General features: G+C 32.3%; 1 protein-coding gene across 1 annotated transcript; it reads left to right on the plus strand.

Annotated features, from left to right (window-relative positions):
* The first annotated feature begins 4,488 nt into the window (after window positions 1-4,488).
* Window positions 4,489-37,166, plus strand: LOC123693059. The gene is made up of 2 exons (XM_045637995.1): window positions 4,489-5,067; window positions 35,138-37,166. Exons 1-2 carry the CDS (start codon window positions 4,506-4,508, stop codon window positions 35,221-35,223), a joined length of 648 nt encoding a protein of 215 aa, XP_045493951.1. The 5' UTR covers window positions 4,489-4,505; the 3' UTR covers window positions 35,224-37,166.
* The last annotated feature ends 24,060 nt before the right edge of the window (window positions 37,167-61,226 follow it).

Raw genomic sequence — 61,226 nt, forward strand, 5'->3', positions numbered from 1 at the left:
CAGTTACATAAACGCAACCCAATCTGAAATCAGCATTCAAGCCGAAATATTAAAGATAAACGATTATAGTATTAATTCTGTATCCCCTGTCACAACGGTATATTCCCAATAATATTTTCTTGCATATTTTGTTGTGCTGAAATTAACAATCTACCGTTTATTTGCTTGTTTTGTTCTGGAAAATCAAATTGCTAACTCGAAAATTGTAGAAAGTAATAATATCTAAAAATAAAACGTTTGTTAATAAATTGGATTAGATATTGAAAAGCTTGACTATTAAAAATAATAAATTGTAGTTTCTTTTAAATTTAATTGACGTATTTTTATTTGGAAAAAGTCTCGAAAGGATAATAATTTACCGCGGGGTCTGTGTCTAAATTTGTTTAAAGGGTCATTCAAAGCTGTTGAACAATGCTCTGCGATGAATTGGGTCAACACACAGGAGTTATCACATTCTCATATAACATCAGGTTTATGGGAGGCAATGTTGAGGCCTCAGTAAACCTTCCTTTCTTTTTCATCCTGTAATTACGGTTGCAACTATATGATACGTGCATGGTTCAGAGCGGCGTCAGCTTACATATAAAAATAGTACCATTGTTATTTTAGTAACAATATGCGATTTACGTGATTGTAGAAAATCTTTGTAAACTTAATTTAGAAGATTTACATTTTTAATATTAAAAATAGTGTTTTATCATTTAAAGTTAAATTTAAATTTATATAGAAATACAGAGAAATACCTTCATAGCTGTCTATACCTTCTTAGCTTCATCAGTAAAGGTAAGATCTAAAGACTCGCGCTGAAAAGTAATAATGTAAATTCTTAATTGCTTTTTAGTCTTTACCGATATTGAAGTATTGTTTAAATTAACAACTTCATGATACCTAGTGAAGAATATAGTCAGAAATACATAAATGAATAAAATTGTTTTTTTTTTATAATTATTGTGGGTTTCGGGAAATCTGTATTTTTTGTGAAAACTAAAAACTTATTCACTGTATTTTTATGTTGCAAAAATTCTTGTAGTAATAAAACCGCCAAGTCACATATTTAGACTAAGGTGTAGAGTTTGTGAAGTTTGGCTTTCATATAGAGTTAGAAACTTGGCTCTACATTAGATTTGATAACTTTTTTACAGTCCTAGCTTTTTCAAGTTTTGGCCACATATCACATGAAAATGTTGTGTTATAGTTTTTTAGGAATTAAAGACTTTTTACCGAGAGACTGTCTCCCTGTGACCACGCTCGAGTGTTCGAAACGTCGGTAATATAATATAATGAATAAATCACGTTTAAAATCCGTTAAAAAGGCCTTAATTTCTAAATGTATAATACTCGCGTAAAATCAAACACTAGAAGATAGTATAGTTGTAGACGTTTTTATGTTTGTTAAATCAATTCTCAATCTATTAACGCTACGTTTTATAATTTATAAATTTTAAAGGCTTATTTAATTGTATTTATAAATAATTATAAAACTTAGAAGGGATTTTAAAACGGGTTATAGATACTTAGTGAAATTATCTCACAATTTTAAATGTTACAAAATTTTATTAAAATTTTATTTTAATCAGCAGGATCTTCCACGGCTTTTAATATGGCATCGTTTAAAAAACTTCATCAAAGCTGACGTCGCTAAAAATCCATAGGCAAATGAATTTTTACCCCTCGAAATCTCGACAAAACCTACGTAAAGAACGTTAATACGATCGGGTTTGTGCTACAAAGGTTCTGCATTATTCATGTCTACTCACTTAATAAGTGTCGTCCAAACTAACTCTACCATGAATCTATCGCTATGTACTCTAAAGTATATGTATAGTCTATGCATTGTACTATACATATAGACTCTAGTGTATATGAATAGTCTACTAGATTTCCGCCCGCGGCTTCGTCTGCGTTTTCAAAGAAAAACCCGCATAGTACCCGTTCCTGTGTCATTTCCAGGATAAAAAGTAGCTTGCAGTATCTTATTTTGGGTCTTCAGCTACCTACATACCAAATTTCATTGTAATCGGTTTAGTAGTATTTGCATGAAAGAGTAACAAACATCCATCCGTCTTCACATACTTTCGCATTTATAATATTAGTTGGATGACTACCATATAGCATGGGAAATCAACTCTGGTATACGTTCATACCTATACATTTTATGCGTTGTTTTCTGATCAGCTTATCCTGATAGAAGAGAGTTGTTTACTTTTTATTACTGATCGAGGCCATTTGCATTTGCCATTACTTACTGCTTAAGCTATTTATTTATCTTTTTTAACCTATATTAGTATAATACGTGAGGTTTATTTTTTTATTGGTATTTTGAAGCTCTAATAAACATTTGTGGTAATAGGAAGACAGTTCATTAAAAAATCGGCTGTAAAGCGATAAAAAATTGCAACGCTGTACCGATATAATGTTTCTTCGTGAAAAATATTATACGAGTCGTAAGTCTTAACCTAGTTCTCTTCTCATAGTTGTTTCTTAAATTATGTTGAATTTGTGAGTTAAAAATAACTAATTTTATTAGTAATTAATATTGTATATAAGTTAAGATCCTACGAGCAGATGTGGTTCCTACTGAAAATGTAGTTCTTTGTCATGTATTTTATAATAAATCGGTTGATTTGTTTTTGAGATTATTCACACCGAGAGTAAAAAACAAACACAGTTTTTACCCATGACCTTTTAAACAGATAAAAAATAAGAGAACCTAAGTAAAACACGTATTACGTGGAGCACAATATTTCATAGAAACCATAAACAACGTGATATTTCTGTTCCATGTATTGATTAACTGTTTCATATATTTTCTCGTTGTTACTTTATTTTGACGTCCATGATTGATCTCCGTATTCAGACATCAATTAGTTATTATAATGATACGTCTAACTTACTGCTCTACCGATTGTTCCGCTCAAGGAGATCGGTCAAACCCACTTGATATATTTTATTTTTAACTAGCTGTGCTCCACGGTTTTACCTGCAGACCTACACTCCTATTGGTCTTAGCGTGATGAATATCCTTCCTCGATAAATGGGCTACCTAACACCGAAAGAATTTTTCAAATCGGACCAGTAGTTTCTGAGTTCGCGTTCAAACAAACAAACAAACTCTTCAGCTTTATAATATTAGTTATCTTATTAGGAGTCAAGAGTTAGAATATCAATATAGATTTCTTACATTGCTCTGGAAAAAAGTATCTATTGATTTGAAAATACAAGAGGAGACAAATAGAGGGCTATTTTTATGCAAGACTACAAGTAATTGTACTATAATCTTCTGCGAAGTTAACCTCAATCGTGAATTGAGATTGGCTACTCTAGTAGATGTATTTATTGTATTATTTCTACTGCAATATTACAAAGGAGAATATTATTTTTGACTCTTTTTTCGTTGTTTTCTTATTTTGTATGGAGATAGAGAGCTTTAAATGTTTGAGCTTTTTTAACTTAGGTTTTATGATTTTAATATTTATTACAAAAAGCAGTATTGTTTCACGTTATTTATCTTTTATTTTAAAGATTTTTTTTTATAAAGCATTGATACTTTGTTACCCAGTTTTATAATTGAATATTTCGTGTTTTGGCTTAATATACTTAAAAAACTTAGGATTAATTTCAACGATTATTTATTCAATAGTGAATAGATGGAATAAATAAAGTTATTTAGATTCCAAGCGAAGCGTTTTAAATGTGTTCGATTTGTTACAGCAACGTCTGTTCTATATTTTGGTGAAGTTTGTTAAAATAATTGCAAAATGTAAATATGGAAAAGGTACGTCAGTTTCTGCATTCTTAGGCCGTAAATAGATACAAGGTTGAGTCCACGATGCGTGATATACCGCAACCAGACTATAGGCGGGGTATAGACAACGCGTAGCTCCACTAAGGTCTATTGAATAGTGTCGATTCTGCAGCCATACAACAACTTCTACACTATCTGTTTCGTTTCCCGCCTCCGAGACAATTTAACTTGACAACGCATATTTCAAAACAAAAGCCGCTCGCTCTATTTACCGTTGCGCTTCTACCAATGAGAACAATTGTTAATGTTTTTCTGTTGGTATCAAATCCATTAATGTGAAATGTAATATTGTAAAAATAAGTACTTGAAACCCGGATTATATTTTAGATTATATTTATTCCCGGATTATATTTAGAAATTTACTTTAATGCCTTCGTGGATTTATAACTCAATTTAATTTTATCGACTCCTTTTAACGTTTTTCAAACAAAGTTTCTATAAAATTAAGTTTAAACGCTGAAAATGTATACTGAATAATTCGCTCGGACGTAATAGTTTAATTCAAATACTCTCAGTTAGGTAAATACACAGTTTCGACAACATACATTGGAAATTACGTCTTCACATGTAGGATTATTTGTAAGCTTCTTTATGCTAACTTCAATTTGGGACGAGTGTAAACACGATTGCGCGGCGCGGTAAGACCACGAGGGGAGCCCTCGCGTCATTCGGGCGGGAGTTATCGCGAGCTACACCCGCCATGTCCGTGCGCGTAGAACACCGGGATCGGGATCGCGATCGCTTTTCGAGACATTCTTCCCGCGCTTCAGTCGACCTCGCGTTTCCCAGTGGATCATCACGGGACCACTCCTTCCGTTCCGTACATTCGGGCCGCGTGCCCAGAGTCGCCAGCGATGATTTGATGGTGCCAGTGCGCACCCTTCGCTCTGCCTCGTGTCGTGCCGCTCCCGGGGCGCCCCATCGCTTACGAAGACACCACTCATCAGCTGCGGAATGCGACCGCACGCGCCGCTCTCGTCGACACACGCTGGAGCTGCCCAACAGCCGCGGCCCTAGCGTCCGCAGCCGGTCTCCGGAGCCGCCACCGCCGCAGCCTGTGGAGCCCGAGGTGCCAACTGAAGACGCGGGGAAGGAGGCTCGGAGACGGCGCGTGGTCACCGCTGTGGCAGCGTCCTTCTTCATGTTGGCGCTGGCGTCGGTTCTGGTGGTGGTGGTGACGCTGACGCACAGCTCTGTGCTCCGGGCACACAACCAAACAGCCAAGTACTACACGTTCTCCGTGCCGCCGCACCATCCTCTCAGTGAGCCCCGTTCATGTTGCCCCACCGTCGCCCCTCCCGCTTCGCATGCGACTGTCTCCGACCCCGAGATCCAGGGGCTGCGAACGTCATCACCAGGCGCCGACTGCCCTGCCATATTTTTGGTACTTATTAGTACGTTAATTACCTATGTAGAGTTTTCACTGACTTTTAAATTATTGTCCTATTTAATTTTTACTGGACCAAAAAGTTCCGTTAACTCTGCTGGGCTTGATCTTCTTTCAACGTCTAAAGATGCACATATCGCACGTTCGCAACCCCCTTCTGCATGCTTAGTTAAGTTAGATGTCATGTGTTGTTTATATTTTAATTATAATCATAAGTATTGATCTTAACTACATATTTCTAAGTATAAGTTATATTATCTACGGTACCAAAGTAATCCTTTAACCTCGATTAAAGTAAATACTTACCATCTATTTTCTAGTTATTGTCCATCACCGTTGTGGGTTGAATGTACCTTCTTCAATTCTTGTGATGTTGATTACAAGAAAAACGTCTAGTCGAAAGTTTAATTATAAAAGCACCCTAATTAAAGCATCTTCTTTAATTAGTAACTTCCAATTTTATATTTATACTCGAGTTCTGCTTTAGGGCGATCAAATTGCTCGAGTAATTATTCAGTATACAATAATGCTATACAATTATAGCGTAAAATATTAAAAAAAAATCGTGCTACTCGAGAAAATCTCGGTACTTTCGTTTTTATATTCCGCAAAAATATGTTATACAATTTTGCAAAATATTTCAGCAATGTTTACTCTGACAATTAGAAAATGTGGAGTTAAAATCCTCCGTTTATTCAGGTTTCTTTTCATTAAAGTAGGTGTAGGTAATAATTACCTGTTACACAATTATTGTGTTACGTGCATACAGTAATAAAAAAAATAGTTTCACAAAACGGGAGCAGATTCGTGTCTATGTTTTCAAATACTTCAATTGCATTATGGCCTATGAAGATATCGAAATTCGAAGGATATAAAACAATCTGCTTTACTTTTGAATTGTATATTTTTAATTTTGTACGTACCTAAATCAAAATTAAAAGAATCTTTATAGACCAAATAACTAAATTTAGAGTTAATCACATATTTGGATCGAAGTTATTATAATATATTCGATAATTCGCGAAACTTTTTGGCCCTAACGTTTGGTTGGTAGTTGGTATGGCCAACCTGTTGCCAAAATCTTTAGAGCTACATAAGTCTTTGACTTGGGTAATTGTTTTCAATCTTTATGATACTTTTCAACATTTAGTACACAAAATAGAAGATTTAAAATACCTTATTTGTGAAATTTATTTATTTATTCTCCACAGAAATTCTATCATATTTAAATCATTGGCCAGATTCGAGACGGACCAAACATAAATACAGATAAGATTATAAGACGCGATGAAATAAAAAAAAATGATCGTAGCAATATTTTTAATTTCCATTTTATCATAATTTCCATTTTAATTGTTCTCATGTCTTTCATTTCACAGTAAAGTGGCTGTGACATTATAAAAGACGGACGTGATGAAGTTTTAAGAGCTCCTTTATGCTATTTAGCAACGTAAAAATGAAAATCTTAGATATAATATATACCTATATCATCATTGTTCGAAGTCACGGGACTTTCACTAGCCAATGTACGCAAACTTATGCGACATCAATAAAAGAAGTATATTTTGGAATTTTGATACACAAACGCGACTACTACAAACATAACACATACTCGTGTATCTACTCGTGAATACTACCTAGGTTTAATTTATCTCCATGCATACAATATTCTATGACATACTTAAGTACATGTACCTTTGTTTTTACGTTTAATAAATAGGTCGGCGCTAAGCACTTAGCTAAGCATCGCACATTATTATCGAGGGTAACTATGGCACGTTTCATTTGGGTAAAAGTCGATAGTTACCGTGAAAAAGGGTTGTGAATCCTTGAACCTATGTTCAATATTTTCAACACCTAAAGGATTTGAAATTTTCAACGACCGCGACGGTATATTGATGTTGTCGTCGAAAATTACCCGTTCTCATGTAGTTGCTGAAAAGTGAAACTATTTCTATCGCGCATCCTATAACATAATTTCATTGTGAAAAGATACGTAATGTGTATTAATAGTCTATATATTTTATTCTTGCGGTTATAAATCGTCAAACAGTCGCGGATGTGGTTTCGTTTTTTGTTTACATACCCTATAAACAATGACGTCAAACGATTCTTACTTTTTTCGACATGTGTTATTATTTTTAGACGTGTAAGTAAATTTCATCCGCGGTCTCTTAAATAGGGCACAATTAATTCAATGGGGAGCTGATTAATATAAGTTTCTCTTGCGCGTGGAAATACATGAAGTAATGAAATGTGAATACTGTATTATGACTGTAGTAGGTAAATCATTGATTAAATTTTACAATCGCACAAACCCGTTTAAAATTAAGATAGTTAAGTTATAAGGTAATTAAGATAAGTTATAATATTAAAAGCTTTGTTATTGATGGGATAAAAATATAAATTTAGTATTTAATAATATATTTTTCATAAATAATATTAAATTATTCAGAATCAAAAAAAAAAAATAACAATCCACTTTTATAAAACCTGCCTGGTAGAGATCGCTACCTAGCGATAAGGCCGCCCTTTGCTGTTTCTGTAGTCTTGTCTTTGTTATATGTGTTTATGTATTTTTTTAATGCAATAAAGTATAATAAATAAATAAATAAAACATTCAAAATTAAGGGAAAATTCCATGGAAAATTCTGTGATTACTTATCGAATTATTTTTATATTTTACTTAAGAAATAATTTCACGATGAAAACGATACGAACGGGTTGTGCTAAACATTCGTTCTGAAAAAAAATTAAATTCTGAACAACTTTAATTCAATTAATTATTGGGATAATTTCCTCTAGCTGTAATCTATTGCACAAAAGTTGAAAAACTTCAAAGTTATTTCTCTCAGGGACGATGAATAAAAAATCCATTGCGTAAACGACAAAACCTAATTAATTTGTTAAAAAGGAACTTTTTTGATAAATTTTTCTGTAGGCACGCGATGTAAATAGAAAAGTGTAACCCATAAATTATTGAAGGTGTTAATAGTACCTATTACCCTAAAAGTTATAACTAAGCTAAAATAATAATGCTTCTACGCAGTAAACTCATGTCTGACGGTCACTTGACATTGAGAGGGATTTTCATCCATATGATCAACGCTCAACGATCAACGCTGTTATCTATTATATTGTTGCATATCATTTTATTTCATATAAATTCATAAAAAATGTTTGTAACTGAGTATTATATATAAAAGAATGCTAGATAAATAGACATTTTGACGCTTTTTATATTAGTAGGATAGAGGTAAGGCTCTATCATAGAGTAACATAAATACAGTACAATACAAAACGACTACAATTTATTTAAAGTCAATATTTATTTATTATAAAGCAAATAAAATTTTATATATAAAATTCACAAACAGGGATATGCCTAATTAGTATCAGAAGTAGTACATATACTCTTATTATTAAACACATGGCACCCGTATTAAGAATTGTATTAATCTACAAAATTTGGGAATATGCCAGAAAGTAACAGTATCGTTAAAATACAGAAAAGAAAAGTATAATAAATATATAATACCATCACTTCACGCTAGAGGAAGTTTCTCCTTTTCTCTGGGCCTTTTGTAATTTTGGGGTTAGATTATCCGGGAGCGGATGGTTCCCAGATTTGATGTTTATTACTCTGTGGTAATGTAAATTTTCTGTTGCCAAAAATGTAACTTGGAAACACTAGAGACTGAGCAAAGTGATTGTCGTTTTGATTTCAGGATCAAAAATTAGGAAATTTTTAGAATTTTGGTTAGATTAACACATTATTTTATCTACACTAATATTATAAAGAGGAAAACTTTGTTTGTTTGTTTGATTGTAATGAATAGGCTCATAAACTACTGGACCGATTTTAAAAATTCTTTCACCATTCGAAAGCTACATTATCCACGAGTAACATAGGTTTAGTTAGTTTAGTTAGTTAGTTTAGTCTATGCTAGGATCTGTTTTTTACCTGTCTTATAAAAATGAGTATATCCATTTTGTGTAATACGGATTAATATGCCTTAAATAAACTTATATAACACATCGATTTCTGTACTGAACCTTTTGAAACACGAACAATAATTCCATTCGTTTCAGAATATCGAGTACAATATCATTGTTATTTTGAATAAGCTTTTTAATCAATAAGGCGCTTGGGAAGCAGTCGAAAGTTAATGTACGTGGAATGGCTCTTTCAGTATCAAAAAACTGGTTTAGCCTGCGGCGTGGCTTATATTACGTAGCTTTTCACGGAAATTTTGGAATTTCTTTAAACGACTGGATTCAGGTATGCTCTATATTAAGTCCTAGTCCTACCTGTCTCTTTTTCGGTATACCTGCTCTCTCGGCAGACGCTGTATGGAACTATTGCCCTATTGCCTATTGATTTATCTCCATAAGAACCTTCCTTGTGCGTTAACAATAACGTAAAATAAAAAATTACCCGAATTGGTCCAGCCGTTCTTGAGTTTTACGTTTAGCAACACATTTTTCATTTACTGATAATAAGTAGTAGTAGTAAGTATGAAAATGTAAGTCAAGACGCACTTAACATGAAAGTAGGTACGTTTTAGTCAAATGTTTTTGAGTTCAAGTTTACGGTGTACCTTTAGTTTTAAATGCCACTAGACTTATCCCATTGCCAGATTCAGCCACTTAAAAATAATTGTGGGAGTATTATACTTGTTTATTTTGTGATATTTTTAGGTAATATTATTTATGTTTGTTTTTTAACTTAAATTTACCTATACGACTTTCGATTGAAAACAAAAATATTGTCTTGATACGTAACATTTACTCTGAAAATAAAATAAATACATACATTTAGATAATCTTACGTAAAACAAGCTTTTTAAAGGGTACGAGCATAAATAACTTCCTAAACATATTTGTAGAAGGTATTTATTTTATATCAGTATTTTATGTTTATCGATTTTATTGCCCCGTAACTTCACATAAAAGAGTATTTATAAAATACTTATACGTCTTGTATTTGCTACCTTATAACTGCGAGGTAAAGCATTTCAATGATAAGAGAGAGAAAAAGTGTAAACAAATGATAAGAGAGAGAAAAATAACAACCTAACATACCGGTGTCATTACAGTCATCTATCATAACCACTATTTGTGAACGAGCTTTATATTTCAATAAGAAACAGATTCGCTATAAGATTTCAAGTAAAAACCCCTTCATAGAACTTCAAAATAATTATCATTTAAAATGCTTTTGACTGTATTCACGAGGAAAAATTTCTTCCCCACTTTACGTATTGAACTGCTCTAACTAATAACGTTTGCCTTTCACTTACCAAATTTAACCTCGCCTTTAATTTAGCCTCGGGTAACTTTAGGGTAAGAATGTACTTATTACAAACAAAACATTACATCTACGCATCGATACTAGCTAAATAAGCTTTATATAACTGACTAGATTTCCGCCCGCGGCTTCGCCCGCGTTTGCAAAGGAAAACCCGCATAGTTCCCGTTCCCGTGGGATTTCCGGGATAAACACTATCCTATGTGTTAATCCAAGTTACCCTCTATATGTGTGCTAAATTTCATTGTAATCGGTTCAGTAGTTTTTACGTGAAAGAGTAACAAACATCCATACATCCATACTTACAAACTTTCGCCTTTATAATATGTATTAGATTAAGTTATACAATATACATATTATAAAGCTTATTTAGCTATTACGTATGAAGCCACTCAATATCAAAAATATGAATTAATACGGAGCTTTCAATTACAGGAAGTTATTGGTATAGATTATTCTTGAAAAGAATTTGAAATGAATCATTCCTAATAATACTTTAGTCCTCATATAGAATATCGTATAATTGTGTAAGACCCTAATTAATAAGCTTATCGAAGGTTTTATGAATTCAAATTCAATAAAAAGATGAAAATGCTTTTGTTCAATTCAATTAACTACCGCACATTTCTGTAAACTCTATGGACTATTGGGGATATTTATAAAACAAGAATACCTTCAGATCTCGATATATTATATTGATTGATGTGTTAATTCTATCTATCCAAATAATCTTGAACACAATTTTTAATACATACCTAAGCCGCTACTCATTGTATCGTCTGAATTGGTTTAATAAGCAATAACACCATACCGTGTATAGTACGAAAGTTTAATCGTACTTCGTTTACATTGTTCATAAATTCTCACGAATATGAACGAAGCGATTTAAAAAAGAAAAAAAAATATATCCATTTGTGAACGCTCGCTAGGTAAAGCCCAACTAATGGAAGATTCACAGTGAACTGTTCCAATGATTTAATGGACGACAAATGTAAATAAAAGCAGCTTTTCCCTTTGTTTTGAAAGATTTATTCACAACTTATTGTTATTTGTACGTACGCTAAATGGCAATATGCGACATTAATCATGACACATTTGATATGGTTTAATTATAGTGCTTTGATCTTGACTAATAAATCTAATACCAAATAGAACATATTGAATTACGTAATTTTAGGACTAGTCTGTGGTATTGTTCATAACAGCTGTTAATATCTCTCAAATCTATGACCATATTAAACTCGAAATCTAGTCTACGACTGGTTATTTTTTACTGGCACCTTATCGGGATTGAGCAAGCAGTCGTCACCTCTCACAATATATGGAATACATTTGTTGTAATGTAATGCCGTAAGTCAGATGACATGTAATACGAAGAAGAAGAAAGCTTTAAAAATTATACCCTTTTGCGGTTTCTCGTGATGTATGAACGTTATTTGCTCACGTTGCAGTTGTTTTATTGTGCACGTAAATTAATTTCTAGATCCAAGGCAACTTTAAAATATGAGAGTATATTTAATTATTATATTACTACTTCTGGCTGCCCGTTTTGTAATTAGATAATTTATTGATTTTTCTGTAATAAAAACTAATAAGCTTTGAACCATTACTAAGTGTCAATATGAAAAATTAATCATTTTCTCGACCATAATCATATCTATTAAAGTATTTCCTGTCAGAACCCACATTGAATCTAAAAACTTAATTTATAATGTAGAAAGTCTCAAGTAAATCCATTAAAGCAATAAAAAGTTTAAAATGAACTTTCACCCCCATTTCATCCCTTTAGGGGATGAATTTCCATATAGAATTTACTTACTACGTACAAGAAAGTTCTGGCGTACAAGCTCACCGTTTTCAGTTGTGCGATTTCAAACCATTCACAGTTAATCTGTATCTTTAAATATATATCTAAGTATCTAAGCTGGTATATAACCTCTAGGTAAAGAACAGGTACACATTGCTTTGCGAGAGATGGTTTCGGTTGAAGACTTAATAAAAGTATTTTTTGTTACAAAATGTTGCGTTCTTTACAAGAGAAATTTGAAACTCTCGAGCATTTCGAATTCTCAAAGAGACTGACATTTTCGCCCTAAGGAAATACTTTAGTTTGAAATTATTCGTTGTATTTATCCCTCTTTCTCTCCAATATTAAAGATGATGATAAATTACAAAAAGAGAAGAAATGGCGGCATATTATTTTATATAGGAAATAGTTTTGTTGATTATAATGTTTTAATCATCTGCTATCTGCTTCAAAATTGTGCATAAAATTTCTGAAAATACGCTAGAAACCTGTAACACTGCTATTGTTTATATTTCTTTTTATTTGCGACCATCGAGTATTTTAGAATAATAAAAAGTTTCATAGAATGAATAGATTATTTATTCTATGAAACTTTTTATGGATGGATATGAATGTCACCGTAAATTCTAGTTTATTTAAGTATTAAGTTTATTTCTAGGATATTACATGAAGTAGTAGATGTTATTTTATATTTCCTTCATAGGTGTTCCATCTCGTTATTAATAAAAATTAAAATAAGGTAGGTACTAATGCTTAAAAGCGTTATAACAAATCTGGGAATAAAATGGTAGGTAATGTACCACAATTACTATAATTGTGCTTTAAATATGATTAAAATTAGAAATGGTATGCTAATATGCGGCAAATAGTTTGTTATGAAAAAAAAAGATTTCAACTATAGTCGAGCCAATTTAATAGGCAACATTTGACGTCTATCAATTTTATCTTCGAAGAGAGGTAACCTGCTTAAAAACATCGATTAAAGTGAATTAATCGATACGGATTTGAAACATTTGTCAATCGAATTTATTAATTTATGATGATTTTTATTCACAAGTAATCAATGCATTCGATTCTAGATGTCAGATTTCGATTTTTAGAGTAACGTCTCTGGTATTTAAAAAGAAAAAAGGTTTATTGACACAAAATTGTAGCGACGTCAGTTCTTCAATTCAGAAATTGTTTATTATGTTTAGTATGGTTTATCAGTAAAATGAAATCTTAAAATTACTTGTATCGGTCATTATTATTATAAATATGTAATCATAATTGAAAAAAGTTAAGCAAATGTGCAGTTCTAACAAAACGAAATATCATGTTATTCTATGTCGTCGTTACTAGGTTACGTTGTTGAATTTTGTTGAACTGTCAAATGTTGCCTATTAAAATGGCTCTACTATAAATATGAAAACAAATTTCATACTCTAATTCCAACATATTAGCTTAATATTCGTCAAATAAACATCGGCCATCGTATCACAATTTATTGTAATAAACATCTGCAACAGATCCTAATGTGTATACAAATACAGAACTTCAAACAACATCTATTAATATTAATCGGCTGTGGGTGTGACTACAAAAAGAGCGTAGATTTATTATAATATACAGTGGGTTTGTATGAACTTGAAAGAGACGCTTTATTTATGTGATATGCATGACTGATGTTTTCCACATGATCGCCGCTAATGTTTCCAAGATGCAGGGCGACGTGTCAGGGCTCCAGCAGGGTCAATAGGACACACCCGTTTGACGTCATTCTTCATGTCATGTCAAACTATATTTTGTATTGTCTGCTGTGTTATGATAGTATCATGTGAATTTAATATTACTTTTTTGTATACGGCTTGCTTTCCGCTTTATTGGTTAAGAAGAAAGCGTTGGCTTTACAAAATGAGATTGTATGATCGTTGTAGATGAAATTTCGGTGATATTTTGGAAATCTCAGGGATTTATTAGGTGTTACATATTTAAAAATGAATGTCGATTTATATAATCCATACTAATATTATAAATTAAGTAAAAAAACTCTGTCTGTCTGTCTGTTACTCAATCACGCCTAAACTACTGAACCAATTTGCATGAAATTTGCTATGAAGATATTTTGATACCCGAGAAAGGACAAAGGCTTCCTTTTATTGCGAAATATGTACCACGGGCGAAGCCGGGGCGGACCACTAGTTATATATAACATTGATGGTATAGGTAGTTTCACTGTGTATAATGTACACGCACGCACGCTTGCGCCTCAGAGTATTTTTAAAGTCGTACCTACTATGTATTGTAAATAATTGTGTGCCTGTTTCTCAATATGCGCCAATCTTTACTTTCCATTTTAGATTGCATTTAATATGCAATTATTAATTAACTATCGACATTAAATCCAATCGTTATCGCCAAATGACATTAACGGACGACTATCGCTAATAACTAACGCTCTAAATTATGAAACTATGTTCGTTAATAACTAATAACAAATGAGCGTAAAGGAAATAAACAATCAAGTAGGTACGTCGCATAGTTCTACGAATCCATTTTTGACTGAGGAAAATCGATGTTTGGAATGTGATCAGAATGTATATTGCTCCATTTGTGGATCAAAGTAATTCTTCTGTGTTCCACTATTCCCTAATGGAAATACATTATTACGATACAATGTTCTAAAAAATCTGAAAATTGCGGGTTCGCTGACTGTATTTTGTCGTCATTTAAATTGACTCGATGTTCAGCCTTGCGGTAGAGTTACGATGAAACGAAGTATGTATTATATGCTGAGTGACATCCCTCTTGACGCACTCTGTAGAAAACTTCCACGAATCAAGCGTGAAATTAAAAAAGTTCCATTTTTCAAGTGTCTAAGCACGCTAGGATGACTACTTCAGACGATGTTTTTTTAGTGATTGAAAAGTAGCTTTATTTCTCATGAAGTTAATTAAAATAGGTTACAAAAACGAATAACTAGGTACCTACAAAGTTATATTTACCTATATAAAAGTAATCATTGACCATAAAAGTTTCCTTAAATTGTATTTGTATAACAACATTATGAATTACTTCATTTTGCTTATTGCATTTATTCATATGAATTACGTTTTTAGTTCGCCTTCGCCTCATGGTTCGTACCTATCGATAATCTTGTCTTTAAACATATCGATTGATTTAAGAAGTGCTATTGATTGAATTTAAAAACAATTCAAGAATATCTTAGTATCGAATTTTGTCTTAACTTTTCATTTTCGATATTGCGTGTAATATCCCTAATAGCTTATCTTCCATCTTTAGTTATAAATTCATCTATTGTCACACAAAAACCTTTATTGATACTGTAAAACGTACAAAAACAATTAAATTATTATGAATTCAATTCAATTTTCTAGTTAACGTAATTATTTAACTCGGAAACAATGCTACAGCAACCTATTGTCTCACAATGAGCGGATCGTCCGTGGTTTATGTATCGTATAAGCTCGTATAAACTTTACAACAAAATAAAAAAATAATGTATAAATCTTAACCGCTGCTCTCTGATTTATTAACAGGCTTCCGTAAGACATAAGTTACAAATTACGTAATTGAACCAAAACGTTTGCATTAAAAAAAAATATTCAATGATAATTTATCACTAATATAAATTACTGCGTAGTCTCCCATTTTTGTTGAATTACAAAATCAAAATTAGTGAGTTAGTTTCCACGGAGTTAATAAAACCAATTAGTAACACCAATCTTAATTACATTTACCTAAATTATGATTTAAATATTCCCCAAAGAGACTTTGACGTTGTAAAATTAAAGTTTAAATATAAGGCTGCTATAGCTGCTTAGGGTTACTATAAAAAAAATTCGATCACTTTAGGTTTTCTAAATGGTTCACGCATTTTATTTTTTATTTATTAGTTATCGATTCTCTATTTCTAATTTTTACCTACCTTTAGCCATTAACATTTAACAGATCGACGTTTTTGTTTAGATCAATTATTAACCATAGGCAATAATAAATTACTGTAACTTAATTAAAAAATCCAATGTTGAAATTCTATAATATAAAGTGAAAAAACTAAAACCCAACTACGACAATAACCGGCGCTGAAAAAGTATAAAACAAGATTTCAGAATACTGAACTGAACAAAGTTGCTAATGTAGTTGCAAGTAAATGGACACAGTAGACTCTACCAAGATGCCTTCGTTGTAAATTGACAATAATGTCATACAATACTATTCTGAAGTATGCAATATTCCACTATGTAAAGATAAATTTTCATGTTTGGAAAGGCGTAGTCACACGTTGTTGAAGTGCTACGGTAGATAGGTATATTATGTAACGTGTGACTACGCCTTTCCAAACATGAAAATTTATCTTTACATAGTGGAATATTGCATAGGTATAGAATAGTATTGTATGACATTATTGTCAATTTACAACGAAGGCATCTTGGTAGAGTCTACTGTGTCCATTTACTTGCAACTACATTAGCAACTTTGTTCAGTTCAGTATTCTGAAATCTTGTTTTATACTTTTTCAGCGCCGGTTATTGTCGTAGTTGGGTTTTAGTTTTTTCACTTTATATTATTTGTACTATTTTGGTGTTAAAGTGTATTTGGGGGCATAATATCAACAAAAGTTAAACTGATGAACTAATAAAGAAGCTATGGACGAAAAGATGTGAATTATATGCAATCAGCCCATGAATACAGGTAAAGTCACGAGCAAATGCTAGTAATATATATATATTCAAAATGTACAAGGAAAGCGCTTTCAAATGATACTAAACACGGGATATTTATCTTAACTTTATTTTTTTACTTTGTATGTTTTGTCCGATAGAGGACGCCACAATAGATTTTGTGAAACCCCATATAGCCTATAACCAGCGGACAATTAAGACGCTTCTAATGATATGTCATTTGTCAAATTCTGATAAGTAGTTTAGACGTTACGAGGGAACAGATGAACAAACATACATACATACCTACATACATACATAGCCTGTCAAAATCATAACCCTCCTTTTGCTTTGCCGTAGTCGGGTAAAAACATTTTTATAATCTTAATTCCTACACGTCTATAAAGAACCCCAATATGCCATAAATTGCGATAAATCTGATAAACAAAAATAACCAAATGTACATGGAATGCAATGTGGTATTAAATTGAATAGCATTGATTTAAATGTTTCAAAAGGAGCGGTAATAAAACATCTCTTATTTAATCTGTTTAAATTTAAATCTTTTATAACGTAGACCTTACAATTATTAATATCAAAAACAAATGTTATCTCTGAAAGCCAAATGGAATACGGGAAAAATAGCGGAAAAAAGAGAGTAGTGAGACAGGCCGACGATAATTATTATTGGAAATGCTTTTATTGTTTCTTTTACAGAAATTCCTGTAGCGATTCTTTCTCATTTTGGTTTTTACTTTTTTCTAATCACAAAAGATAGTTAATTACTGTTATTTATATTAATAATTTCGGACGCTCGAAAAATAATGTTTATCCAACAACGAAGCTCTTATGAAGAAATAATAAAGTTTCAACTCGATTGGGACGTGAAAGCCATGAACAACGGTCCATTAGTTCGGAACTTGCTACTTCACGTGTTAAATGTTTCCAATATTGATCTTTACCGTTTGCATATGCTCTTCTTCATATTAAACAGATATTATATTATAACAAAAATGATAAAAAACAACATTGTGCGCATATAGGGTACTAGCTTTCCACCCGCAGCTTCGCCAGCGCAGTCAAAGAAAAACCCGCATAGTTCCCGTTCCCGTGGGATTTCCGGGATAAAACCTATCCTATTTCCCGGGGTAAAAAATAGCCTATGTCCTTTCTCAGGTATCAAAATATCTCTATACCAAATTTCATGCAAATTGGTTCAGTAGTTAAGGCCTGATTGAGTAACAGACAGACAGAGTTACTTTCGCATTTATAATATTAGTAAGTATGGATAATTTCCACCACAGAGGGCAACTCAGAATTGTTTCATTGCAACAACAATAGCAACGGAGATGACTTCCGATTTATAACGTTTATAAAGACTTGTTCGTTAAACTCAAATAAGTTCAGCTTCATAGTGCGACATGTATGCTGAAAGGACGTAGAAAACACGCTCTATCAATTTCAGTACTTCGCCTGTGATTTCAAAGAAAGTAGTAAATTTCAAAGTTTTTCTAAAAATGTTAGTTACAAACCCTAAGTACAAACCTAATTTAAGTATTAATAATGATACTTTTTGTTTAGATTCACTGTCACTTGTCACTTTCACTATAGGGCATAGTGACCCTGATAGACAGGAGGCTTTATAAATTATAATTTAGGTTTCTTTTTATATCACAATTCCCACAGGATCAAGATTTAGATTCATGCTTGTAAATTGTAGGTATATTATAATACAGGTTACCTACAAAGCGTGCTCAGACTATAAAAAGTTCCTATGTACTGTGAACGATTCAGTGTTCAGATCGGAACAATATTTCTTTGAAATAAGAGTATAGTGCACGTTATGACTTTTATTGCAAAATAAATTAATGTCAGAACCTAAGGTCAGAACTATGAAACATATAGGGTCTATTTTCGAGCGAAAAATAGAGCGTCAAAATCTATGCTATGAATATATTATAATATGATACCTAATAAATTATATTCTAAAACCTTCCCCTTGAATTACTCTATCTATTAAAAAAACCGCATCAAAATCTGTTGCGAAGTTTTCAAGATTTAATTATACAAAGGGACATAGGGACAGAGAAAGCGACTTTATTTTATACTATGTAGTGATAATAATGAATAATATATAATAATAATATTTGTTTTATACTATGTAATGATTTCTTTTCTTAAAACTTTGCACGATTTTTACACGAACAAAATTTCTACAAATATTGACTACAAGAATGTTTGAAATTATATATATTTCCCAACAAAAGCTGTAAATAATCCTTCCGTTTTGTACTTTTATATGTAAAAGTTCAGTCTGTTGAAAACATGTTATAATTCTTATTCAGCACTACATTGAAATGCACCCTCCTGGCTTTCTAGAAAGTTATGCAAGTCGCGGTTATTAAAGAGTGTAATTGAGGTACTATTAGTGCCAAGAATCCTGAGAATAACTTATAAAGGCTGCCGGTTTGCAAAGTTACACCACCCCTTGATAGTCAACAAGTCCCAAGAATAGTTGAAAAGCCGCAACTAAAGCTTTTAGAGGTTTCTTTTAATAGTATGAATTAAAATCACTTTTTCGTATAAACATTTAGTAAATGAATAGAACAAAATTTCATTTCACAGTTCTACAAGGTGTTTATAGAACAATAGTCCTTTTAAATTCATCGATAACTGTGAAATAATTCCACAGAGAATTTACCAAAGACTTACTTATCACTTAACGAGCTTTCCACCCGCGGCTTCGGCCGCGCAATCAAAGAAAAACCCCCATAGTTATTTTTCCCGTGGTATTTCCGGGATAAAACCTATCCTTTATCCCGGGGTAAAAAGAAGCCTATGTCCTTTCTCGGGTATGAAAATATCTCTATACCAAATTTCATGCAAATTGTTAGGGCGTGATTGAGTAACAGACAGACAGACATAGTTACTTTCGCATTTATAACATTAAGTATGGATGCACTAGATATTATGTGACAATTAATAAATATAATATATTTATACTTAAATACCTACTTCTATTACCTAAGCGTTTACGAACGACCGTCACAATTTCTGTCTACATTGTTAAATTTATTTTTGTATACTTACACGCTTATTTATGTCTTTTCGGCAAACCGTTAAATGTTTTAGAGCACAAATATAAATCGTTTTAACATTGTTTACATAAATACAGTCAATGAATGTTACACTAAGACATTCATTGATTGCATTTTCCTGGAACGTAGAGCAACAATTCACATAGCCTTCTATTTCCAAGTTATTTTACCGTTCCAAGGTCAGGTCGACGTTTGTAGCCAGTAAATGGAAAATTTGAGGCCGACAGATGAGGAAAATATGACTTTCTGATGATAAAAATTCTATTAATATCTATAATTAAGATCTTCTTTAATAAAAGAGTCATATTTATGAACTGTCACCTCCTTAAGATTAAATTTAGAAATGGTGAGAGCAATGTTTACTAGTTCAAAACTGGAAATTTAACTGACAGACCTCAAAACAAGGCTTACAAAAATTCCCTTTTAGCTTATGTGCTCGACAACTCCCGTTTCAATAAATTTTTATGAAAAAAAAAAACGGTTCTTTATCATTTGAACCACAGTTTCGACAGAAATATGTTAGAAATGGTAGTTACTATAGTATACTCTCAAAGTTAAGTGATAGTAGATAAATGATAGTATATCACACCGCATGGAAATGCATTCCAATACCAGGAGCTCTTCTAAAGCTTATCCTACGGGAAACCGTGAATCTGCACAGTATTGCATTCTTGACGAGGCCTTATTGGCTTTTTATACATAGGATCGACTATTCAGTTGAAGAAATATAGTAGGACCAAGTATATTATTGTTTATATACTCTACATTTCCAATTAGCGCATTTTTATACTTAACTAAGAAGAAACCAAGCGGAGTCAATAAATATAATAGAGTTATGTATAATATCAAATGATGATCATCTTCTGTAGTCTATGTTATAAGTCGTTTGTTGTATAGGAACAACTCAATTACATGACCCTGTCTAAGTTACTTTTAGTAGTTTATAAGAGCAACACTAGTTTTCAATTCATATTTTGAAAATTATTGATTTTACAACGTTATATATTTACGATCATTCGTTTATACCATCTGTAATTTATCATAATGCCACCAGAAATTTGGTACAGGTACATTCTTTATTTCTTTACTAATATGTTACAAATATTTATTTTCTAATATTGATATATGGATAAGGTACAGTGATTTACTGAACTTGTAGTGAAATGTTTCATGATATATCTGGATTCCGTTTGTTGTTTTTGTGCCACCAATTTATCAAGGCAAAGAAAGTCCTATCCTATATGAGTCACACAATAAAGAAAGGACGCTTTATTTATATTAGACCTCCTAGTACCTACTTAATTTCTATTAGAGCAGTACTTAATAAAAGAAAAAACGTCAGGAAATCGTTTTTGCAAATTTTTTATAATTATTTATCAAGGTCTTAAATTAATAACAAGGTCTTATCAAATATCAGTATATTAGATCATTTTAATTTACCTAGAATATTTCTAAAACTATAAAGCTCATGGAATTCTTACTAAGATATTCAGTATGCATTATAAATTCATTAGTCGGGGACTTAAGGAGATGCTTACAGTAGCAATAATACCTACGCAATAATTATTACCCAGCTAATTTAAATGTATTCTAATATATTTTAATAAATTCAACAACGATTTATTCAATTATTACGTTATTTTATTTTAAAAAACCACTTTATTATTTACAAAGTAATTTATAACATTTAATAAGGAAAAAATTAGAAAGTACCAAATATTGTGAAAACCGAGTTTATTAAACTTGACGGTGATATTTTATCTAAACGCTGAAAAAATGATACTTACTTAATTGAAAATGGGCGATCCGTTGGTCCGTGGGTTTTTACATTAACGAGATTACAAATAATTTAAGCAATTAATCAAATAAGCTAGCTTAGTAAAAGTTTCCATTTAAAGCAGTACAGGATCAATTTAATTCGAATTCATTAATGAATTTTTAACGTTTTTGAGCTAGTGGAAATGTTTCAAATATTTATATCCTTGACTTTTCATTAGGTTAAATGTATAATGATAATTGGATAGAATGTTTTTAAATAAGATTCCGACTTGATAGTATGAATCTTTTAGTTTCACAAAAGGGCTTAGTTAGACTCGGTTAATAAATCAACATTAAAATGAGAAAACACCTAAGGTAGGTACATACCGCATATTCTTAGGATACCTGTTAGGTAGTAGATAATACTTAATATAATTATGAACAATGTTCGAAGGCAACTTAGAATATTATGATAAACGATACACACACAGAAACACACACACAGAAATAGCTCTTTATCCAAGTAGCAAAGTATCGATCACAAATGTCATATTTTACAGGTAGTTGTATAATTAATTACAAGAGAATTGTCTGAAACAATTGCGAAGATTGTTTTTGAATAAGAAAATTTGTATTTTGAACAATATCCTGTAAGAACAGGTGACAGAAGGGGAAATTGGTATTTTGTAAATTTTTATTTTCGTCGTTAACCTTATAAGTACTGTATTTTAAGGGTTATATCATAAATACATATAAAAAGCGAGTACAAAGACTGAATATTGAAAAGTGTATTTTTATGATAATAGTACCTACCTACTTATATAGAAATATATAAAATAATATATAATAAATACATAAGTATTCATGAATCATGTTCAAAATTATAAATTAATAATTATTGTGGAAATTTTTTCATTGCTTTTCAATAGACATATTTTTGTATGAAAATATTAGATAATTTAACCTTCCATTTTATTCAGCAGTGTATCATACTTAACATAATTATCATTATTAGGTAAGGAAATTCGTCAAAATCAAAATCAGCCTTGGAAATTTACCTGACCTTTAACTATCGACTGTATGTTGAATATTATAAGACGAACCTCTTTAAATACTTATGTCTTATCGTTCCTAAGTAGTTGTGCCCAAGAATGTGTGTCCCGTAAGCTATGCAAAGTGCCTTGAACACCGTATAAATACACGTAGACCGTATAGTTATTTTAGAATTTTCATCAGCTTATGTTTCGTTGTGACGTCAGAATTAAGCATATAATATTATATCACATAATTTATTATGTTTCCTATTACATATCTTATAACATTTATGCACTTAGTACTTATAGATATTAGGTACCACGCCAATATATTTAGTCGTAAGGAAAAACCAGTGCTATAAAAAGAGACCTAAGAAAAGTCACGTAGATAGGCAGGTAGATATGGTAGCTTTCATTGTACTTTAATATTGAGCTCGCAATTACCATCGCCCAATCTGAACTGGGAGACTGTAGATTCGTTTTTAATGAAATGATCTACCTTCACCGACCTATTTATACCTACTCGTATACGTCGGCAAGAGATGAATCAGAACAACGTTAAAATTTGAAATTATTCTCGTACATGCAATCACGTGTTCCCACGTGTTTATAGAGAGAAGTAATAGTTACTTATAAAATTTAGACCGATGTTATTTATGAGATCGAGATCCATCTGTTTCGTTTTGTAAATCAAATCGATTGTAAAGAAAGAATAATAGCCGTTTGTATTGCGTTTAATGTACCATTAATATAACCTCGAAAGTTTATGAAGTAGCAAAAACACATACCTATACGTTACCTATATTTCCTATATGCTCGTTGTTGTGTATATAATTATATGTTTCTAAGTTTCTGAAATAACACGAATCGAAAACTCAGTGAATTGCGTATACTCAATACTGACAACTAATAAATCATATACTGCTTATCATAATCGGAAACTGAATAGCAAATGTGTTATTTAGCACATAAATTATGAGAAGTATATAAGAGAACCGAGTGTTGCCAAACTATTACGTGTATTCATGGATAGTTTATGTATCCAGGCTCATATAAATGCTAATTAATTATTTGTAACAAATATAATATTGTACAATATTAATTAACACATTTTCTCCTCTGAACCTGATCTTGAACTCTGAAAGGATTAAGATGAATTTCGATGTTATATATTGGTAAATTAAAAATGCTTATAAAGGCAACGAAAGGCACAAAATATGTATGAGAATACTTGTTGAGATTGAGAACGGAAATCACTAGGTGTAGGGGAAAGATAGCCGCCTTGAACAGATTATAGTCATTCATATTATATTACCTATAGATAGGTACTAGCACTTGACAAATTAGGGTTCAATTGATTAGTTGAGATCAATTTTTCATTGGAGACTTATAAGTCGTACTTTTTTATTAAATTCTCCCATGAGAAATAGAACTCGGCTCATAAATTAAACCTAATGAGTCGTATCTAATTTGTATAGTACGTGAAAAAGTGTATTAAGGGCACCTATTTGCTCCTATACATAATTATCCGTAAAAAAAGGTTTCACAAGAGAAAGGCACGATACACTACGTAATACATACCTATATTACGAATTTACGATACATTTATACAGTTATATGACTTAGCATTTTCGTAAAACCTTGCCTTAATTAAAAAAGGCTTAACATTTCGATCTCCAGCGATTTATTCTGGTTAAAATGTTAAGATATCCTCTCATAGCTTACCTTCGGAGACTTTATAGTAATATAGAACTTAATTTCCATTTCGTTCTAGATCTTTATAATTTGAAGTTGTATCTCAAGAAGCTTATTATTTCGGTAAAATAAAGTTGATTATCAAAATAGCTTTGGGTTTCCAATATAAGAATTAAATATTCAAATTTGTATTTTATTTTTCTTTTATTGCTTATCGATATCTTTAAATTCAATCGTCTTCTTTTTTTAAGCGAGTTGGTATATTATTATCAAGTTGTATAATAAATGATGTTGACTGAGTACTTTTGATTGAATATAAGTGGGGTTGTTGTGGTTGTGGTTTCCTAACATTGGTAGAACAACAAGAAGCATTAGTATTGGAATTATGTATATCTATTATGAATATCGAACTTAAGCGTCACTGGACCTCTTAACAATTGCCCTGAATAAACCTGTATAGTGAATATAGCATTATATATTCGCCCTATATACCTACTCTTAAACTAAATCATAACTATACTACTATGTATCGACATACCTAGAATACCTATGTGAGGGTGACATCATATTATACCGAATGTCAAAATCCATCTTACCTTGTGTTTCGCTCGTTATCAACTAGTAAGACGGAGGATTATCGGAATCCAAGTGAAATGTGAAAAGGTGATAAATATTTGTTTCGCGACATTTGTATTATACGAGTGTATCTTGTAATGCTGAATAAACTTGCTCGCTCTGTTCGCTTCGTAAACATTGTCACATCCGCTAGATTTCTTTGAAGTGAAACTAATGTTAGGGTGCATTATTATTGTATTAAATTTCAAATATCCCCATTATAGATGTCGTGAAAACATTATCCTTTCTGTAATTCTATAATACAATTCATTTAGCACAATCTTAAACACAATGTTGTTGTTCTTAAAACAAACGTTAAACATACCATGAAGTCATACTATACAATTCATAATTCATTTATTTCTATCAATAACTCCAGCATATATGAATTTAAAGTCTTCATTAGCACAATTCGCGCTATTGGAGCAATAGAGCTAATAAATCACCCCATGATGAAGAGGAGTCGTTGTTTATAAATCCCGATTTGGCCACTTATTTACAGGCCTCGCATCTACTTTGGAATGAGGCCAAAGCGTCACGATATTTCTGCAAACTGCGAAAATTACACGGATTCTACTTTCTAATACCACAGACGCGCTATTAAAAAGTCGAATGTGTAATAAAATTTCATTCTAACATTTTACGTTTATTATAAACTTCTTGCAATAAATTGATCGGACGCTAATTGCACCAAGATGAAAATAATAGGCAATCTATGAACCATAATTTCATGATGATCATTCATTTCCTAGGTTCGTAATTGCGATCGTAGGAAATTATTTATTATAGGTACTTATCAAATCCAATATTATCCCATAACCTACTTTATGAAGAATAGTAAGAACTGACAATGATTTATGTATGTTTTTCCTCATCATTTTCCATTTTCTATATGATTTATCTATATCTATCGATATGATTCGATAGTTTTGAATTTTGAAAATATATTAAAATACCTGTACTTATTAGTTATACTCAAGAGAAATGTCCTTGGCTATCTCAAAATATAAATCATAAAATAAATATTAAAAAATTAAATATCCAAGAATTTCTTGAAAAATCGACTGTATACAAACACTCTCTTTTCAGTATCCGGGGATTTAAAAGTCTATATACCTAAAAGCATCCATTAATTCAACACTGCTGGCGTACCAACTATTTGCCTAAAATTCTCTTTTAATACGACCGCACGTCTTTGAATTTCAAAAAAGTAAATCAGTCGCATAGAATGTACGATCGAGATTATAAACCCGTGGGTTTATTCATCTGGAAACTCGAAGTGGGTAGCATTCAGGAATATTTGAGCGCATAAATATATATCAATTCATGTGACGGACACCAATATTTTTCGTAGATGATACTACATTTTCGATAGAATTATGTCTAAGATTGCCTTTCATGAAGTTGAGACGTTATTTTGCAAGTGGCTATTTATCAGTATTTAGGTATTGATGGAATATTGTGAGGTTCTCCAAGAACCAAAAAGTTGGAGGACATGTGACAAGTGCCAACCCGCACTTGGCTCGCGTGATGGATTATGGTCTAAATCCTCATTGGAGGCTTAAGTCCCTGATAAATCCCTGTTCCATATAAAAAATAACTAAACCTAAAGATACCATAAATAGTTAGGTGATGCTTTGGCCCATAATAATTCTTATATCCCCAGAATAAGGATTTTCATTTTAGTAGAACCCCTTTCAAAGCACAGTAGTACAACAAGATATGGGTAGTGGCAGTACATATTTATACCTTGTTATTCTTATTTTTAATTATCAATTTGTTAGAAGTATGTACATAAACGTACTGGTACGTAAATTAAAAAAATTATCCTTGATACATCACGATAAAACAACGGCTATGTCTAACAGAAAATGCTTTTTATCCAACAATTACGCAGTTTTAATCCAGTTACGTTCTAGCTAACTTCGTCACCCCGGTCGCGTAGTGTTAGCGCCGTCGCGGGCTGCCTCAGTTTAACTTTATTTGTTTGGGATAATTAATGTCGCTTTACAACACTTTGAATACCTTTAAATGGAACTTTTGGTCCGTGTAAATTGCTTTAGCGAAAGAGAAAGCAACAAAACAGGTATCAAATTTGAGTTATATTTCAAAAGGCTTCTATCTCATTACTTTTCTATTAAATTTTATATGGCCTTAATTATTTTTGGGACGTTAAAATTTTAATCGTGTTAATGACGAAAGTTATAACTGAAATGACCCTCGTTAACTTATTAATAAAAAAGTGAAAGTACTCATATAGTAATCCAGTACGTATACCTGAATCCTGATAATGTACTAAGTGGATCCAATCATTCGAATGGCGTGTGAAATATAATTAATGAATTGTATTTTAAATGTGTTGTTAAAGCTTTAAATTGCGAAACGTAATTCACGTTAAATCCAATCGAAATCCCATAACTAAATAGTACCGATAATACCCCTCTTCGCCGAGACGTCGATATTTTTTAAACTTAAAAAGGTTTGGTGTCAGAATGTATCTAGTATCTACGTCCCGCGTAGCAATTAGTGCTCAAAAATCATGTCATGAACAGGTCTGGCCTCATTCCTATTTAATAATACGTATAGATATAGCATTTTACAGTACGCTTCAGCGGAAAATATAAAGTATAGAGTGTATTTTTTCACTACAACTACTTGAAATAATAACAATGACCTTACTACCTTTTATGAATAATATGATGATTTCATTATATCGAGTTCAATTTTCATTTTTAAAGTTTATGAAAAACGTATCTTTGTTTTCTCTACCTTTGATAAGTTCTATAATAAATTAAATATTGGTGTGAAATTATATCTTACCCTATCTTACCCTTGAAAATATGACCTGTGCTTAAACCGATGAATTGCTGGTTACCTATATGTAGTCCACGGAATTATGTGGTATTTGTTTGTATGTAAATATTCGCAACCTATACTTGTATAAAACTATCTTGGTACAGAAAAGGGTTTCTAACAAGTTCATGTATATTTAAGATTGAACTTGGCTTGACACGCTGCCGCATGTCTAAATATAAAAGCCACACTCGTCCATACTTCTTTAATTAATATCTGTATTTAGATAATCGTGTTTCAATGAACGAATATTCTGTATTATCCTCTTTTGATGATATATTAATAGTTTACAGAAATAGACCGAATATATCAACAAAATCGAGATTCCAAAGCTTAAAACGTATGTATCGAGCTCTATTAATGATCCCTTATTAATTGTAGTATATTTTGGGTGAATATACTCGACTTACTTCTATTGTAATAGATATACCGAACTTCATATTTTTATAAAAAAGTCCAATTAGAAGCCACAAAATTTACAGAATTCATTATAATAATAATCCTTCACATTTTCCATTCCAAGCCAAAGTTTTATTTGATAAGCCATTCGAATTTCTAGCATCTGATTAGAAGCAGAAGCCTTAATACCATAACGTAATAATATAGGATCAACGTTCGTCGTATCGAAATTCGGAAGTATGAAGTTTGTAATAACATTATTTAATATTCATGAATTCAGGTGATCACTTTAGAAAATATTCTTGTCATAAATGAATATTTTTCATGAATTGTCGATGAGTGAAAAAATAGCTGTGTTTTACCTGAAATAAAACACATATTAAATACTTACCTATATTTGAAGCTTACTTATTGAGAAGGTACCTAGCTTTTTCCGCCTATTTTCCCTCTCTTTCTCGTTGTATATATGCTATCTCTCTCGCACACGGCACACCTCCCACCAGGTGGCGCGGCCGGCGCACGATAATGTGCAGGCGCTAGATCTTCTTCATTGAGTCGAAATACTCAACAGGTGGACGTTAAGTGTAAGCTTCAAATATAGGTAAGTATTTAATATGTGTTTTATTTCAGGTAAAACACAGCTATTAAACACTTGACCGTAATTTGAAGCTTACTTATTGAGACCTGTTTGTTACCCACCTGGTGTACAATATATGGACGCCAATGTGAATTTGAATAGGTACATAAGTAATTACTTATTTCTTTATTTGAAAGAGTAAGGTGTGCAGATAGTATACCAATAAATCACACAAATTTTGAAATTTTTATATTATTTATATTAACAATAAAAAGTTAATCAAATAAGAACCAAAAAGTAAATCATAATGATTAAAAGTATTAGAACTTATGAGATTGGTTCAAGCGTACCTTAGTTAACCTTTTGGGCTTGAAAAGTTAAAGTTACTACAATTTCCACTATCTTTAGCGTAAATCTGCGAAAGAGCAAGTAACGACTTTTAATTACGCATTTAGATGTTACTTACAAAATTAAGCAACAGCTCATCACCGACGAGGCAAGAATACCTCAAACTCAAACCTTTATTTATTCAATTAGACTTCTGTAGAAGCACCATTGAATCCTCATAACATAGATTTACCAGCTGTCTCAACTCACACAGTTCTAACCCAACCTGCTACTAGCGGACAAGTAGAGACCTTGGTCTTTACTTTTAGGGTCAAATAAATTAAAAGGTCATCCCTTGGATAAGGTAATAAAATAAACCAGGTAAGCGGTTTAAATTATAATACAGATAATATGTAAGTAACATCCAACCAAAGCGTGCGGTGTCTATTAATGTTTAGAGCCAACGCCACCGATCATAATATAAACATGGCTGGTACTTTCAGTGCAATGCATGAATTATTTATTTAAAACTGATAGGTTTTAAACTCTGTACTGGAAACATATAATGAACTCAAGAAGTTAGAGACTAAAATGATAAGAGCTTATCTGTGTCCCAAACCTGCAATTACTACAGCTAAGTCCGTTAAGTTTTAATCAAATTAATTTTAAGGTATAGTTATGGTTTACATCAGAACTTATATACCAAAAGTCTCGGGACTACATAACGTGACTTATTTATAATGAAAGTGTTTGTGCATAACATCTAGGCCATCAACAGCTATATGAACGTCAGATAGGAAATGAGCCAAATTTATCCAGTAAGTAACAAAGGTTTTTAATTATACTTATTCTAATTCAACCAACTTCTACTAGCTACTCCGTATGTCTTTTGGGTAGACGGAGGCAAATAGGATTTTTCTTCCGACTATAACATTTGATATTTGGAAAATGTATACATTTCTGTATACCTTCAGAGTCAGATTCTAGTGGTGCAGCACTAAACACTGTCTATTAGGTGAATGGTGCTGCTGACCGGGCCTTCAGTTCTGCTTTCCAGAATACCTTCGCCCTTCTCGGTGCTACTACTACTGAAATAGCAGTACTCTTACACGTCGTTCAGGCCTCGAACTGACTAGGATTTCTCATATTATCGTTACAACCCTCGCTCGCTCTAACGAGAACAAATTATCGCTAAGGAATTCTGCTGCAGGACAATGGCAACAGATTAATATGCATTATTATGTTCAGGAATATGGTGCGTTCTGAATACTATCGTCGTCTGAAGGTATCTCCTTTCGATTAACTGCATTAAGGGTGCAGATCTGATCCCATTTTTGTTCCGTAGGAATGCTACGACTGCCTAAACGTTAAACTGGACAAAGAAAGTTGCCCTGAATATGGTCGGTTGTTCCAACATCCCTAATATGGCTAGCTTACCTTAGTTACCCCTTGATTGTAACTGCTACCAATGGAGGCACTGCTCGTGGGTTGTCCACAGTTTTTCGAGTGCAAAAATGAAGAACTGAACTCGTGGGGATCTATGTCGAATGAATCTGTTTTAAGATTATGAAAGGACAGTTGGTTGTGGATGCGAAGACAGGACGTTACTTTAGACATCTGTAACCACCACGAGAGGCAGCCACGGACAGTGATATAGTAAGAACTAAACTAGCAAAGTTTAGTTGGCTTACTAGACTTTGTCATGTTTAAAATGCAGTATATCATCTGTATAGAATTGCATTTATGACCATTGATAAACTTAATTCAACCGCAACCACGAGAAGCAGGCACGGATATCGATATAGCAAGAACTAAACCAGAAAGGTTTAGTTCGCTTATCTGGTATATTTATAATGTTTCAAAAGCCGTATAGTCTGTATTGCATTGCATTTATTGCCCCCCCCCCCCCCCCCCTTCAAATCAAAGAAATGTGAAGTCATCTGGCAGAGCTTTCTCGTGAAGGGTAGGGGTTCCAAGTAATATCTAATAATACGAGGCTTTTGTTTGGAAGGATTGACCTTCCGTTATTAATTATCCTCTATCCTAAGTAACTCAATAGTCAGAATTCACAGTACTCGTTGAGTCCTTAAACGTTTTACGTTAATAGTTGCATACAAGTTTATTATATAATATAATAATCCTGGTGGGATGACAAGAAACTTGTCTAAGCAAATGATTATCCTAATCCCTCAGCAATTTATTGTTTGAGCCCTGAAGAAAAACTCATGGGTGCCATAATGAGGCCAAACGGGTTGATAAACGAGTCGAATAAATTGCCTACAAGATCGGGCAACTAAAGTAGGCCTATGAGAGGTCAACTATACATAACCAATCGTAATTTGTTACATTCAATCGCTTTGCGATTAAAAAATCTCTTCAGGTGATTTTATGTGAAAATTGGTCGGCTAGTGCCATGGAATTACGATAACAAATATACCATTGACACAAGGCTTGGTGACAATCCTGGAAACCACCGCCACAAATCATCTGCGAGATGATATTTGATCCGACTCGCCTCCCTTTGTTGTGATTCTCTGCATTGTGAGGCTCTGCATTGGTAAATACAATTTGTTCAAGTCGCAATTTCCATAATTGATAAACCAATGGTGGTTTCCTGATTAAATAAGCGTAAGCTAACCTTTTAGGATACAAAGTATTCATTTCATGCGTCCATTATTTAACGTCTCTTACCTATTTTATTGTATTTATTAGGTTATATTACTATACTTATATTGTATAGATGGCCCACTGTGAATTAGATTTCAAAACCTTTTTCTACCTACCTTAGAAGAGTGAAGATCCGTTACTGTCATCTCTAACATTTTCGTGGGTCCTCGTTGACGAAAGCAAATATCTATGATCATTTTAATGATCAATCCTTTGTATATTTGCACCAACCGCAATCAAAGCCCCGCGAGGGCCGATATATATTTGCACCATTTCCCCGTGAGGGACGGTCGTAATCAAAGCCCCGCGAGGGCTGATATATATTTCCACCATTTCTCCTTGAGGGCGGTTGTAATCAAAGCCCCGCGAGGGCTGATATATTTGCACCTATTTCCCTGCGAGCGACAGCTGCGCGAGGGATGTTTGTAATTTGAAATAAGTAGGGCCTTCCCAAAAATACTTAATAGTCACCCTGCGAGGGTGGGTTTAACCTGGCTAACGAACCTAACCTGCGAGGAGTAGCGGTTAAACCTAGCGGCCACATTTATGTAATCTGCTTCGAGCAAGATTTAAGGTGCTAATATAAAATTAGAAGTTAATAATCATTTAAAATAATAATATAGTAACAAGGTACTTTAACTTATTTTCCAATGCTAGCAACAGCTGTCCAGGATGAAATAAGAATTGATTTGACAATGGTAATTAATTGTTATGTATATATAAAAAGAAGGCTTTTCTCTCTCACCCGCAATTTTTTACTTTTTGTCAAGGTGTACAAGTTTATAATATTATTCTAAAACGTTAGAATATGTGAATAGTAAAACCTTTGAAATGTCTCTAAATTTAATTTCTAATTAAGGTATCTCGATAACTATACGATAACGTCTCTTTCCAAACTAGAAAATTTAAATGTAAAATTTTGGCACTTACTCGTTTTAACCAAAAAGTTGCATCATTTGAAACATAGGAAACGTAATATAAATAAAAGTAATTTTCAAACCAAAATTGCTGTGTGTAATACCTATGTCTATTTTCGCTTATATACGGATCAGATTAATACTCATAAAAGGACACGTATAGACTACGGATACTTTTGAATGTGTGGTACGTTCATGGTACCTACTGAACATGTGCATTGTGCGTATTCCATCATTATTCAGATGAGCGGCTAACTCCCGGACGACTTATAACATATCTCGACATGTTCGGACACGTTGTGATTCGTGCAATTACGCTAACATCAATTTGTTCCTGTTATAGGTAATACCTATATAATTTGTTCTTTGAGCTGACTCATCTCGTTCGATAATTTTTAGTTATAAACTATACTCCGAACCGTTCCTAGTGATAACGACAATGTAATAAAGTCGTAGCAATGGATTGCATGCCTGTTAAGCTTTGAGTTAGCTCATAGGATTAGCCTTGGATTTATCCATACATACTATTAATATTCACTTGTAACCTTGTAATAAAAACACATTAAAAATGAAATAAAATAAAAATATCTATATAAAAGAGAGGGTATTTGATATATTTAGTCAATATCAAATAATCACAAAAGTAATATTAACGATACGAGTAAAGCCGAACGGTAAATCCGTTAAAATCTGCTTTACTCACAGTATTAGAAATTCAAATATACATTAGTATATATTGCATTACTTATAAAATATTTCAAAAGAAAAGTTACTATTTCACGTAAAATGTAACGGTTGTATCGTTAATTTTAAATATCTAACATGCTATTAAGTATTTAAAGCATATTGAAAAATAAACTATTGCTGAAGGATTCACTAAAAGACCTCAGCATTTTAAATAAAGTCCAACGGATATACCGTCGATTTAAAAGATTTTTGCTCATTTTTAAGTAAAATGTCATTACAATAGATGTAAAAATAACTCACTGTACCGATCCGACGGGATACACTTTTTCACACTTTTAGCACTTGCAATATGCAATACTTAATACTTAATAGCACCAAGGTTGTAGTCTTGTAGACAACCTTCTCGCGGCGGAAGCTAGACGCCAATGAAGAAGATCTAGCGCCTGCACATTATCGTGCGCCGGCCGCGCCACCTGGTGGGAGGTGTGCCGTGTGCGAGAGAGATAGCATATATACAACGAGAAAGAGAGGGAAAATAGGCGGAAAAAGCTAGGTACCTTCTCAATAAGTAAGCTTCAAATTACGGTCAAGTGTTTAATAGGTCAGCTTTCTGATTACGCGCCCGGAAATGTACTAGGTATATTTATTTTTATTTCTACTGTATATTTGATGATGACGTGACTTGCGACAGGAATATTAATTGTCAAGATATCTGAGAATTTTTAATAAATTTTAATACGTTTCGTACGTATGGACTTGATTGAACCAATCAATCAATTTAGTTTCGTATTCTGACTTGTCTGATAGTTTTAAGAGTGAGAAAGAAAAAGATAGAGTCAAACGTTATTAAACATATTATATTTATATATACATATTAAAAATTATTGTATAACAACAAGAATACTAAAACTTAATATTTTCTAGAATATTAACCATAACATAACAGTATGTTATAACTTTCCTGCAGCTTCTGTACTAAAACTTAACGTTTTACAATTTAATACTAACTTATATGATAGAGCTGTAACATAAATCTGCAGTTAGAATAAGAACAAGACTTATAAATTCATTGCGATTATATTATTCACAGAAATAGGTTGCTCTTAGTAATATTTTAATAGGTAGCTGGTAGATATATACAAGTGAGCTAGCTTCTTGGAATAAGACTCAGTTTTCAGACATATTATAATAATAACGAGCAACACCAGTTTCATTAGACATCTTGTTACAAGTGAAATTAACTTTATCACGTACATTATACGAATAGATAAGCTTACTTGTGAGAAATGTGTACAAATCAGCTCACTATTTCAGAGAAACAAATGTCTAATCCCCCCGTAAATTGTGTATATGAATTTTGTTGTTTTCCAATGACCCCGTAATACAAATATGACTTTTGACTTTGTACCTACCCTTAAAGTTTGTATTTTGGAAATCTTTATTTCGAGTAGGTACCTCCGATGTTTTTGTATATGTTCTATGTAAATCTCTACATGAAAGCTTGGGGTATTATTCAGCGGTGTTATTTGTCCGCAGTACGGCAGGAGAACGAGCGCCTGATGCACGACGTCCTTCAGGCGGGAATCGCCAATCGCACCCAGTCGTCGGGGGCATTGCGCTGACGCCGCGCTACTCGCCGCGCCCGCGGCTCGACAACATCAGGCCGGCCGCCGCCCCCCCGGAGGAGCCCCCCGACTTCACGCCGCACTTGGAGCCCTCCAATCGTGACTACGGCTTCTCCGTTTCCCTCCACGACGCACAGAACGCTTCCCAAACGGTGAACACTACTCTAGCGGCCCCTGCGTGAGCCGCTGGATTCCTCTCTGTGAAGTGAACGCACAATGTGAAGTAAATGAACTCCTCTATCCGTAAAGTCGGAGAGACGCTTAGTTAGATTATGTGAATTTGTGAATATAAATGGTTAAATGTTATTTGTTATTCGTGGGAGTGATCGGGATAAACACGGTCAGTGCTCCTGTAGGTATAGATGAAGTGTATCATCGTCGTTATTGTGGATAATTACCCTTTCCTATAAAGGAGGATGTATTGAATATTATTCTATATAATGTAGATCGACGTGAGATTTGTATGCGTTTTTAAATGTCTCGTCTCAGACTGCAGCAAACAGCACATTCAAAACTGTTAAGCTTATTTAATATGGTGTTGTAGATTTTATTTCTGTAAAGCAATTTTGGAACGAAACTCTTGTTTCGACCCCTTGTTCAAGGAACGCTTTCAGGTCACTATCGTTAATATAGATATGTTATAGATACTTATATAAATGTCGGGTACAATTATTTCGATGTTTTATATCATATTTTATGAGTACATTAAAATTTATTAATTTTACGAATCTCTCCAAGATATGTATGTTAAATTATTTCAGAATCCTGGCTCTTTAACTACGTATAATTATTTAAATACTGAATAGTCCTTTACTCAAGTCGTTTTATGGATATGGGATCAACTTGTACGCAAAGACAAGTATCTTCGTATATTTTCACTCTACATTTTAAAATCACTGCATAACTCTATTTTTTTATGACTTATAAGTATACTTTGTCTAAATTATAAAATAAATAGTTATATAATACCTTTCAAATAAGACCATTTTAGCACTAAAATCTATGTAAATAAAATTGGACATTAATCAATAATCATGGTACACTAAATATTTTAAAACAGTCTCTCATTACAAATTGTAATTATATGCTCTATACTCTATAGTATAATAAATAATAATAACCTTTATCAACAAGTACGGTCAGCAACGATGTCCTGTTGTTCAGTTTTCACCCTTTATTATATTATATAATTTATACAAAACGTTATCGTTATTTTTCTCATTTCTTTTTTCATTATTTTATTGAATTTGAATTTACTTTAATTATTTATAGTTGCTATCAAGTATCGACTCACAATGCTGATTATGCGTATAGACTAGGATACAATCATACGTTTCATTTCCATTATGCCCGGTACCAATCTAGAGAAAATTACATTTTTAAATTATTAAAAATTGACAAAAGTCTAATTAAACATACCTTTACACGTAAGTTACTTTTAACTAAAAACTAATTAAACTTATTTTCCATGTAAAGTTTACAAAGAAAACCAACATCCAGACGATTTATAAATTTTAATTAATTGCGATAAAATTCTTATGAAATTGAATATGCTATACTATGGTTACCAAAACATAATCTAAGGAACACAATAAGTCAAACATTAGTAAATAGTCATTTAATAAATACACTTAAATCACAATTATTTATAATTACAAATATGGACGTCTGCACTCAATAATGTAAGGTGATAAATAATAAACCGAATTCCATTCACATCACGTATACATTTATAAAGGGTCAAAATTTATCAGCCAATTTGTCAAAAGTATCATATTCGTGTTATTGATATATGAATTTCGGTGAAAGAGCTTAATTCGATTCCCCGTCACTGTTCATGTTGTATCCATTGCAATTGTAACCAAATTATCGTTTTTTAAACATTGTTAAAATATTTTAACAAGTATATAATATGTTTCGATCTTCTGTTCAGTTATTAAATAAAGGATGTGGGACCGTTTTATTAGTTTTTCATCACTTAGAGAATAGTTATTAAACATTTTAAGTATTGTATATTAGTAGGACTTTAATTATGCATATAAATCCATCGAATTATGTCCAGATTGCAATATAATCTAAAATATTATGTTTTTGACAAACAAATTTATCGTAATTTATAATACTGCTTTTATCGTTGTACCTATATGTTGTCGCATAGATAAATGTATACCTACTTGATACTAATTACTTATCAAATAATATAAACCGAACTTTTGTACAAGTGGTACCTAGATAAATTGATAAATGCTGTTATAAGAATTTAAATCGTAATAAGATAATATAACAGATGAAAAATCCCTCATGGTCATTGGATCGCCGATCGATTAAAAATACCTATGTTAAACAAATTATTATCTATCCATGAAATTTTCCTAATTAATATTAAAGTCCTAAAATTATAAATTCATTGAATAATGAAAAATACAATGGTAAATAACAAGATGTATTTGTCTCTATATTTCTACTCACATTTTAAATGACCTCTTTAAGTATGACGTAATTCATAGCTGACCCCTAAACATAGATGTCACTTAGCATTCTTTTCGACCTAAAAATGCAGCAAGTACCTAATAATTATAACAGCTTTTATCGTTGGTGTATACTTTCGTAACCAAATACTAAATTTAAGATAATATAGTTCTCTTCTAAGCCGAATCTAGTCAAAGGAGCTTTCGAAACTGTGCTTAAGTATTAAGTATAAATGGTTTTATAAGTAGTTGTTGTAGGTATGATATTGTTGTTATGTGTAAAGTATGGATTAGCGTCGATGTTCAATGAAAATTCATATTTGCTATACCACCGCTTCGAGGCACGATTTATGTGGCAAGCTCATAAATCATATCTAAATTATTGTCATCGGTTTTATAGAATTAACTCTAAGTTAATCATTATTTGGAAAGCTTAATTGTTAAAGTTAAAATATATTTTAAGTGATATAAATTTGGGTGACTAAAAATCATCTACCGAAAACCACTTAACATCGATTACCTACTGTAATAGAAAATCTTTTACATTAAAATAATTTGGCCGAAGTAATTTTTTAAGCGAGAGCACTCGACAGCATAGACCTCTCTTGAAGACAATAAAAATTTTATCCTATAATCATATTATTGTTTTGATTTCTTAGAATTTTTTTAAATAAAGAAGTTATATTTAGTCAAAATAAATGTATCAAAAAGAGATATCAGTTTAACTATTTTTATTTTATTTTATTAGATTAACCATAACCATCCTAACATAATATTATATAATCGAAAGTGATTAAAGGGACACTCCATTTATTTATAATAATTATTATCGCTAACTATTATTACCTATATAAGATTATTTTTTGACTCACTTATATTTTTTTATCTTCTATCTGCAGTTCTAAAACCCTGTTTAGTATGTTCAAGTTTATTGGCCTCATTATGTTCCTGTATCTAATGCAAATTGTTAAATATTGTAAGAAATTATATTAAGTAATGGTTTCAAATTAATCAAACACTTTTATTGGTTCGTTCAATTGTAAGGTTTAAAGTTTTTGTATTATAAACAAAAGTGTCGTGATACGAATAATTTGATTGATGGTAAACATAACGAATTACGATTTATGAAATGAACGCGAACTCGCATTCATGTCTACTTTAGAAAATTGGAGTGTCAATTCGATATTACTGTGCAATTCGAGTTCAATTAGTGATGATTCGTTTGTCACGTTACACTTCATACAATTATACACGAATTATTATCGGAATTTTATACAGTAGACACGAAGCGATCAGATTACAACATATTATATGAACCTAGTTTAACTTAATGTATGTGTACGAAAGATAGATGTTATACTACATGTGTTAATGTATTTAGCCATTATTGTAAATGCGATCCACATCCCATCCTAAAGTGATACGTCAAACTGCGTGTTCATGTGTAAGTTAAACCACTAAACAAAAGTCGAGTGGCACTGAATAAATTGCAACAGACCTATAACATACTAGTGTTAGACAGGCGATACAGAGAATTTTATAGTTGTTTGTTGTAAATGTCAGTTTTAATTAATCTATTTTACAAAAAAATGTTTAATAAAATATCTTTATAAATGTCTGGTGTATTATTTTGATGCTCGGTATGAATAGTGGGCGTAGTGCTGATGTTTAGGGGTAATTGTAAATTAATGTGGGCGCTCAAAGGTAAAACTTGAGCGGAGAAAAGCTTGGGCTATGGAAAAGGTGGGTCGGAGTGTGCCTCGCATACCTCCCGAGGCGTCATTCGAACTATGCGAACGGCCGCTCTGCGCTTCGCTTGTTGCCCAACAATTTTCATAGCAAATCTTGTAACAGCTGAACGGGTGAAACATTACATTTACATGCTTAAATTGTTGTTTTGTATTGTAGTTGTACGGTTTTAGAATAGCGGAACAAATGTATTTTTTTAAATATGAATAGACACTTTTTACATTTTATCTGTAGGTTACATTTATTACATACTAGCTTCAGTCAGCGGCTCTACTTTTGTGGTATTCGGACAAAAGTAGTAACTGCATCCCAAATTTTAGATGAATCTGTCTAGTTGATTCTGCGGGAGGGCTTAATTCACACAGATGTATAAAATGAAAAATTGGACAATTCTATTCAAGTATGTATTGTTAAAGAAATTTAAATTATTATTTTTAGTATTTTCTATAAAAAACTGTACAAAATTGAACATTAAAACTTGTATTCTATTATAACATTGAATGAAAGTGGGTGTCTACAGCTTTTGTTAGTACCTAATCCGTATAAAATTGTACAATTAACTGAAAGATATATTTCGCAGAAGTTCTATTCAATGCAAGCATCAAATTTAACAAGATAAAATAAAAAATGTAGGTCTTGCTCCGCTAATTTAAGAAGAAAAATTAATTACCCTAAAAGTTTTATTCACTTATAGATTACGCTGAAACTAGATGCTACGATACAATTAATGTCAGTTCCACTTAATGTTTCCCAAAAACTAATTCGTTTGATTAAGAAAGTTTTGACCGGGCTTATGTACTTTACAAATAAGTTCGTTTGACAGCCGTGCTAATGTTCTTGTAATAAGATGTTTTGCGTAAGGAAGCTTATCATAAAAACAAAGGATAACGTAACGTAATAAACGTAACAATTCTAATTGGTTTAATCCTGTCATATACACTTAAATGAGATATGTTCAAGCGCATAGAAGTAATAGCGTAAGAATTATACATAATATTATGTAAAAGCAGTCATTCATGTAATCCTTTCATGTTACAGTAAACAATGAAAAGTATTTTCTAAAGAACTCCTTTGGAAGTCAAAATATTCAAAGTCTGGTTATATCGATTTAAAAAAGTCCATAGAAAGTAGTTACTCACACATTTGCATCAAAGTAGCCATTTCTTACAATACTATAATATATTACACATTCAAATGCATAAATAGGTATGAGTAGGTAATTTTAAAGCGAGTAGAATTTTATACAAAGGAGAACATATTTAAGTGGTTGTAAAAGCGGCGAGTAAAACCGGCGGTTAACTCTAGTGGGGAAGGTCAAGGTAATCTGTTGCTAAAAACAAAATAAGAGTAACTCTGTTTAACGTTTCAGTATTTGATGGGACTCTATTTCAATTATAAAATATTATTTTCAGCCGCATTGACTTTAGGTAAAATTAACTTGAATAATAAATAAGACGAAATTTGATTGGATGGGGTTGATTAATTTATAATTGTATTAAACTTATATTTTGTTCTCGTCTTTAATCTTAGTGTTCGGTAAAGTTATTTGAAATAAAAATGAATGAACGTGTTGTGTAATTAATATCTTAGTAAATTAATAAAAGTTTTTGAAATCGAAACTTGAATGTGCATAGCGAACTATAGGTACATGTGAGCCAAACCGTTTGCGGTAAGCTAGTTTAAAATATAAAAGAAAACTGTATTTTATTCACTGAATGAATGCCTTAAATACGTCTGCACTTCACGTAAGAAGTTGCAGAAAAATAAGTCTTTCAAGAAATATAGACTAGATATTAACAAGCGAGCAAGATTCTTTACAATATAACATACAATTATTTTATGCTATACACACAATATTTCGAAGGAAACAATTACAAAATACTAGCCGTCATACTTGACCTTAAACAATGTAGTAAAAGTTTCAAAATTCGTTTGAAAAGTGCAGCGATGAATCTACAATGCTAGTTTTCCTATTAACCTCGCTAACTAAGCTTGAACCGATGATACTTGTATCTAGAGAGTTCATCACAACAGTGCATCGGGTCGAACCTCTTAATCACACACTCAGCCACTCAATATTCAGCTGACTAAGCCGTTTATTTTTATTTAAAATGCCATTTATTCATATCAATTTAATGCCAAAGATTTATGTCAGCTGGTTAGGTTGATAGAGATTTTGAAGACATTCGAAGTTACATTTTCAACCTTAACGCTTTCTCTACTAAGCTACTCGGCTTACTGCCTCTTGCTGCTGTCTCCTTGACATCTACATGCATTTTGCATCTTTTTGACTGATCGATTTTCTGAATAAGAAATAAAAGAATACGTAAAATCATGGATAAAAAAAACGGCCACTCTGCTCTACATCTACTTGCTCACCTGTGCCCTGCTTTAGTAAAGGCTACGATTTCATCTATACAAATTAAAAGAAACACCTTAAAAATAAAAACATATTTCGTATAATATTGTATGTGTGTACTTTGTCAGTAATAATGTCATGTGAAAGAGAAAATGCGTAGAAATTGTTTTATCCAGATGTTTATTCTTGTTTAGGCTAAGCGCGCACCACGATTTTATGCAGCGTGATTATTTTATCGCAGAAATATAACGTATGAGTTACTATGGCAATGTGCGCACATGCGATTAAATAATCACAGCGATTTTAAAATTGTGATTTGTCACATTTTGCTGCGACTGCTCGCGACGCGATTGTCGCGAAAATGAAATGCAGAATATGAAATTGTATGGCACTGCGCGCACTGCGATAATAAAATCGCACACTCGGGCCCGACCGGCACTTCACTTGTGTTTCGTCTGTCCAACAGTAAACATCGTAGTATTTTATGTTTACCAAACAGTACCTACCTATACGGTAGGTACTGTTTGGTAAACATAAATTCAGTAATCTGTCAAAGGTTTGAATTTATTTATTTATTTATTTATTACTTTATTGTACAAGAAACAAAATATACAGTCATAAAGGTTACAATAATAAAAAAAATAAAAAAGCACAAAGGGCGGCCTTTTGGCGGAATTTTCATTCTATAATAGCCAAAGAATTTTTTGGGATACATCCGAAGTTCATTGTATTTCTGACTAGCTTTCCACCCGCGGCATCGCCCGCGCAGTTAAAAAAAAACCCGCATAGTTCCCATTCCCGTGGGATTTTCGGGATAAAACCGATCCTATGTCCTTTCTCGGGTATCAAAATATCTCTATACCAAATTTACAGACAGACAGAGTTACTTTCGCATTTATAATATTAGTATGGATAAAAGAAACCTTTGACAATTCTATCTGCTGTAAAAGAATGAGTCCAATATAGAAGAATTTTCTTTTTTTTTTTTATTCTTATCCTCCGAAGTAGTAAATAAAGACAAGCAACTTGTACGAAATCCATGATGAAAGTGAGTAAGGATCACTATTAAATTATCGCTGTGCGCGCTCCGTACTCTCTGCGATTTTCTACAGCGCGATTTTGAAATCGTGTCGCAAAAATTAAAATCGTGATAAGAAGAAAAAAAAAAGAAAATTAGTCAATATTGGACTCATCCTTTTACAGCAGATATAATTGTCAATGGTTTCTTTTATCCATACTAATATTATAAATGCGAAAGTAACTCTGTCTGTCTGTAAATTTGGTATAGAGATATTTTGATACCCGAGAAAGGATCCCAAAACATTCTTAGGCTATTATAGAATGAAAATTCCGCCAAAAGGCCGCCCTTTGTGCTTTTTTATTATTGTAACCTTTATGTATATTTTGTTTCTTGCACAATAAAGTGTAAAATAAATAAATAAATAAATTCAAACTTTTGACAGATTACTGAGTTTATGTTTACCAAACAGTACCTATACCACTACGATGTTTACTATTGGACAGACGAAACACAAGTGAAGTGCCGGCCGGGCCCGAGTGTGCGGTTTTATTATCGCAGTGCGCGCGGTAACATAGAATTTCATATTCTACATTTCATTTTGGCGACAATCGCGTCGCGAGCAGTCGCAGCAAAATGTGACAAATCACAATTTTAAAATCGCTTCGATTATTTAATCGCATGTGCGCGCATTCTCATAGTATTACTAGCCGTTACTCATACGTTGTATTTCTGCGATAAAATAATCACGCTGCATAAAATCGTGGTGCGCGCTTAGCCTTAGCCTTAGCGTTTGCGGTCGTTTCCGAGGGTGGCATGTGACAGTACGATACAATAGTAGGTATGGCGTTTAATTTCATAAACGCCATTCGGAACCCTTATCTGAGGCTTTAGTAGCCTTCATCAAGATATCTCAAATAGAGAAGAATTTAATATTATATCCGACCGTCTTCTTTCCATTTCTTAGTTTTATAAAAACGAATATTTTTTTTTTTTAGTTCAATACTTGTTAAAGAAACGAGGTATTTTTTAAAAGGTTTCTTAGTTATCATAAACTGCTGTTATGCATCAAGCTTGTTTAGAGCAATCCGAAAATCAGGACAGGCAAATAGCCTTCAATCTTCCTTCAATATGCACTACTGAGCAATATATACCTATTTTTATATAATTTTAGCATAATTTATATATGTTTTTTTTTTAATTACTTACACGTATATGAGCATTGTCTATTTTAATTAGTTCTCATGATTTTTTGCAATGAAGAGGCCTTCTTCATTCTAATGAACTGCATATTATGTAGATTATGTTACGATTTACAATGAAGAATCTTCAACATCGGTCCTAAAGTTTCCTACCTTATTATTGTGCCTATGTGTTTGCATGTACTGAACTCGCAAACAAGACTCTTTTAAATATAAAATAAATAAGTAGTTCTTCAAGTGTAAGTTCTTCAAATAGATGAAGCCGTGCATCACTGATCATTGCTACAAGGGTGATCGATTTGGTGGCTGATATAGGGTGTATCACAGTTGAGTGCATAAGTTCCGCTCCGTCGGCCAGCGTTGTTCTTCACTAATGACACAGATAACTATATATTAGTCAGAGAACTAATGAGCCCGATCTAGAGACCCGATACATTCCACAATGGTATTTTAAAAGATTCAATCTTATTACGATCGTTATGAAGTTAGATGTTTATGCAATCGCATTGAAAGGTTCGGTTATTTTTCTGGAAAATGGTTGCTTGAAAATGTTTGGTATTCTTTAAATGCAATCTTTTTTATACCAATTTTAGTAAATTTACAAAAAAACGAATAAGGACTAAAGGACTAAATTAAGAACACAAGTAGGTACTTTGGACCATTTACGTCTACGAATCTAAAAAGAGTTCGCAAAAGTTCCTTTTCTAATTGCACTAATTGCTGTAATACTAATATTGATCGAGAATTGGCACAAAAAATTCTGTCTCTATTTAAGTAATTGGCAATATTTTAATGATATCCAGAAAAAAAAAGGACAACGAAGATTTATACGAAACTTTACATTTAATTGAATAATACTTAACCATCCATACCATAATATTATATTCTAAACCATTTTAAAAATTAAATATCATCATAAAATTTCTCACAACGTCTAGCTGGAAAGAAAAGACACAACATCGACATCTTATCAAGAGTAATAAAGGATTCATAACACCCATTCATTTTATAACATACAAAATGATACCTACGTGTATAAAAGAGTCTTCAACAATATCAGGGAGCAGTATCAATCCTTCGAGACCCAAAGGAAAGCACAATTCTTGCAAATGAGGGAATATTTTTAAATCATTTTCCTGCCTTTGCAGTAAGGCCGGAAATTAAATTTATTCGAACTTTGAACCTTGTCAAGGAATATTTTATAGCGATCAATTCTAAACTTTGTTAAATGCATTCGATACTTTCAAGTAGTTACAATCTTTGGAAGTCTTTGGTGGCTATGATCTCTTTTCATGATATTATTAAAAAGTAAAATAATATCCAACATGCGATATTTATTTTACCTTCGTAGTTAACGTGTTTCTTTAATTAAGAATAAGTTAACTTTCTTCAAAGAGTTATATTAGAGAATAAGTTTAAAAAAGTTGTACACAAATTATAATTTCTCAGGCAAGAACTTTAACTGGTGGCTTTAACTGGTAAGTACGTCACATGTGTGTGTATATAGACGATAACGAATGGAATAGTAAATTTATACAATGAATGATAATTTTGTTTTCTCAGGGCAGAGCAAGTATGGTCTACAATCTACATGATCTTAAGTGGTCACCCTCGCCTGTGTTCGAAACACGGGAAACTTTACCGGCCATATTAGGACATACAGGCTCTGTTTTCTGTAGCCACATTGTTTGTTCGGTAACTATAGGTGGAAGATTCCGGTCCACCACTGTACGAGGCAGAATATGACGTGTGACGAGTGAGAACACTGAACAATAACAGTAGATCGCCATCTATCCAGATATAAAATATTGCGGTTGCTATTAATCTATATGCGAAAAGAATCTTTACAAAGAGATTTTAAATATCTAGGTATTAACCGAGAGACATCCTTCAGCCTATTATAATTATTAATTTTAATGAAAATTCACCTTGTAAAAACCTTGCTTAAAGAGCTTGTAAAACCAAATCAAAGTTAAGAAAAGTTTTAGCTCTAGGTTTAACCTTCGGTCTGCGAACGTGTGTATTTGAAATAATAGTTATTCAATGTCATAATCACAGAACTTGGTCACACCCCGGACACTCCATACAAAATTATCGTTTTGACAGTCATACTGTAGAGACTGTAAATGTGTGTAACGCTTTATGATTGGCACATTTGTGACTAGCGAAAAAAAAATTCGCGTTTTTCTGATGAAATACATCCGTAAACAGCAAAATAACTAACCATTTTCTACGAAAAACGATAATCACAAATCCAAAATAATAAAATTACTTTAAGTCAATTTGATTAATGTTGTCAATCTTCGTTGCGTATCGTCCTTGCAGAAAAATGCGGACCATTTTTAGGCTGATCGTGCGGGGTGGGGTAAGTATTTAATTTTGGCGGGAGGCGGAGAGTGTCCGTTCTGTAGCGTTTAGCTACTATTATGTATTTTGTGACTTGGTCATAATTATGCTTTTCTCTGTAATAATCTGTATACGTATTAAATAAAAACCAAAGCACTTTAAAAGTTTTTGTGTCAACTCTAGCTTAATAAACGTTCGAATGTACAAATGTGGATGAAGAGGATAATTACTATGAAGCTATCTAATTGTTTGTTTCAAAAACATTTGAGAACAACACGTCATTCTTATGCTTCAAACATGAAAGGTATACCTATTAAATACAAGCCGAATGTCTTGAAGGCTTACCTCGTCTTAATACATGTTTGTATAGCAAATGAAAACACAATAAATTTCACGCTAATTAGTATGTCACGAATATTCCTTCACCCTTATAAATTTGAACATTATGTTTTATATTATGTACGATACATTTAAATATATTAGCGGCTTGCTACGACCCAGTGATATAATCCATATATTTTCCAGCGGAATTACAGTATTATAACGTATCTAATCTCTCCCTTCACTAATCAAAATTTATGTACCAACCGCTTTCCAAGGCAATGTTGTATGTTTAAGCTATTTAATAACTTATTCAGGGTTGTTATTGCGAGATACATAAGCATCTTCCAGACATAATTTCCTAATGTGATACCGTAATTCCTATGTCCATTTTCCTATGTCCACGTTCGTTATAAAAATAAACATACTTTATTTAACTTCACATTGAATAGCCAGAAAGACAGTGATATGCGGGATGTATTGACAACAAATACGGTTGGATTTCGCGTCAAAGCCATTCTTTCACGAGCAAAGTCCAGCGACATATTGAATTGAAAATTGGATCTACGCACATTTCATGTGTCAGTTGGCCAGCGTAGTTGGTAACGAGGTTCGCTTGCTTGACTGACTGTTATCCACTTAGGTGTATCTTCAGCTATGCCTCGTCATCCGTGACGCTGATCTATTTAAAACGTTCTCTAATTTACTCTGCCACGTCTCTCCTTTTAACTTTGTTACAGGCGATCCGCAAATCTTCTTTGACGGATGCAGATCACGTACGTGGGAACTCAATGATATTTCGCGATGGCATTTTTTATTCGACCCAGTTGATAATTTGGTTTGCTTCGAAGTCTAGTACACTCGCTGTGACGTTGGTCGTAAAGTTTTCCACATTCGTATGATAGTGGAAACCGACTGTAGTTTTAATTAGTTTGATAGATAGTACTTTAGGGGGAGAATTATATATGATATTTTAATTTGATAAGAATATGTCATAATTATAATAAAAGGTATGCTAACTTGCTCGTACAACATGATATTTAGATTTATTTAATAATCAATTAAGGGAAGGGACTGGCCAGAGCCAGAGCAGAGAGTGAAATAAAGATTTATTTTATTTTTACTGATATTTTAATAATTTTTAAATAAAAACTATTTGATAATGGAATTTAAACAACCATGTTCATATTATTACCTACGTTTTAAATATTACTCGTACAAGATATCTGAAATATCCGGCTTATGGCTGCTTGCTAAGTGCGCGGACGTGAAAATACTAAAATCATAGTTTAACGGCTTACATATTTTTGTACTTATTTCCAGACTCCAGTTTACTTGCTTATATAACACTAGCTGACCCGCGCGGTTTCACTTCCGTGGCACTCCTGTTGTTCGTAGCGTGATGACCTTTAACCTTCCTCGATAAATGGGCTAACACCGAAAGAATTTTTCAAATCGGACCAGTAGTTCCCGAGATTAGGGCGTTCAAACAAACAAACTCTTCGGCTTTATAGTATTAGTATAGATTTCCAGCATTAATAAGGCTTATGGTAAAGATGTTCTGGGAAATTTAATCAATTGCTAATATAATATAGAAATTAAATACATCTAAGTCCAATAAAATTACATGAAGATTGCTTCAGTCTCTAAAAAAGATTATATTGCTATTACCACCTCTACATTTTTTAGCATTCTTGTAATTCATATATCCATTAAAATTTGAGTAAGTAAATTAAATATGGCATTACGATATTATTGATCAATACTTGTATCTATAATAGATAAATTTAAATGAAAGTAACACTCAATCATATCGATAATTCAATAAGGAATGATGATTTTTCATTATAATTGACATTATGGAACAGCACTACACGCTCGTAAATGAAAATGACCCGATTTTAAAATAATCCTTATAGACATTCGATGGGAAATCCAATTAATCAAGTGCTTTTATATTTATTTGGTCGTAAATTATTTCCGTTTACGATTGTTTTTTGGTAAATAAAAATGTTTTGGTAAAATTTCTTTGGAAAAAACACAAACAATTGATTTTCGGTTAAATAAGCATTGATGTAGAAAGGATGTAGAATAAAATTTCTATAAACATATTTTTCTAATTTACAGGTAAAAAAAGGAAGTCTAATAAAATGAACTAAAGAAGTGTACGAGAGACTATTCTATCTTAAAAATTGGAAATAATTCTACTCGTTCCATATCAGCATGGGGACAAGGTTTCTTTCAATGTTATACATGTGAAATAAGTCAATAAATATTTTAAACATTACTAATTTGAAATAATTAACTTAATTGAGGAAAATGAAACGCACATGCTAGTTACTTATCAATAATATTGTCTGTTATGAGAAGAAAAAATCTTCTTAGCATCACATTTTCTTCGATATAGAACATTGACGTCAAATTATCCAAGACAATTTCATCCATCTAAAGTTAGTGGAATAACTTACAATATTAAATTGTGGGTGCGTTAAAACTTTATTTGGTCGTCGCCAAAATGTCTAGCTTTCTAAGGTTGAAGTACTTCACACAGCCAAAATAACTACAAACGAATTTCAACAATCGGAATCTCAACTTGATATTACCGTCTATTGTGTCTTTGACTTCATTGTCATTGATGGCTTCGATGGAGTATCGGCGTGACCTAGGACCTAGTAAAGTCGTTTTTGCACGGAATGAGAGTAGTGCAGAAATACTATATTTATTGCCACTTGATTTGCTATCATGTTAGACGTAATAATTTAGAAGATAGAAGATTAGTGGAGTTACAGGTTGTAGTATTAAATGATGCCAATTCAAATATTCTTATGAGATAAATATACAAAATATTAGGAGTAGGAGTTACGGAATGTGCTGAATGTTTTACCTATAAACCTATAAACAAAACCTATAAACAAAACTTCTTAAAATTATTAATAAAACTTTGTTTAAAACGATTTTAGTCGATCTAGTAATAAATAGTGAAAATAATTTGCATGCATTTAAATGATTTTGAAATATAATTTTCAATATAAGTACATGCTGCATTAATTAATTATTTTATCCATTTATAGTAGGTAATAGGTATTATATAGATTAAAATAAAACAAATAAAGCTTATTTTATAAATTTCTATCTACTTCTTTTACAATCACGATCATTAAAAAGGATTAATTATATTGATTTATGATATTAAATTTACGTTTCTCACGTCAAAGTTTCTCTATCACGTAAAAAAGCTGATACAATATCTACGAAATTTTGAACAGAGATTATTATAGATTAAAAGCCACTTTTTATTCGAGTACCATGTGAGTGCAGCCACGGGATCAAGCTAGTGTAAAATGAATACAACTCATAGATAAGCGTTAGTAAAATTGGATATGTGACGGTGGAACATTTGTGACGGGAATATTTACGGCCATCTCGTTTACATTTGTGTATTACCAATAGTACGGGAGCTAGCAACGTTTAAAAAAAAGTCATTTTAGTATAGTTGGGTTTTTGATATACTGTTTCTCTTGCTATTTCGGTTAGAGTCCGGGCTGTCTGGCTGGCCGCAGTGGTTGCGTTTATTAGTGCGCATCTTATCTGCACAGGAAAATATCCCTAATTTAAAGTCATTTTTTAACGCGTAATTTTTAATCTATTGCCTTTAGATAGATCCATCAGACATAATTTTTTTAATGCAAGACGTTTTTTTCGTTGTAAAATAGGTGCCATACGCAATTTTTATTTCAAAATAACTAAAATGTCATCGAAATAAGTGAAATTACATCAACATGAGTCCGCTTAAAAGGTAAGTAATAACTTTATCTAATATATAAAAATCAATGCCACTTTTCGTTGTAATTCCATAACTCGAGAACGGCTGAACCGATTTCGATAATTCTTTTTTTATTATATTCCTTGAAGTACGAGGATGGTTCTTATGTAGAGAAAACGTTAATATGTACCACGGGCGAAGCCGGGGCGGACCGCTAGTTATTTATATTATATTATCCTTTTTTAATACTTATATTGAATAATTAGTAAACTACCTAATATTTTTAATAGATGGTTTCATATTTATTACACTTTTGGGTATAAATATGAATTTGATGATATTTGTATTTTCTAGTGTTTGATTTTACGCGAGTATTATACATTTTGAAATTAAAGACTTGGGAAAATAATACAATGAATAAATCGCGTTTAAAATCCGTTAAAAAGTCTTTAATTTCTTGATGATATTTGGTTTTTATCAAGTTTACATTAACGTCCTATTTGAGGTTCGTTGGGAAAAAGGAGGCGATATGGTAGATTGTTGCAAAAAAACTGTAAATAGTAAAATGAATATTATATATACTATAAGTAACACAGTGATTACTTATCCTTCACTGGGACTCATGTTGATGGAATTTCACTTATTTCGATGATATTTTAATTATTTTGAAATAAAAATTGCGTCTGGCACCTATTTAACAACGAAAAACACGTCTTGCAATAAAAAATGTATGTCTAATGGATCTATCTAAAGGTAAACGATTAAAAATTACGCGTTAAAAAATGACTTTAAATTAAGAATATTTTCCTGTGCAGATAAGATGCGCACTAATAAACGCAACCACTGCGGCCAGCCAGACAGCCCGGACTGTAACCGAAATAGCAAGAGGAACAGCATATCAAAGAACCAACTATACTAAAATGCTCACTTGTCAACGTTGCTACCTCCTAGAATACAACTGCCTAGTGCCTAGAGCATAAGTTAAAAGCGACTTTCAATACGAAAATTTAAAAGACAAGAATATTCAATGATAGTGTCAAATATTATCTATTATTTTCCTATGACACGATTACATTTACAAGCAAGTTAAAATATAGAGCTATACAATAACAGGATTGCATTGTTATTATTTCTTTTAAATACCATAACACCTTATTATAAAATTTAAATACATCGCATCGTTATAAACTCGACGCTCATATTTAGGCTAAGCGCGCACCACGATTTTATGCAGCGTGATTATTTTATCGCAGAAATACAACGTAGTTACTATGACAATGCGCGCACAATGCACATGCGATTAAATAATCGCAGCGATTTTAAAATTGTGATTTGTCACATTTTGCTGCGACTGCTCGCGACGCGATTGTCGCGAAAATGAAATGCAGAATATGAAATTGTATGGTACCGCGCGCACTGCGATAATAAAATCGCACACTCGGGCCCGGATGGCACTTCACTTGTGTTTCGTCTGTCCAACAGTAAACATCGTAGTAGTATAGGTAGGTACTGTTTGGTAAACATAAACTCAGTAATCTGTCAAAGGTTTGAATTTATTTCTTTATTTAACACTTTATTGTACAAGAAACAAAATAAACATAAAGGTTACAATAATAAAAAAAATAAAAAAGCACAAAGGGCAGCCCTTTGGCGGAATTTTCATTCTATAATAGCCAAAGAATTTTTTGGGATACATCCGAAGTTCATTATATTTCTGACTAGCTTTCCACCCGCGGCATCGCCCGCGCAGTCAAAGAAAAACCCGCATAGTTCCCGTTCTCGTGGGATTTCCGGGATAAAACCGATCCTATGTCCTTTCTCGGGTATCAAAATATCTCTATACCAAATTTACAGACAGACAGAGTTACTTTCGCATTTATAATATTAGTATGGATAAAAGAAACTTTTGACTATTCTATTCTATTCAAAGAATGAGTCCAATATAGACGAATTTTCTTTTTTTTTTTCTTCTTATCCTCCGAAGTAGTAAATAAAGACAAGCAACTTGTACGAAATCCATGATGAAAGTGAGTAAGGATCACTATTAAATTATCGCTGTGCGCGCACCGTACTCTCTGCGATTTTCTACAGCGCGATTTTGAAATCGTGTCGCAAAAATTAAAATCGTGGTGCGCGCTTAGCCTTATACTACTTTCCGTAGTATTTCTGTTCGGCTGTGTATTTGCGCGAGTAGTTTGTCACTTATCCGCTTATCTTAGGTGTAGGGACTCAGAAATGCCCAATGGAGACGATATCAGAAAGAAATAAATTCTGCCAAGACAAACTGCGAGATGTCACGAGGTGTCGATATGCTTTACTTTTTAAGCATTTCTTTCTGAAAGTAGACTTTTAACGAGGTCAAAGATCAATTTTTTACCTAAGCTTCTAAGGAATAATTTAGTAAATTCTCATTTTGCATTACTTATACTATCCTTGACCTATTTATGTATTTCTAACCAATTATCACTTGACTTACGACTTTATTTTTACCTTTTTTATTATTACAGAACTATTTTTTAATTATATTCCATCTTCTTTACAAACATCGTAGACATGTTTTTATACTTATTTTTCCTTTAACATGACTGTATGTTTCAAGGAATGAAAATTATGTCTTTAAGTCCAGCAAACAGCGTTAATTTAATCACCAAAACTGTGTTTAGCCTGATCTCGACGGCCACGACGCATGAAAGAAGTAATTAAGAATAAAAATGTACCAGAAAACTTTATCTACATTTAGAAATATCCGCTACTGGAAGTGAGAAAATTTAACAAGATATTACATAAAATCCAGATACTCATCAGGTTTCCATAAAAACAGTTTGAAAAAAAAAACAGACAGGAAGCTAAAGCGAATTCGAATTTATAAAATTTGTGTGAATCTCAGACTTGAATATTTTTTCAGGTGTGTGAATATGGAAACCGTACAAAAATGCTGAACTCTTTCCATTAGGTTTCAAAGAATGAATTACACGTTTGGGTAAAATCAAGAACTAAATAAAATTAATGAAAACAGAATAAAGTTAATTGCTAACAACAATTATATAGTACGTCATCTTCGGCGTCGTCTTTCACAGTTCTCTATTTTTTACGATAAAATAGATATAAATTTATCAAATATTCATAACATTATTAGAATTAGAGATACTAAGAATACTTTAATAAAAAACGAGCATTCCTCTTTATAAAAAGGGACTCGTAAAATATAAACAACATTTAAAATTCAACAAATCTCCATATTAAGTAAACTTAATAAGCATAAAAATATTTTTTTTGTTAGTCGCTGTAATAGCCCGTACCTACCTACGTGTCTCGGATGTTTAAATTCCATTATTACATTTACTGGAGACATGTAAAAATATTATAATCGTTATTCAGTATACTAGCCGTTCTGCGCGGCTCTATCCAAGTGACTATAAAACTAAAAATATTGTTGGGTACATAAATAATAATTAATATAGATATCAAGTAAGAAATTAATGTAGAAAAGAGTGATAAAGTGTAATAGAGTGGTAGTTACAATATCGCACGCTAAGATCGCACGATAATAAATTATGTGCCTATCTTCATAATTATTGAATCCGCATCGCATTTCAATCATATTTCACTATATTATAGCGAAAGTCATTCGCTAGTCGTTACATATTTATAAACAGGCGCGGTCCCAGGGGGGTGGTCACGGGGGACATGACCCCCCCCCCCCAAAATCGTACTCGATAAAATAGAAAAAAATTCTTATACTGTACAATATATAAAAAACTGGTGCAAATCGGAGTCACTCGCACATCTAAAGTTCTGTTTAAACCTGTTTTTAATCCCTTGCAAATGTTGAAATTTGCGAAAATTTGCAGCTAACGGCTTCCGACTCGCACTTGGCCGGTTTTTTTATAATATATTGTACAGTATAAGAATTTTTTTCTATTTTATCGAGTACGATTTTCTCAAGTTTTTGCTTATCACTTCTTCTTCACTTGAATACGATATTTGGCGAGTACGGTTGGGGGGGGATTCCATACCTTTCCAGCTGCGTGTCCCCCCCCAAAATGTCAGGCTGGGACCGCGCCTGTTTATAAATTATGTTAATAAATAAAACAGACAACAAGTCAAATAAAATGAACAACTTCAAGTCAAGTATGGAAATTTACAAGAATATAAAATTTTCATAAATATCAATGTACTCGTAACTTTAGTCATAAAGTCTTAAGATGTTACAAATTCATATTGTAATCAAGCGTAAAATACTCAGTACTAAGTGTTTCAATTACTCTCGTTTTTGAACTTTGTCGTAAATCTACTACAATAGTTGTTCTCTCGGCGTAAAAGCATTTATGGTAACAGGTGAAATAACAGGATAGAAAGAGCAAAATTTTCTCTCAAGGAAGTACGGAATTTTTATTAACAAAGAATAGTCGTGGACGATGGCCAAGTAGATAATAAATTTTACCGTAGGTTTTGTTACTTATAGGCTTTGTTTTTCTTTGACACTTTGACGCACGAAACAATATTGATTATGATTTAGATGAACGCTATAGAAACTGAAACTGCTTTGTTTTTTTTATGATAGATCAGTCCTTTTAAATGTTATTAACTTTTTTTCCACCATGAAAAACTGATTTTAAAAACAATAAGAGCATTACGCAAGTTTAAAACCGTATGTATTTACTGGACAAAAGCTTACGAAAATAAAAAAAATATATCCTTAACTCTAGTCTGAATTGAAAAATTTTAGGCTCAGAAAAGATAAAGATCTAAAAGAGTAAAAATGAAAAGATTTCCGACGATTCCCTAAAATGCGGTCGGGGACAAACATTCCTTTGTGCATGTATACTACGCGTATAACGAGTGTGTTATTTATGATGCTGAGGGCTTAAATACATTAAGGAAAATATTCTGAATTATTCAATAGATACATTATGATAACGACATAAAAATCTAAGTATTGAATGTAAATTTTAATAAGGAGATCAATAGAAATCCAAGAAAAAGTGCCTCCGTTTAATAAAATAGTTCAAAAGCTTTTCACAAACTCTTCTTTCTTACGAAAAATCTTTCAAAAAAGTAATATTGGCAAATTGTAATCCAATTTGAAAGGAAGACAACTAAAAACTGTTTGTGTTCACAAACTATTATAAAGGACACAAATTAAAATAACCTATATTCTGCAAAACTTGCAAAACATTAAGTCGCTCCATAGCATGATGTATAGTTCTACTACACATTTGTCCGGCAAATTGCAAAATATATAGGACATATTCATTAACTTTTTGTATTTCCCCTGAAAGCAAACATCACCCTCTTAATTTTCTTCTGGACAACTCAACCGTTATTGATGATGCGGGGTATGTTATAGGAAGTATACGACAATGGATGTCAATAATTCAGATGAAAAAAGGACAACCCAATGTTGGGCAGTTTTAAATTATCACTGTAAATGACAATAATACGAATAAATTATTTATTCGTCTGTAATATAAAAGATTCTATGCAGCATTAACAGTTTTAATGCTAATAGGAGTTCTTGTAATGCTAATTGCTAATGTTGTTCGTGAATTACTCGATAATAAGTTAAAAAAAACTCATTATAGTTTTTATTGAATTTAAAAATAAGTATCTATAATCGTTTTTCTCTAGAGCTTATTTCTAAAAGCTTGCGTTTACAAATGCATGCATGTTCAGTGCCATCTTAGGCTAAGCGCGCACCACGATTTTAATTTTTGCGACACGATTTCAAAATCGCGCTGTAGAAAATCGCAGAGAGTACGGTGCGCGCACAGCGATAATTTAATAGTGATCCTTACTCACTTTCATCATGGATTTCGTACAAGTTGCTTGTCTTTATTTACTACTTCGGAGGATAAGAAGAAAAAAAAAGAAAATTCGTCTATATTGGACTCATTCTTTTACAGTAGATAGAATTGTCAAAAGTTTATTTTATCCATACTAATATTATAAATGCGAAAGTAACTCTGTCTGTCTGTAAATTTGGCAAAGAGATATTTTGATACCCGAGAAAGGACATAGGATCGGTTTTATCCCGGAAATCCCACGAGAACGGGAACTATGCGGGTTTTTCTTTGACTGCGCGGGCGATGCCGCGGGTGGAAAGCTAGTCAGAAATATAATGAACTTCGGATGTATCCCAAAAAATTCTTTGGCTATTATAGAATGAAAATTCCGCCAAAGGGCTGCCCTTTGTGCTTTTTTATTTTTTTTATTATTGTAACCTTTATGTTTATTTTGTTTCTTGTACAATAAAGTGTTAAATAAATAAATAAATTCAAACCTTTGATAGATTACTGAGTTTATGTTTACCAAACAGTACCTACCTATACTACTACGATGTTTACTGTTGGACAGACGAAACACAAGGGACAGAAGTGCCAGCCGGGCCCGAGTGTGCGATTTTATTAACGCAGTGCGCGCGGTACCATACAATTTCATATTCTGCATTTCATTTTCGCGACAATCGCGTCGCGAGCAGTCGCAGCAAAATGTGACAAATCACAATTTTAAAATCGCTGCGATTATTTAATCGCATGTGCGCGCATTCTCATAGTAACTCATACGTTGTATTTCTGCGATAAAATAATCACGCTGCATAAAATCGTGGTGCGCGCTTAGCGATCACTGATGTTAAAAGCAAAATGCGAAAATAATTCGTAAGTATGATGTCTATTAGGTACGTGAAAAAATAAGTGACGATATTTTTAACACTATCTGTATATTATATTGATACGTTGTCAAGTTTATATATTTACAGAATTCGATTAATCATTTTATAGGGCAGTGTAAAGAATAGAAAGTTCATATTTTTTATATTTTACAATCTTATAAATGCGTTTATTATGGCTAAATTGCTCAACTGATTTTTGCATCAATTCGTGAGCAACTTAACCTACATTTTATGGGCTCCGACAGTTGCACAGATAGGTAAGTACTTAAAACTGACAACGCAGCTAGTAACAAATCCTCATGAATATAATAAAATTCATATTTTTCTATTGAAAATTCAAATTGAGTTTTATTTTATCATATTTTATATATGAATATTGTTTATGAAGTAAGTATTTAATTCTTTTTAACTAAGTAGCATAATAATAATAGGTGGGTAAAGTAAATCAAACAACAATTAACAATTTTTATATATTATAATTGATTAAAATGCAATACAATTACATATTATAAACGTTTAAAATATAAAATATAAAGTCGGCTATAATTAACACTCAGTTTAGAACACACAACGTCAAACTGTAGGTAACCGCTCGGTGTAAAGATCGAAAACTTGGCTTAAATCATTCTAAATATTGAACTCTATAAAACAAATTTTTTATATTGCATAACTTTCCAACAGCATAGTTTTATCTTCTTTCTTAGGTCAGTAACTGACTCGTTGACAAAGTTGTTCCAAACACCTGAAGTCCAAGAGTTTGCTTAAGAGTTTGTACAAGAGTGTCCTTGTGACAACACACGGGTCCATGTATGCCTTTCGAAGCATCACGACGAAGCTACAGTCACTATAAGACTTTCAAATTGAATAATGTCACATTATAAGTACCTAATCAAAAATCGCAAACTCTATCAATTTTAAAATAGAAATTTACCAAATTTAATAGATGATAAATATTAGCATAACGTCCAAAAGGGACCTCTAATCCGATAAGAGCCGAAACCGTAATCGTATTAGTTTATGCAAATGAGAAAATCATTACTTATTGTTCCCATTGGATGTATATACTTCACATTGTAACTAAGCAGAATCTAGACGGATAGATACATATATTTGGTACCTATTTCTTTTCAGTTAATATGTATTTCTCACTTAAAATTTTCTACTTATGTTGTTGGATTCATAATCAAAAAAATATAAACAATTCAAATCACTTTACCTTTTACATCATAAACCCAGCTGCTCCTCTTATTTTTTATGCTTATTACGCAGTGCTAATAAAGCCTGAGTAATAAGACTCATGGAGGTTATTTCCTTGAACGATTAAATTTCATGGAACTACCCCATATTTCCGAGCGTTTTGCCGTGAGTAAAATTATTTAATCTAGGTTGAGCCTCTGATGACAAATTAGTAATTTGCAAAACAAAAGATCCGGGATCAAAATTTAATGCTAACTTTTTATAATACAAACAATCATGTAAAGAAGTTATTAGCAATTTTACTAAGCCCTTTATTCTAGGACCTAATTTCTAATTACTAGAACGTAGAAACAGGCAATATTTGCACACACGCTTGTACATATAAACCAGGCTAGTCGTCGCTAATTGGACTCCTTGCCCTAAATTCGAAGACATCACTAGCATATAGATTTTTTATTATAGTCTAAAATAAATCTATAGCTTGTACGTAGTTATTTTCGAACAGCACTCAGCCCGGCAAACTATCCCATTTACTCACTCAACATATCATACGTAATGGCGGAGCTACACAAGTATACTTTATAGTAAAGTATCGTGCTATAGTAATACTTTGACATTTTAGACTTTACACTTTGCGCTACGACTAGGACGTCAAAAGAAAGTTGTATGATTTTTACTGCCTCAGGAAATAATTTTACGATGGAATTTAATGGAAAAGAAAGTAAGGAGGTTGGTAAAAATCTAAGATTGAATTAAGTTGCCTGTTGAAATGCATGTTTTAATTTCATGTGTTATTGTATTATAAGAACTATAACGAAGCATTTAGACCGGTGATACTCTTCAACATTTCCAAGAGTTCTAGAAGTAGAAGTTGTATTAAGAATCCCATTTAAAATTCGAACTTCGGTTTTATCCTCTGAATACTGATTTGACGTATAAGCGCGTATTCCGCGAATGCCCCAAATAAAGGTGATACCGGCGTAAAAAATCTCACATTTCACAGTCGGTAACACGACTCGATAGTTATCACGTACAAAGGAGCAAAGGCTCCAGCAGACTTACATCCATCTGATTGATATACGACCTCTAGACAACAGAATGTCGTCAAAATAAAAGTTCGTTTTACAGAGCGTATTATATTTTGTACGTATGATTACTTGGATGTTTTTCATTTCAAAGTTTTTTGCTTTGAGCTGATTAAAATGGTCACAGTAAATATATACGAAGTTTGAATTATTAATTCTATTAAATATGATACATTATTATTTATTTGGTATTATTTAATAAGATGATACATTACTTCATACGGCATACTATACGGCAATCACTGGAGATTTGGGAAAAATATCTCCATTTCAAAAGTGTTTTTTTTTCCTATAAAAAATATAAGTAGGTACTTACCTAAGTAACTGTATTTCAGACCGAGAAAATCGATGGCTAAAATATGTTGTATCAAACTAAATCTACGCAAATAAGTACGTGAAAACACTGAACCTGAATAAAATACAATAAATATTTAGTAGATAGGTGCCTACCTAACTCAAGAAAAGTGCGATTTACATTATAATAATTTATAATATGCTCTTGAAGTCTTGGCCTCTGGAACTTATTCATGTTCACATTATGTCCAGTCTACTTACTACGTACCTACTTTTTTAGTTTTGCTACATTAAGCAATTGAAAAGGATATCTTTCATTTTGTCAAATAAATGTAACAAAAAATTTTGAACTGAACCGACCATTTATAGACTTTACCGATAATATTTACAACAAAAAATATTTCGTGAACGCCAATACAAAAGCAATGCGCAACCGAAAATCTAATTTATTCAGTCATCAAATCAAATGTAAATACCTAGATACATCCCTAAATATTAAATACGAACAATAAGATTGTTCACCTGTTGAGCATCTTTGAGGAAAATAGAGATACAGCATCTGCCATCTAGCGGCCATTTTCTTTAACTAAAATGGAATGGTTTCCATGAATACGACGTCATTTGATAAGCGACATCTAGCGGGAATATAATATAACTCAGCAGACTTCTAATATTACTAAAACAGAGCTTTATGTCGTATTTGGACTTGATAACTAGAGCGAGCTGTTATAACTTTTAATAGTAAGGCCCAGTTTCATCATGCTCTGTTAGTTAGTTTAACACGCTGTTAACTCTTTTAACGGGTCTTTAATGTAAGGGAGTGTCCCACCATGACCTGATCGAGGATTAGTTTCCTTAACACGGCATTATATTTGATTAATGTAAGTGCTGATTTACGCAGGGTCAGTAACTGACTACAAATTCAAGGCAAATCAGTGCTGACCCGAAAAAAAACCCTGTGTAAACAGATTAAAAGTCAGTACAGAAGCTTGAAGTCTATGTAAACAGTTTAAAGTCAGTCGCGGCGCCGAAATTCGGCGCCGCGACTGACTTGTCTACTGACCCTGTGTAAATCAGCACTTAGTGCTGATTTACACAGGGCCGAAATTCGGCGCCGCGACAGACTTTAACTGTTTACATGAAGTAAGTAGTAGTGGTGCGATTCTCACGGTGACCACACGTTTGTGAAGTCAGTGGGAAAAATGAATTCGCGAAAACAACTGAAACGACGATTTAATTATTTGTTGAAAAATTTATCAATTTTGCTGTTGAATGAGTTAATAGAAATTGTAGAAAATGAGATATAACTAAAAATAAACGACAATGGGTAAGATAAAATTAACTGCGTTAAAAACAACCGACTTTAAAAACGGAAAAGTAAAAAATAAAAAAGATTTGATATTATTAATTACTACATATTATTTAGATGTGCTATTTATTAAATAGGTTTGATGTCGGTGCACGGGCTTAATACTAAGTGCTTAGTGTTTGGCACCGACTTCAAACCTATTTAATAAATAGCACA

The sequence above is a fragment of the Colias croceus genome, chromosome 7 (assembly GCF_905220415.1).
Source record: "Colias croceus chromosome 7, ilColCroc2.1".
Taxonomy (NCBI): Eukaryota; Metazoa; Arthropoda; class Insecta; order Lepidoptera; family Pieridae; genus Colias; species Colias croceus.

What these genes read in the sequence shown, in the direction of transcription:
- LOC123693059 (XM_045637995.1), top strand. Translation starts at nt 4,506, where the DNA reads ATGTCCGTGCGCGTAGAACACCGGGATCGGGATCGCGATCGCTTTTCG. An exon ending in GCCGCCGCACCATCCTCTCA is followed by an intron (nt 5,068 to 35,137) that starts GTGAGCCCCGTT and finishes ATTTGTCCGCAG; the next exon opens with TACGGCAGGAGAACGAGCGC.